The 66,905-nt window shown below is 46.6% G+C and overlaps 9 protein-coding genes and 3 pseudogenes across 17 annotated transcripts; 2 read left to right on the forward strand and 10 right to left on the reverse strand.

The window, feature by feature from the left end:
- Positions 1-6,638: 6,638 nt before the first annotated feature.
- On the reverse strand, positions 6,639-10,920 carry LOC120661088 (protein PIN-LIKES 3-like). 2 transcript variants are annotated; one of them, XM_039939786.1, is made up of 11 exons: positions 10,646-10,920; positions 9,599-9,774; positions 9,423-9,502; positions 9,184-9,308; positions 8,260-8,381; positions 7,937-8,149; positions 7,745-7,837; positions 7,530-7,630; positions 7,309-7,361; positions 6,971-7,159; positions 6,639-6,877 (listed from the first exon to the last, which is right to left on the reverse strand). In XM_039939786.1, the coding sequence occupies exons 2-11, from the start codon at positions 9,731-9,733 to the stop codon at positions 6,753-6,755; spliced, it is 1,236 nt and encodes a 411-aa protein (XP_039795720.1). In that variant the 5' UTR covers positions 9,734-9,774; positions 10,646-10,920; the 3' UTR covers positions 6,639-6,752. The 2 variants fall into 2 exon arrangements, with proteins under 2 accessions (XP_039795720.1, XP_039795721.1); XM_039939787.1 differs by having other exon boundaries at positions 9,599-9,836; positions 10,646-10,873.
- Positions 10,921-12,610: 1,690 nt separating this feature from the next.
- On the forward strand, positions 12,611-14,412 carry LOC120661089 (splicing factor U2af small subunit A-like). 5 transcript variants are annotated; one of them, XM_039939788.1, is made up of 2 exons: positions 12,611-12,769; positions 12,917-14,412. In XM_039939788.1, exon 2 carries the CDS (start codon positions 13,299-13,301, stop codon positions 14,151-14,153), a length of 855 nt encoding a protein of 284 aa, XP_039795722.1. In that variant the 5' UTR covers positions 12,611-12,769; positions 12,917-13,298; the 3' UTR covers positions 14,154-14,412. The 5 variants fall into 5 exon arrangements, with proteins under 5 accessions (XP_039795722.1, XP_039795723.1, XP_039795726.1 ...); XM_039939789.1 differs by having other exon boundaries at positions 12,622-12,769; positions 12,914-14,412; XM_039939792.1 differs by having other exon boundaries at positions 12,636-12,769; positions 13,234-14,412.
- Positions 14,413-16,338: 1,926 nt separating this feature from the next.
- LOC120661091 (putative wall-associated receptor kinase-like 16) lies at positions 16,339-19,465 on the forward strand. The gene is made up of 4 exons (XM_039939793.1): positions 16,339-16,877; positions 17,054-17,489; positions 17,622-17,777; positions 17,894-19,465. The coding sequence occupies exons 1-4, from the start codon at positions 16,452-16,454 to the stop codon at positions 19,060-19,062; spliced, it is 2,187 nt and encodes a 728-aa protein (XP_039795727.1). The 5' UTR covers positions 16,339-16,451; the 3' UTR covers positions 19,063-19,465.
- Positions 19,466-20,353: 888 nt separating this feature from the next.
- Positions 20,354-21,391, reverse strand: LOC120662734 (translation initiation factor IF-2-like). Its single transcript, XM_039941819.1, has one exon. It carries the CDS (start codon positions 21,389-21,391, stop codon positions 20,354-20,356), a length of 1,038 nt encoding a protein of 345 aa, XP_039797753.1.
- A 991-nt stretch (positions 21,392-22,382) lies between these two features.
- Positions 22,383-25,477, reverse strand: LOC120661092 (heat shock 70 kDa protein, mitochondrial-like). The gene is made up of 5 exons (XM_039939794.1): positions 25,229-25,477; positions 25,008-25,075; positions 24,830-24,908; positions 24,025-24,591; positions 22,383-23,936 (listed from the first exon to the last, which is right to left on the reverse strand). The coding sequence occupies exons 1-5, from the start codon at positions 25,298-25,300 to the stop codon at positions 22,680-22,682; spliced, it is 2,043 nt and encodes a 680-aa protein (XP_039795728.1). The 5' UTR covers positions 25,301-25,477; the 3' UTR covers positions 22,383-22,679.
- A 9,084-nt stretch (positions 25,478-34,561) lies between these two features.
- On the reverse strand, positions 34,562-37,618 carry LOC120661097 (cinnamoyl-CoA reductase 1-like). Its single transcript, XM_039939800.1, has 6 exons — positions 37,339-37,618; positions 36,044-36,213; positions 35,718-35,906; positions 35,424-35,586; positions 35,077-35,266; positions 34,562-34,962 (listed from the first exon to the last, which is right to left on the reverse strand). Exons 1-6 carry the CDS (start codon positions 37,478-37,480, stop codon positions 34,776-34,778), a joined length of 1,041 nt encoding a protein of 346 aa, XP_039795734.1. The 5' UTR covers positions 37,481-37,618; the 3' UTR covers positions 34,562-34,775.
- Positions 37,619-39,424: 1,806 nt separating this feature from the next.
- On the reverse strand, positions 39,425-47,200 carry LOC120661094 (phenylacetaldehyde reductase-like). 3 transcript variants are annotated; one of them, XM_039939798.1, is made up of 7 exons: positions 46,989-47,200; positions 46,411-46,580; positions 45,945-46,130; positions 45,623-45,725; positions 40,513-40,572; positions 39,906-40,004; positions 39,425-39,735 (listed from the first exon to the last, which is right to left on the reverse strand). In XM_039939798.1, exons 1-7 carry the CDS (start codon positions 47,110-47,112, stop codon positions 39,707-39,709), a joined length of 771 nt encoding a protein of 256 aa, XP_039795732.1. In that variant the 5' UTR covers positions 47,113-47,200; the 3' UTR covers positions 39,425-39,706. The 3 variants fall into 3 exon arrangements, with proteins under 3 accessions (XP_039795732.1, XP_039795730.1, XP_039795731.1); XM_039939796.1 differs by having other exon boundaries at positions 39,815-40,004; positions 46,989-47,197; XM_039939797.1 differs by having other exon boundaries at positions 39,589-39,735; positions 39,823-40,004.
- LOC120661093 lies at positions 40,864-45,602 on the reverse strand (annotated as a pseudogene).
- A 720-nt stretch (positions 47,201-47,920) lies between the features above and the next one.
- LOC120661098 (cinnamoyl-CoA reductase 1-like) lies at positions 47,921-49,861 on the reverse strand. Of its 2 annotated transcripts, XM_039939801.1 has the most exons (6): positions 49,601-49,855; positions 49,317-49,486; positions 49,034-49,222; positions 48,752-48,914; positions 48,466-48,655; positions 47,921-48,366 (listed from the first exon to the last, which is right to left on the reverse strand). In XM_039939801.1, the coding sequence occupies exons 1-6, from the start codon at positions 49,713-49,715 to the stop codon at positions 48,177-48,179; spliced, it is 1,017 nt and encodes a 338-aa protein (XP_039795735.1). In that variant the 5' UTR covers positions 49,716-49,855; the 3' UTR covers positions 47,921-48,176. The 2 variants fall into 2 exon arrangements, with proteins under 2 accessions (XP_039795735.1, XP_039795736.1); XM_039939802.1 differs by lacking the exon at positions 49,034-49,222 and having other exon boundaries at positions 49,601-49,861.
- Positions 49,862-49,991: 130 nt separating this feature from the next.
- LOC120661096 lies at positions 49,992-53,045 on the reverse strand (annotated as a pseudogene).
- A 276-nt stretch (positions 53,046-53,321) lies between these two features.
- On the reverse strand, positions 53,322-55,800 carry LOC120661095 (phenylacetaldehyde reductase-like). Its single transcript, XM_039939799.1, has 6 exons — positions 55,345-55,800; positions 55,068-55,237; positions 54,716-54,901; positions 54,303-54,465; positions 53,911-54,100; positions 53,322-53,822 (listed from the first exon to the last, which is right to left on the reverse strand). Exons 1-6 carry the CDS (start codon positions 55,571-55,573, stop codon positions 53,627-53,629), a joined length of 1,134 nt encoding a protein of 377 aa, XP_039795733.1. The 5' UTR covers positions 55,574-55,800; the 3' UTR covers positions 53,322-53,626.
- Positions 55,801-62,247: 6,447 nt separating this feature from the next.
- On the reverse strand, positions 62,248-63,778 carry LOC120658902 (annotated as a pseudogene).
- Positions 63,779-66,905: the final 3,127 nt, after the last annotated feature.

The following is a 66,905-nucleotide window of genomic DNA, read 5'->3' on the forward strand; positions in this document are numbered from 1 at the left end:
ATAAACCCTTGAAATATAATTGGAGTTTGAATTTTTTTCGCTTCCGACAAATTGCTCTGTTGTTCCGTTTATATGATGTGATATCATGCATGACCCTATCATGGATTTGTTCAGATCCGGGATATTCTAATATAGGCGAAAGTACTTCGTCGAAGAAATTCACGGAGTTTTTTTAAATAAAAAACAGCGAGAAGAAATTCAAGAAGAGCTCACGCCGGCATTTTGTCTGAGCATTTTTTTGTTTCTGCGTGTGATTGAAATAAGAAGTCTAAACAGTGGGAACTGGGAGAGCAACTACTACATCATGCGCCGAGACAGACGCCTCGCCAGGAGTACAAACTGCGTCGTGCCAAAAAGGAGAAAACTCATGGATTCAAACGGGCGGAAAAGGGTTGAGAGGGAAAAAAAAGTTGAAATTATTGACCGCATCTGTGCTGGAGTACGTGGCGGCGTCCGTGTCTGGAACGAACAGGAATATACCAACTCAACTTTTTCCGGTGAGGTGAGAGAATATACGCAACAGTTACGTACCCGCCGTGCCGCTGGCCGCGGCTCCGGCCGGCGTACAGAACCGTGGACGTTGGCTTTGAGTTTTTGACGGATTAAACAACCAGTAACTTTCAAATGTTTAGCTTAAATTTTTAAAATAAGGCAGATATTTGTTTTCGAGTGTTGTTTTCAAGAATAAATCTTCATAATTAATTGTGCTTTATAGATTTAATTAGGAAATCCTGATCATAGGCAACAAATACCTCGATAGACGCATGTGATGACAGCCTTAAAATTATAAATATGGCGTACTACAATTTATAGTATTCAAAAAAAATATCGGTTTGGTTTGTAGAAGGCGTGTCGCGATTGCATAGTGTGATGTTTGCGTGCACCTATCGACTACCTTTTCTTTTCCTACAATAACACAAACAAGAACACTGTTACTAGCTTCCTATTTCCTGATGACACGCCATCTTTTTCTCTCTCTTTTTTTCTATATTCAAACCAGGCCGTCTATTTTCGTGTACATTCACGTTCAGACTCTCTCTGCCTTTTGTACTAGTGCGTGCAAGCTTATCCTCCGAGGGAGAAAGAAATCTTTGTCAAAAGTAACCCTCGCAATTTCCATACCTCGATACACGCATGCGTGTGACTAACACAGAGAGAGAAAGATAAGAACGAAATGCAGCCACAAATTTCCCAAGGGACACGAAATATCTCCTTTAGATGATGGAATCTTTTGTGTTATTTTAACAGCCTAAGTGAGAGACGACAGTGAACTGATGGGCGTGTGTGGCCTCTGGGGCTCCCAGCCCTCCGCTGCACAGTGCTGCTGCCTTGTAAGCCAATTATTGGCTGGAGAACTGGGAAAAGTTGGAGAAACTTTGGCCACCTGTATTGAATGTTTCTCCTGTTTTTGAGCTTGTTTTTTTTCTCTCGTTTGATTGAAAAAAAAAGTTGTGTCTAGAGGGCATGCACATGATAATTAGGTACTGGCGCATTTTCTCCCTGGTAGGCAGAGGTCATTGTTTGTTGGGAACTCAAATACAAGCGCACACTTGGCTCAACTTGGGAAGGCATTGCCCCTGATAGGTAGAGAAATTAGTCGATTTTTTTAAAAAAAAAAGATATAAAATTGTTGTTTGTATTTAGCACAGCATTGGTGTAGGTGGAGCCAAGTGGCATGTCAGTTTCAGAGAAATTATAAAAACAGGGTACACGGAAATGTTTCGCTCCATGTCTCGATTACATTATTAGAGAGAGAGGCAGAGAAGCCACACATCACTGTTTAAAGTGTATATAATAGGCTATGTCGTCAAATCGCAAGGGAAAGCCAAGAGCATGATTACCGCCTGAAAAAGAAAAGGAGAAAAAAAAGGCAGGCTTACCATGTGACCTCTCCCCCGCCCTAAACAACGACGAAACCGCGCTCCTCTTTCAGAATTGTTGGCTACGATGGCTTTTGGAGCCTTGCATCGCAGCACACCATTCCGGTGCAGCCATGTACACCCTACAATCCCGCTTTGTAATCCGTTACATGTAAAAGCTAAGCCGGGATAAAAGAGGAGCAAAAAATGCGTTCGCTTGCTTGCAGGGCATATCCGTTAGGGCGTCCGCAGTGGGCGTTGACTTGGCTGGCGATTTGATTTCTTTAAGTGATGAACAGTGGCCGAACAGTGCTCGCTAGCGATTGGTTCGTCGCTAGCTCGCACAGTCGCCGAGGGAACTTCCCTCACGCGTCCTTTTCCCAACGTCTGCCGCTCTCCTCTCTCTCCTCCAAGTCGCCGGCGCAAATCGCCCACCCACTGCGGACGCCCTTACATGTGTCGAGAACAGGGTGTTGCAGCGTCACCAACGATCCCCAAACGCGCATCTTTTCACTATGACCTGTGTGTGCAGAAGGAGAAAATGATTGTTTTTACCGTTGTGTAATCGCTGCATTCTGTGCGTGCGTGGTTGGTCTTCCTCGTGGTGTAGGGTAGCCCGCCCGGTCCGGGGCTCCGGGCGCTAGTAAAGACACGAGTACAGAGGGGAGAGACAGACGAGGGGACTCGCTGTCTCGCACTCTCCCCGTGCCTGCTCGAACGGCTTCAAGTCCGCTCCCGGGGCCCGGAGCAGTAGACGAGTAGGGCCGGCGGCGAGCGACCATGAATGCGGCGAGGGGAGCCGGTGGGGGCGCGCAGGGCCGGGCCCCCCGTGGACGGAGCACAGTGTGGCGCTCATGTCCTTCGCCATGCGCCACACCAGTTTGCCTGTTTGGTCGGGTTTGGTTCGGCTCGGAGAAAATAAAGATGGGCGCGTTTGGTTTTCCGTCCGGCGCGGCGTGGTGGCAACTCTGGTAGCCCGTAGCCGTGTTGGGCTGGGCTGCTACGTAGAGGCGTAGAGCCACGAGGCCAAGGCTGGCCCTCTCTGCCAATGGAACCGTGCTGCGTTCGGCAAGCGGCAAGCAAACGAGATCCGTGCTGCGTGAAGAAGCCTCGCCTCGGCGTCACGCCACGATCCGTGCCTGTCACGAGGGGCCGGCATGTAACACTCCAAGTGTTAATCACCTATAATCAAAATTAATCACGGGCTTAACTAATTAATTAGAGACCTAATTTTTCGGGTACAAATCGAGTCACCAAAATCGGCTCAAGTTCAGTCCAATTTTCTAGAGCCTAAGAAAACCCGGATACTTCGGGTTTGCACCCGGATATTCCAGAATTATCCGGATACTTCATATTTGCTTCCGGATAGTCCGGACCTGGAGTTTCTATATCACGTGTCTTAGCTCTTGTACTGTTTCCAAACGTTAAAACATCAGTTCTTCTCTATTCCTCACTCCCTCACTCTCTCACGTCACTCTCTCCCTCACTCTCTCCCTAAGTGCTCTCCCTCCTCTCCCTAGAGCCCTAAACCCCAAATCCTCCACCCCAACTTGAGCTCAAGGCCAAGAAGACTTCAAGATGGCGAGGAGCACCTTCTTCTCCACATGTTCCTCTCCGGGAAGCCTTGGGTTTCAAGTTCTTCGCGCGGGGAAAAGCTCGTTCAACGTACTCCAACTTGTGCCGGCCCGATCTATCTTTCTAGGAGGTTCTAAGTGATTTCCTGTGGTCAATCATCTACTTATGCATTCTTGAACTAGGATTCAAGAGGGTTTCAATTTTGGTGGGCTAGTTTTTCCACCATGAGAATTTCTGTTCTTAGTAAAAAAAAATATTGTCGGGTCCGAAGACTCCAGGTATAAGCCCGGATACTCCGGACTTGGAACACTCCGGGGGAAACTCCGGGTATAGGCCCGGAAACTCCGGATTTGGGAGTCCGGATACTCCGAGAAGGTGCCCGGATACTCCGGAAATGTTGTCCCGGATACTCCGGGAATATGACCGGATACTTCGGATTTTTTTGTCTCGAATTTGAATGGTGGTGAATGTAAAACTAGATTTATTAGCTTTATATTTCCATGCTCGGTAGGATAGAACTATAAAGTATGTTGTTTGACAATTTTTACATGTAATTTTTAATGGTGCTAGATAAAATGCTTTTATAGTTTATAAATGCATAGTTGGAGTTAGGAGAATTCTAAAAATACAAAACCAGTTGGGTTAACTTTGTGTAGACTCATGTAAGGTTTAATTAACCTCCTCCGGTGTAGTTGTTTATAGTTAGGCAATATCGACTTTGTGCTTGTATTGCTCCACTTTCTATTGCATTATCCATGCATTCATACATATGCATCGTTGCACCTCATTTAGGTACGTTAGATGCACAACGTGTGGACGTGAAGCACGCGGTATGGAGTCGAACCACAAGATGGTGTTTGGTGGACATCTTCAGAAGATGGAAGGACTGCTGAAACAACCGAAGACCCGGCCCAAGGTCGGAAGGGCCCAAGGCCAAAAATAATATTAACACTAACTTAGTGTTACCCGAAGGCAAAGCTCCGGTGCACATCCTACTATTTTAAATTATGTCATCTATATATGTCTCTATAATTGTGCATTAGGTTTAGGAATTGTTTGAAACTTTAGCTGCATGATCCCTATGTTTTCCTGGGCCTTATACTAGTATGAATAGGTTGTTAGCACTGCTATGCTTAATAGGGCTCGATAGAAGTCGAGTGATAATTCTGTCACTCGCGAGATATAGGGTGTTTTTATATTTCAGTATATGAATTATTATATTTAAGATGGAAGGTATGGGATGGGAGACCGGATGGGGGAAGGTGTAGCCCCATCTGTGTCGATTAAGGACCGTTCCGTTGTCGGCTGTGCTAATCGGGGATTGAATTGTACTAGCCGCATGCCGGGAGTAGGAGGTAGTCGAAACCGGTAAGCCGAGTACTGCTTTGCTTCAAAAGTATAGGAACCCACACCCAACTCCTAGGGCGATTCGAGTAGTCGCGGAGAATTGAGATACATATGTTTACTTTTGGTGGTCTCACGTTGAGCTCGGCTGACCATATGTCGTTGGGCTGGTTCCTGTAGTTCGAGGCGGGGAGGGGAAATGTTGGTGCGTGAGGTCCGACAGGGCTTTTGCGTGCCGTGTTGGTTAGATCCACCTTGCAAGGTTAAATCGGATCTATTCGTCGTGTCTCGCGGTCATGAGAGCCTTGATCTCTTGGTCACATCGTAGCAAAGAAATGAATTAAAAGAGATGAGATGCGGGCTGATATTATCTAATTATTGATTTGTTCACCATGATTGCTGTAGATTTGCAAATCATAGAGGTTTAGTAAATTGATTACTTTATATTGAAACTAAAACATAGAAAAATAAAGACTCACATGTAATTGTTTATTTTCCGCAAAACCAACCACTAGCAAAAAAAAGTTTGCATGTCTAAAATATGTTGGCTAAGTATACCCAATAGACGGGTAAGTCTTGCTGAGTATTAGTTGTTCAGGGTTTATTGTTTACCATATTTCAAGTTTAGGAGCTAACTAGGTTTCATATCGGTGGGCTCGATGTGACGCCTTGTCTTCATGTCTCGGTAGTTCTCGATTTATTTAGTTTGTTTTATTTATTTTCTAGTAAAAATGTTCTGTAAGTTAGATTATTTTCCTGCTATCTTTTTATTTGTAAATTTTAAATTTAAAGCTGTTTTGTAAAAGTCTTAATATAATTTGTTATTTTTGTAAGATTATATCGTGCTGGTACTTTCTACGCTCGTCTTCGTGCGAGACTTCTGGTGTGTTTCGGTCGGCCTGTGGGTTGGAAACAGCCTGTCAAATTACACTTAATTAAGCTAATGCACCAGATGATGGTGGTTACGTTTAATTAACCGTTTTAACTCGTCGTTTCTGTCACACGCCACGCCCGTGCGCGCTGCGGCGGACGCTGCCGCCTGCGCGGAGCACGAGGGGCCGGCAGCGCGGAACGCCCCTTGTTGCGCTTGCGCTTGCGCGACGCCGCGGTTGGCTCTTTGTTCCGGCGAACAGACCAGACCAGAGCTTCCCACCTGTGATTGCTTCCATTCCAGGCTTCGAGCGACGCGAGACGACGAGTTACCGCGCGATGCTAGAGCCGCGGCCGTCGCCTCCTCTTCTGCGCCACACCGGACACGCTCTCGCGCGAGTCACGCCCACACGAAGATCACGGAGCACTCGCTCTGCCCCCACGCCGAACATCTGCGTCATGGATTCTTGAAGGGCACGAAGAGGTGTTGCTCCAAGTATATGGGGCCGACGATCTACGAAAGAATGTGGTAAGTTGCTTTTATCTGGGTTGTCAGACGATACAATTAACAACGTATGAAAGAACTGTACCACTGCAATTGTAGAGGGAGCAAAGAGTTTCCTGAAGTCAATCCATGCAGTGATCCATGACACAAACTGCCTCGTCCTCTCTGACACTGGAACCTACACAAGTTTCAGGTTTGAGTCGGGGGGAACGCGCCCAAACCGCTGCGAACATTACACATGGCGCGCATCCGGCTGCGTCGTTTCGCGCTCTAGGCGTTCCTGATTCGGCGACGTAGGAAACGGAACCCGTGCGACGGGCGCGCGCAGAGGAAGTGCGCGGGGCGGCCGGCAAGGGGGGGGGGGGGGGGGGGGGGGGCGGGCGCTGCCGGCCGAACTTGCCGCCGACCCGAGCGTGGAGAAGAGCGGCCGCCGGCGGGCAGGAAGGGCGCCCGTGCTCGCCGCCGGCGCGTTCAGTCCTGCCTCGGCAAACGAACAAACCAGAGGTGTTTTTATTTCCAGCGACGCGGTACAGGGAGACACTGACGCACACGCTCCGGCCTCGCCGCGTTCCGATGCCCAGGCACCCCCAGGTCCTGGCTCACGACAGCGTCCACATGAAGAAGGCGGACCAGACGGTGACGGACACGGACGCGAGCGCGTACACCCACACGAAGATCACGGAGCACTCGCTCTCCCCCACGCCGAACAGCTGCATTATAGTCCCTGGAAGAAAAAAAAAGAACACCGACTTCAATCACCGCCCATTCTTCTTGTTTTTTTTTAACCTTCAAGCATTGGCTGCAAGGGCTGCGTTACCGATGTTCATCGCGGGCGGCACGGCGTACTGCAGGTGGAGGATGAACTGGTACAGAGGGTCCGGCTGGACGAGGCCCAGTCGGACGGCTCCCTTCACCAGCGCGGTGCCGAGCAGAGGGAGCAGGACGTATCTGACAACCACGACGCCGGCAATCACCGACGGCTGGACGCTTCCTCGACCTCGTACTCCTGGAAACAGTTCACACATCATTCTTGCGCTCACGAGATTCATGTAATCACGCGATCTTCTTATTTTGTCCTAATACGGCAGTGAATGATGGCACAGCATTGCATTGGAGTAGCGTGAAACTGCGGTCTGTAAATTCAGAGCAGATTACCGTTGAGAAGGTTTGCTCCCATTATCAATGTGACAGATGGAATTGCCCCTCCGCTGTGTCAGAAAACACCCAAGAGAAAGGTCAGATATGCAGACAAACTAGAGATAAGGTGATCAAGAGTTTCTGTTCTGTTTTGACACACAAAAAAAATTGATCAAGGGGGGTTAATGTTTGCCCCAGAAGTATGACTGATAACATAATCAAGAAAGTGAAGGCATTACCCTATCAATTCAGCGGATTCCTGCAATACACGAAGAGGGGCAGTGTCTCCGATTATAGCATTTCTGATGAAAGGTGTTCCTCCAATAATGAACCCAACAATCTACAAGATCCGATAAATTGCCTCAAATAGAAAAAAAAAGGATATTCTTACATTTTCAAGAGAAATAAACAAGGGGTACTAAAATGGAGTTAATAGTTCGTCAAACTAGTGTACCACTGCTATGGTTGAAGGAGCAAAGAGCTTCTTCAAGTCAACTGTTTTGAAAGCTGATGACAAAAACTTCCACGTTCTCTCCACCAACGGAACCTACACAAATTCAAATCTTATAGTGCTGCAAGCAAGCAAAACTGTAGAGCATATACATCAGTATAACTTTCGGAGAAAGTTCTTTGAGCAATGAGAAACCTTATATTTGGTTGGAGGTGTGTTTGTGGATATCAATGGCAGTGTACATTCATCGATGTGATCATTTGAGGCTGAGGAGCTCTCTTCTGCAATATTATCTGTAGCACTTCCTGAAATTAACACTTTTGTTTGAGCACTGCCATCTCCTTCGGTCACATTCGACGTGACACGGACAATATTATACACAATCGACCATAGAAACACAGCTCCAATCTGCAGCAAGTCATTCACGTTAGTGGCTGAGTATTGCAAATGATTACCAACATATGCAGACTTACACAAATCTGGAAATTATACCAAATACTCATGCAGAATGGACTTACAGCCATTGACAGTGAAGAATATGCTAGTCCATAAGTCTGGCAAACATCAGGGTTTCCAAACGGGCTTCCCTTCTCTTTGCAAAGAGCTGGAATGATGATGAGAAAGATATTGCCCAAATTGCCTGCATCCGTCCATAAAGTTAACTATAATTTTTGAAAAGATATGAAAATGACAAAATATGGATTACTAGATTCACTGTCAAATGGCCAATTGACTTCTAAGCCTAATCAGGGATTAAATAACTTAACCCAACAGAACATTCCACAAATGGGAGGAGCTGAAATATTCTGAGAAGAGCCTTGGCAATGCAGATTCGGTCAGTGACTACCTCGTTTTGATTCCTAATTCAAGTGATAATTTGATTTCTAAACTTGCACCAGCTTTGAACCATCAGGGCTTCCAATAAGTGGTTGGTTACTGCCTCACAATATAAACTATATATAATTTATACAATTAAAGATGGTGACTTTTTCTAAGACAATGACATTTTTTAGCGGTTGTTGCTTTTGATTTGGTTACTACTAGTGATGTTATTCTTCGAAAAAACTACTAGTGATATTCGGAAGCTTGCATCCAACAGCGAAAAGTAAGATTTTTGACAATGAAAACTTGATTCTTCTATTGTCCTTTCTCACTTTTGTCTTGATTCCTCACTAGTCCATTTTGTTTACTTCTACCACTTGCACGTAATTTGTTTTACTCGTATCGTTGTGTCTTCCTTATTCCAAATGGACTTGGAACACAAGTGCAGCTTGGAACTTGTCAGTCCTCAATTACATTGGCGTACTACACTAAAAACTCTGCAAAGGTGGAGAAGCTAATGGCTGAGTGGCAGACAGTTCGGCACTGTATTTATCTGCAAATTAATTGAAGTAGATTTACTGATAACTTCAAATAAAAGGTAGATAAGTACACTTGGTTACCAGCAGAACAACAACCCAAAATGAGGCCTCTTAACTTCGCAGGCGCTCTTGTAACTTTTACCACTATCCATCCGAAGAATAAACCGAAGATAAAAGCTAGAAGAATATTCACTGGCATAAACCACCTGAATAAGGGAGCACAAGTAATCCTCTAGTAAATAATTACAATATTGCACTGAAGTATTTGGATATGTCAGACAGTCAGAGTAGCAGTTAAATTGCTATTTTTGGATACTCACAGTTTAGCCAAGCTTTCCATGGTGATTGTTTTTGCCAAATAGATTGCAACAAGGGATGGATTGAATACGTAAAATACTATCTGCATAACAATAATTTGTTCTTAGCAGGAAATTCTTTATTTTAGATCAATTATTGAGATGTTTTCTGCTTTTATGCAGCCTTTTACATCACTTACATTGTTCAAATGTTTTCTTGCTTCTTTGCTTAGTAAGCCAGCAAAATCAGTTGCTAAGAACGACCCAACACCAGTCACCAGAAGCATATTAAATACTGGCACACATGCTGTGGTGAAGAGCTGTAAGAGACCCATGTTCTCCTTTTAGGATCCACAATTATGCAATGCTTCTTATCCTGAAAATAAACACCAGGTATGTGTGAAGTGCTTGATGCATGATTATAATAGGCAGAAGTACCTACAAAATATATTCAAAAAGAAAAAAAGAAGAATTTAGCAACATAACCCTTAGGTTTCATGTGAGCATATGGTTAAATGCATAAGACATTTTTCTAAAGTTCTGAACCACGGTCTGAGATGATCCATGATCAATAAACAACCCCATACAACAAAAGAACAAACAAGAAGCAGTTGACAAAACTTGTGAAAAGTTATGCAAAAATTACAATAGATCCAAAGCAGAGACAACTGCTCTCTTCCCTCCCCGTTGTCACATACTCTATCACTCCCACCGCAATTTAAAAAAAAAACAAGAAACACCATCCAACATCCAAATGGAGATAAACATACTGATGAAGACAGGATCAAAAATGCTCCAAACAACTGCATGCTGCACGCAATCTTTACTTCAATCCCCTGGAAGGGTAAAGGGTTCCACCCTCGAAAGCAAAGAAACGAGCATGATGACGAAGAAGGGGGAGGATCGTAACAGCCCGATCGAGTCAGGCACGCTAGCTGGGTAGCTCCGCGCTTCTTACGAGAAGTGGAAATATTTAGGAGTACATCACAAGCAGGAAAGTACTAGCATCCATCTAAAATTCCAAATCGAGCCGTGGGGAGTTTTCAGTTCCAGTGCCGGCCGGCTACGCCAACAGACTGCATTTAAGAACACGACTGCTCAGAGAGACGTGTGAGTGCCGCAGCCGCGGTGGCATGGCAGATCCCGATGATTGATCGAAACTGAACAATACCATGAACTCAGAGCAGGGCCAGACGACGGAGGTGAGGAGGATGGGAGCGATCAGGATCACTCGATGCGGGACGTACCTCAACGGCGACGAGACCACGGCCAATTCGGCGGAGAAGGGCGATCGAAGCGGAGCTCTTTTGCTCCCCTCTCGGTCTCGGTCTCCTCTGCCGCTCTTGGAATGTTGTTGCGACTGTGTGAGGCTGCGATGCAGATATGAAGCTGGCGGCGGCGGCGGCGGCGGTGGCGGCGTGCGATTGGCACTTGGCAGGTTCCGTAGCCGCCTTTTGCTTCGCTGCCTGTCGCCCGTCGGGCTCCCGGCGGGCTCTCAACTCTAAATTCTCTCTCGGTCGCGGGTTTGTTTGTTTGGGGGGTGGGGCCAATTTAGTGGACTCCCCGTGGAACGCGGGGCCTGCGTGCGCCACTGTGCGTGCCATTCCACGTGCTTCCTAGTTTCTCTACAGCAAAAGTGAAGTAGCATTGCTAACTCCATAGGAGTTTCAGTGACCTTTATATACCTTTCGTTTTTATGGTGATAGAATCATTTATACTACCTTACAAAAGTTCATCACAAAACGGCACACATGACACATGCATTGCATGCATGCATGCTGATGTTCCATATCTTAGAACGCACCGTGCAACGCCATATGGCCTATGCTGCTACGCCTCCCCTGAAAGCCGCCATTTCAGGAATTTTACTCTTCAAAAAGTTCAAAATTGCACGCTCCATGTCAACATGGCTTACCTTGGGTTGTTAGAGCTTGACTGAGTTTGTAGAAATTGTCTTACCCCGCCAGGGGCGGATCCAATGTGGGGGTAGGAGGGGCTCTATGGATCCAATGGAGCCCCCCCCCCCTAAAATTTCAACCATGAATGAAGAGGTGGAAGAAGAAAAGGAGGAAGAAGAAAAAGTGAGGAGGGAAGAAGAAGAAGAGAAAATTAGCCCCCCCTAAATTGAGATTCTAGATCCGCCGCTGTACCCCGCGATCTTCTACGATCATTCTGGTATAGTAAGTTCGACCACTTAGTTTATATATGCGGATATGTGATATTCACTCTTCTATGAAACTGCTACAAAGGTACTTTTACAAAACAAATCTTCTTTCGAAATAAGTATACTACCAAACAAACCTTGTAACGCAAGTGCCACAAAACAAAATTGGCCGTGTTTGGATCCTATTGTTAGTGTTAGTGTTAGTTTTTAACCCCTCCAAATAACCCTCCAAAGAAATAACACACACTAGTTTGGAACCTAGTGTTATTTAGCATTTAATGGTACTTAAAGAACCAATGCTCTCTCTTTTTTCAGTGGGGCCAAACAGAAGTAACACAATAATCACGTCTTGGAGGGGCTAGAGTTTTGGATGTGTTAGTGCCAAATAACACACATGTTTGGCTCTCAAGTGTTATTTGGGGGTTATTTGAGGTGTGTTACTAAATAACACATGAATCCAAACAGGGCTATTGGGGGTGTGTTTAGTTGGTAAAAAAGTTTGGGTTTTGGCACTGTAGCACATTTCGTTGTTATTTGACAAATAATATTTAATCATAAACTAATTAGACTTAAAAGATTCATCTCGTGCTAATCAGTTAGCCCCAGCAACATAGAGAATGAAGTGCCTAAGTCAATCATTCATTCATTCTAGTGTATTGGTTTGTGTCACGTTCTATGTGCACAATAGATAAATTCCAAAACTTTATTAAAGTGGTGGTCATCTTTATTTGACAGTAAGTGGTGGTTATCAGGCCGGGACTTTTCCTTAATCTAAAATAAGTTTTTTTAGTGGATAATCTAAAACAAGTGGTGTTCATCTTTGATGGTCCCGGACACCACACGACTCCACTTTTTCCCTGTCCGAGAAAGAAACACTTACAGTGGGCTTTTTTATGGGCCTGTAATCCTAAACACACGACGAAGTCCGTTCCTCTCTCTCAAAAAAAAAAAACCCCGTCCGTAGTCCATCTCCTTCGCGGGCTGGGCTGGCTGTATCCATGGGCTCCCCTAGAACCCCTCGCCTTGGTGGAAGCTTCTAGTACCCAACAGTCAGGCCAACCGCAACCGTCCGATTGGTAGCTTGCGGCCGGATGTACCTTGACATCCTTTATATGCGCTTCTAGACGCGAGTCGAAGCATCCAGTCCGACCAAATCCTGCGCGTCCGTACTCTGCTTCCCCTCCGGCCACGGCGGCGCTGCTCTCCGGTAGGCCTCCTCCGCCGCATCTGCCCTGTGCCGTATTGCTTTGCTTCTCGAGTTGCCTGGATGTAAGCGCGTACTGGGTTAGGATCGGGTTGCGCCATGCCCGTTTCTTCCCCACGATTTGATGCCTTCTCTGTCGATTCTTAGCAGGTCGGAAGATGTTGGATCTTCCGCTACAAATCCAAGCATTGAGGATAAAGATTAGTTTCCCTTTCTGTTAAATTTCTCTCACAGTTTGGCGAGCTGTTAATTTCCCCCCAAATTTAAGCAGCTGCTGTTTTGAAGGTTTCTTCTCCGGGAAAAAATTTTCAAATCCCGAAACCGACCGAGGTTGCAGTAGCCGCAGATGCTGCTACCCATCAAGTTCCCGGGCCCATAAATTATACTCGACTTGTGATTTCGTTTGTCAATCCTAGCTATTGCATTCTGCGTGCATGTGGTTTCTGACCCGTGAATTGGAACCGCAGAAATCTCTAGGCGACGAATCGAATCGAATCGAGCAGGTACCAGGTAGAGGAGGAACCAGGCGGCCATGGCTGAGCACCTGGCGTCCATCTTTGGCACGGAGAAGGACCGCGTGAACTGCCCCTTCTACTTCAAGATCGGCGCGTGCCGGCACGGCGACCGGTGCTCCCGCCTGCACAACAAGCCGTCCATCTCGCCGACGCTGCTGCTCTGCAACATGTACCAGCGCCCGGACATGATCACCCCGGGCGTGGACGCGCAGGGCAACCCCATCGACCCGGAGCGGATCCAGGAGGACTTCGAGGACTTCTACGAGGACATCTTCGAGGAGCTGAGCAAGCACGGCGAGATCGATAGCCTCCACGTCTGCGACAACCTCGCCGACCACATGATCGGGAACGTGTACGTGCAGTTCCGCGAGGAGGAGCAGGCCGCCCGCGCGCTGCAGGGGCTGCAGGGCCGCTACTACTCGGGCCGCCCCATCATCGCCGAGTTCTCACCGGTCACGGACTTCCGGGAGGCCACCTGCCGCCAGTTCGAGGAGCACAGCTGCAACCGCGGCGGCTACTGCAACTTCATGCACGTGAAGCAGGTCGGCCGGGACCTGCGGCGGAAGCTGTTCGGCCACCTGCACCGGTCCCGCCGGAGCCACAGCCGGAGCAGCCGCAGCCCGAGCCCGTACCGCCACCGCCGGAGCTCGTCGCGGTCGAGGGACCGCGACGACGACTACGACTACTACTACCACTACCGTAGTGGCAGTGGCAGCCGGAGGAGCAGCGAGAGGCACCGCAGCCACGACAGCGACGGGAGCCGCCGCCGGCGCGGGCGGTCGAGGAGCCGGAGCCCGGTGAGGGAAGGCAGCGAGGAGCGGAGGGCGCGGATCGAGCAGTGGAACCGCGAGAGGGAGGCCGCGCAGGTGTGAGCAGAGCAGCTGCTGTGGCTATGCTCGGCTGCAGTTTGCCGCAGTGATGATGTCCGCTTGGTTAGTTTGCAAGGTCGCTGAAAATTTCATCTTGTACTAGTAGTTAGTCAGGATCATGTCGTAAATTGAACTCAAAATTCGGGGGTTTCAATTGTGACCATAGTGTACTTGTGGTTGTCATTGAACTTGCTCTGGATGTATCGATGGAACCTAATTTCCAGTTTCAGTATGAGCTTGTGCTGATGATCGGTGCTCTGTATATTGTTCATGCTCTGCGTTTAGTACATTTGTTGCTGAAAGCTCCTGGCAGTGAAAATTGCTGGGGAAAGATGAGCTTGTGTCTAAAGAAAGATTATATGGCATCTATACTGATTGTCTATACTGATTTTCTGAGAGGTTGTAGCCTTGCAGGCTTCTAACAAATTTGTTAGCACAACACATGGAGGATCAGACCTGCAGTCTGTTTAGTTCCCAATGTAATGCCCTGATGTTTATCTATGTTTGCCCGCCCGTAGATCAATCTACTATTTGAGACGATGATCTTTGCTTCCAAGTCAAATTGGCCGTGTTTAGTTCACGGTACCCGTCACATCGAATCTTCAAACACATGCATGGAGCATTAAATGTAGTTGGAAAAAATAACTAATTACATAGTTTAACTGATTAGTACGAACTGAATCTGTTAAGCCTAATTAATTCATAATTGGACATTATTTGTCAAGTAACAACGAAATGTGCTACAGTACCAAAATCCAATTTTTTTCACCAACTAAACATACCCTCAAGTCAAATGGTTTCATAAGCAATCTCAGAAATGTTTCTGTTTCACTTAAACATGTTTGGATCGAGAAAACTTGTCACCAGACGATTTCATTCTCGCTGTTCAGAGAACAATTGAAAAGCTAGAAAGCAGGGAAGCAACTGGTCATTGCTGACATAGGATAAATACTTCTCTTAGGAGAAACATTAGACGGCTACCATTTGACAACTGGGAGTCTTTCTAAATTTCACTTTCTAAATTATTATTTGGAGAGTCATGTACATAAAAATCGCTCTCTATACATCTTCACTCTCCAATAGCTTTTCTATATCTTCTTTACACTCTAGAGAGCTATTTTTGCTGTCTATCTTTGGCTAGTGAGTAATTCAAAATAGATGATGGCTACATTTGGATATCCACTTAGAGCATCTCCAAGAGCTCTTGTATATAAGGATAGCTAAACCTGATATAACAATTATGTAAAACTAACTAGCTAGTAAAAAAAAAGATAAAATCCAACAGTTCTCCAAAATCAAAAAAGAGCGCTAGGCAAAGATGCCCAGCGGCACCCTCTAGATAGAAAATGAGGATAGATGACGAGGTATATAGAGTTTTTGTTGGATAGGAGTTTTTTGTTTTCCTTTTCTTTTTTAACTAACTCACCAAAGATACAAGAGCTCTTGGAGATGCTCTTAGAGAAGCTCTTGAAGACTATTTTCCATCAAAATCTCTATTTCTAATAATTAGGATGAATATATAAAGTCTATTGCTAATAATTAGGATGAATATATAGAGTCTATTGAAGTTGCTCTAAGATATTTGTCTTACGAGAAACATGAGGCGGCTAGCACTTCGATGTTCGGTTCTCGACTAATAATGCTGATCAAGACCGAGAGCGGTCCACTGTTATGTACTCAATCTGTCTAAATTATATGTCGTTTTCACATTCTTAAATATATAACTTTTACTTGTATTTAGTTTAGATATAACGTATATAGGCTTTGTTTAGATACACTCAAAATTTCAAAATTTCATAAGATTCCCCATCACATCGAATCTTTGAACACATGCATGAAGTATTAAATGTAGGTGAAAAAATAACTAATTACACAATGAACTATAATTTGCAAGACGAAGCTTTTGAGCATAGTTAACTCATGGCAGAACAATAATTATCAAATACAAAAAAGTGCTATAATACTTTACACTCAAAACTTTTTGCATTTAAACAAGGCCATAGATAATCTGATTGTGCCGTGCCGTGCAGAAGATGCATTGTCGACTTGTCGTCATTCAACGAGGGCTTAGTCGTTGCGAGCGATGCTGCAACGGGAGGACGCTTGAAAGTCAAGGTGACGAGGCACCTGTAGCAATCCCAGGAATGCCACTGGGAATTGGTAAAAGGAAAGGGTCAGGTCATCCTTGCCAAATGCCAAGGTGTGATCGATCACCAGGTGCAGTGCAACCAACCGGATCCCACGCCTGAAAACAAAGGATTTCCCTTTCTTCTGAAAACAAAGGATTTCCCAGCACCAACCATGGAGTTGCCACGGGTTCCGCTCATCCTTCTGGCCGCGTGGGCGCTCGCCGCCGCGGCGGCGGACGTCCCCGCGGCGCGCAGCCCTGGCTGCGCGACGACGTGCGGCGACATCGCCGTCCCGTACCCGTTCGGGCTGGACCCGCAGTGCGCCATCAACGCCGAGTTCCGGGTCAACTGCACCACCGTCGGCGGCGCCACCAAGCTCTTCCACGGCACCCTGGAGGTGATCCGGTTCTCCGTGCCCGAGGGCAAGGCCTGGCTCAAGACCTTCATCTCCCGGCAGTGCTACGACCAAGCCACGGCCACCGTGTTCTACAACAACGCGTGGATGAACATCGGCAACCTGCCCTACGTGCTCTCGGCGGACGAGAACAAGGTCATCGTCCTCGGCTGCCGGAGCATGGCCTACATGCTCAGCGACACGGTAACAACTGTCTAACACTGCCCTCCGACCCGGCCATCACTACCGGAAACCGGCTGTTTGCCGAGTGACTGGAGCTCTGCCAGGAGCAATCTTTTTTTTAAGGTTTCCATCATCTTCTTCGAAGAAGCTACCAGTGATGCAGCTTGTATCTTCTGCAACCCATGCATGTGTCTCAGTACATCATCGGCTGCCTGTCGACGTGCGACGAGCCACTCAGGAACGGCTCGTGCTCCCGCACAGTTGGGTGCTGCCAGGCGGATCTGCCCCGAGGCGTCCGGTACTACGAGGGCTTCTTCAACTCCTTCTACAACACCACCGCGATATGGAGGCAGACCCCTTGCAACTACGTCACCGTGATGGAGATGGCGGCCTTCAACTTCAGCACCACCTACCTGACCACGAGGGTGTTCTACGACGCCGACGACTCGAGGACCCCGGTTGTGATGGAGTGGGGGATCACACGGGAGACATGCCAGCAGGCCAAGATCAACAGGACCGCGCCCTACGCGTGCGTCAGCGACCACAGCGACTGCGTCGACGGCGACGCCGGCTACCGCTGCCGGTGCTCCGACGGATTCAGAGGCAACCCGTACATCCAAGACGGATGCAAAGGTTCCTCCTCTTTCTTGCACACCTTCTCCCGGGTTGCAGTGCATTGTTTTTTTCCATCTATTTTCGTTCTCGTGTTCACGCAGAGCTAATAATTCAACGATTTTTAAGGAAGAATTTTTTTTGCGACTTCAGATATCGATGAGTGCCTGGACAATGTCACTTACCCCTGCGCTGGGATATGTGAAAATACGCTGGGGAATTTCACATGCTCCTGCCCGCGAGGGCGAGACATGGTCAATGGCGTTTGCGTGAAAAATCGAAGGTCAACTTGGATGGCGCCGGTTGTAGGTAGGTTGCTGAGGAGGCTGCATTAGCAAGCTCCCATTTCGAATCAGTTTCCCCCCTTCTGGCAGCGAACAAAAGCTACCAATTTCAAACTTCAATTTGAATCATCGATCACGCAGGTGCGAGTGTTGGCCTTGTGGCTCTTGTGATCGGCATCACCTGTGCGTACCTGGTCAGAGAGAGGCGAAAGCTACACCGCGTCAAGCAGCGGTACTTCCGGCAGCATGGCGGCCTGCTTCTGTTCGAGGAGATGAAGTCGCAGCAGGGCGTCGCGTTCAAGATCTTCTCCGAGGAAGAGCTGCAGCAGGCCACCAACATGTTCGAGGCGCAGCAGGTCCTCGGTCATGGGGGCCACGGAACCGTCTACAGGGGAGTTCTGAAGAGCGGCGTCGTGGTAGCGGTGAAGAGGTGCACGACGATCGACGAGCAGCAGAAGAAAGAGTTCGGCAGGGAGATGCTGATCCTATCCCAGATCAACCACAAGAACATCGTCAAGCTCCTCGGCTGCTGCCTCGAAGTCGAGGTCCCCATGCTGGTGTACGAGTTCATCCCGAACGGCACGCTGTTCGACCTCATCCGTGGAGACCACACTCGCCACATTTCCTTGAACACTCGCTTGAGGATTGCTTACGAGTCCGCTGAGGCGTTGGCCTACCTCCACTCTTGCGCATCGCCGCCGATCCTCCACGGCGATGTCAAGTCGACGAACATCCTTCTAGATGGTGACTACACAGCAAGAGTCTCCGACTTTGGCGCGTCCATCCTAGCGCCAAATGACAAGTCACAGTTCGTCACTGTTGTCCAAGGGACTTGTGGGTACCTCGACCCGGAGTACATGCAGACATACGAACTAACAGACAAGAGCGATGTGTACAGTTTTGGAGTAGTTCTCCTAGAGTTGCTCACGCGCAAGAAGGCATTCAACCTTGAAGGACCTGAGCAGGACAAGAGCCTGTCAATGGTTTTTATATGTGCAATGAAGGAAAACAAGCTCGAGGATATCCTGGATGATCAGATCAAGAACGATGAGAACATGGAGTACCTTGAGGAGATTGCGGAGTTAGCGAGGCAGTGCTTGGAGATGAGTGGTGTGAATAGGCCGTCAATTAAGGAAGTTGCAGATAAGCTTGATAGGCTGAGAAAGGTCATGCAGCATCCATGGGCACATGAGGATCCTGAAGAGCTGGACAGGTTGCTCGGGGAGCCGTCTGTGGTGAACTCGGCTGGTACTACAGGAAATTTCAGCATGACAAACAAAGCTGCCATGGGCCTGGAATCAGGGCGTTAGTTGCAGCACTCCACATAGAAAATATATGCACATTCTTCTTGACTGTGCAATGATTTGCAGAGGATCTATATGCCATTCTACTTATGCATTATCCTACCTTGAGGCATTCTACTGCTTGACCTTGCCTTGCCGTCAGGCATTGAAGGAACTGAGGCATTCCTGTGTTCAGGTTACCATAATTTGGTCTTTCAGTGGGTCACATGATTGAGCATCTACTGAAGATTTCCAAAGAGGATCGAATGTGGGAGGATTTCCAAGGAGGTTGTAGTCGATGACATTTGCCATCAAGCCACCTACATTGTACAAATTACAAAGAGATACATTGGAAACTATATGTATAAGCACTTGTTTTGGGAGTTGGGGCCTCTCTAACTGAGAAATCATTTATCCAGGACAAGTCCAATAACCGAGACCAAAGGGCATGTGCAAAGCAAAAAAAATATTCTGCACGACCCAGGACTCGAACCCAAGACATCTCACCTCGCGCATAGCATCTTCACAACCTCACTCACACAACACATGCGGTTTTAGATAGAATTATTTTCTTTTAAATTAAACCGTGAAGAACTCTTTAGTCCCGGTTGAAGTCACCAACCGGAACTAAAGGTCATTTTAAGTCCGGGAACATATCTGGTGGAAACCGCAACCTTCGTGAAAACCCGTGCAAACCATGGCAAAAATATTGTCTAAATTCACCAAAAAATCACATATGTAGATGATATGATGATACACAACCTTGTAAAATATCTTGTCCAAACTCGACTTCGTTTGAACGAAGTCGAGTTTGGACAAGATATTTTAGAAGGTTATGTATCATCATATCATCTACATGTGTGATTTTTTTGGTAAATTTAAACGTCTTTTTTGTCGTGGTTTGCACATATTTTCACGAAAGTTGCCGTTTCCACCAGATATATTCCCTTTTAGTCCGGGTTAGAGCCAACAACTGGAACTAAATGTTTAGGATTTTTAGGCTCCAACCGGGACTAAAGCTCTCTGCCACCCCTAGCCATTGGACCCTGGACTAAAGGCTTCATTAGTCCCGGGTCAACTGTGGTCGGGATTAGTATGCTGGATCAAAGGTTCTTGGGTTTTTTGTCTACATGACACTCTCAAAATGATGATTTGTACGCTGCACACCGAACTTCTTGAAATAGTCTGCAGCACATCCTGAATTTGTGTTTTTGTGCGATGCACATTGGCCCCCTTAAACAATTTTTTTACAGCTTGGGAGGTGAGAGAAGGCCGGGTAAAAAGACCAAAATACCCCCCACAGCCTTATCTCCTCGCTCTATCCATTCGCCGCGCCCTCCCCGCGCCCCCCGTCCCCCGGACCCGCGACGGCGGCACCCCGCTGAGAGCGCGTCTGCCGCCCCTCCGTCCGCACCGCCGCCCGTCCACGACACCGAGGCCACGGCGGGGCAAGGCGGGGCATGTTGAGGGGCCACGGCGGGGCATGACCGGCGGCGGGGCAGGGCGCGGCCGGCGGCGGAGCTCGAAGCCGCCGGAGAGGGGCCCCTGCCCTGCGCGCTCGAGGTGGAGAGGAGGGGCCCCTGCCACCGGCGCGGCGGACCTCCGAATCCGGGAGAGGGAGGTGGGAGGGCCGCCGGCGGAGCCCGCCCCGCCATGGCCACCGCGTGGGCGCGCGCGGGCGGTTCCGCGGTGCCGCCCTAGTGCCGCGGACCCCGGCCTCGCCCTCTTCCCGGCGCGGAGGAGCTCGAGGCCGCCGGAGAGCGCGCTCCGCCGTGGCGCCCGCCGGCCCGGACGCCGCCACCGCCTCCACAGCCGCCGACGCCGCGCCGGCCTCCACCGCGGTCTCCATGTTCCCCTCCTCCAGCAGCACGACGAGGAGCACCTTCGCGGCCAGCCTCGCGGTCGCCGGCTCCCGCACCGCGGCTACCACCCCGGCCACGACCCCCGCCGGAACCGGCCTCGCCGCCGCCTCCATCTCCCTCTCGACCGCCCGCAGCGCCGCCACCACCTCCCCCGCCGCGAACTTCTCCTCCGCGCTCAGCAGCGCGTCCCTGGAGCCTGCCCCGCTCGCCGACGCCGAGGCGGACGATGATGCCTGCGGCGGGTGGTGCACCGGCAGCCTCCACTGCGTGAAGCTCTGCGACGCGGACGAGGAGGACGACGGCCCGACGTTCCTCTGCGCCCGCTGGTGCTGCCGCTGCGGCGGCGGTGGCGTCGACGCCGCCGCCGCCTCCACCACGGGCGACGCGGACGCCTCGGCGCAGGGCGTGGCCGAGCCGCCGCCCTTGATGCCGCCGCTCCCCGGCACCACATTGTTGTGCAGCATCGCCGTCGGGCTGACACAGGAGCACCACATTGTTGCTCAAGCCGGAAAGGCGAAGAGAGAAGAAGAGAGGTGAGGAAGACAACGACAACAGCTAAGGGCAAAACAGTCCTATTATCTAACCTCACAGTTGATAATGAATAGTTTATGGGATACAATGTGCGGTAGACCAAATGGTGCTTAGGCGGTGTGCGAGAAACAAAATCGACTTTGACAGTATGTTCTACACAAAATCATGCTTTCGCAGTGTCCTGTGGACAATTTTCCCAAGATTCTTTCTGTAGTGATATCAAATAAATTGACAACACTAATTGGTCATTGCACCACTGGAATAACTATTTCAAATCATGTCACCAGAGCTATCTCTTGTACAATAGCTAATTATAGAAGGAAATAACATCAATTGAACATCTGTAAATAATTCCTAACTTAGAACAAGATGTTAAAGTTGATGTAAACACAGCATGATATACTGGCAAGCATTAGATGTTACATAGGACAGCTTTGCTCTAGCTGTACTATCTGCTCTAGTGTTCTGAGATCAATGGAATTCTACAACACGATGAAAATTTTCAGTAGCAACAATGACAGGACAGCAGATATAAACCCGAAACAGGAAATTCTTAAACCTGACGCTGTAAAGTAGTTTGCTCTATGGACATTCTTCTCCTTTCATAGCACCAAAATACCACATATCTGAGCTTCCAAGCTCTCTTAATAACCTTGAAGGTCTCAATATCACTGCATATTCACTTACTTGAATATGTAAATGCAGAAGAAGATGCAACAGTGGGTTAGCAGTTGTCACTAAGTGACAAATGAGTTTATTCTGAATAAATTACGATCAGACAGCAATTTGCATTGCAATAATACGGACCTAATTGAAAAGGTGAAATAATAATGCCCTTGTAATTCAGGATAATTTGAATGACTAGACTAAAGGAACATATGTAGTTTCACTGTGAATGACTTTATTTGGAGAACAGAAGTAAATAGGCATTGAAACTACAGGTTTCAATGTATCTGTGACAAACAAGCAATCATCAAGGATCATTAAATCTAGTGACAGTGAGTTTGACCACCTCACAATTTATCCACCAGCCCAAAATTTGACAAAAGAACCTCACAGAAAACAGATCATTAGATCTAGTGACAGATGAGTTTGTCCGCCCCTCACAATTTATCCAGCAGCCCAAAATTTGCCAAAAGAAATGCTACAATTTTCGTAGCCCTCACAGAAAACTAAGTGACCGGAGGCAGGTGAAGATATCAACTTCCTAAACGGGTACACGCAAAAATGGAGACTTGATGCAGGTTCAGTCTACATCTTGGCTTCCTTGGCGTCCTGGTACTCAGCTTCAGGAGTCTGGTCTCCACCGCTACTGCTGCCGCCGCTGCCTGTGCCGCCGCCGCCACCTTGCTGCATGTGCTCTCCAATCTTCGACACTGCCTTGTTTGCGGCTTCAAGTTTCTGCTTGATCTTGTCCAGATCGTCCTCAGCCATAGCTGCCCTCAGATCAGAGACGGCAGACTCGATCTCCTTGGTGACTTCAGCAGGGACCTTGTCCTTGTACTCACTGACGCTCTTCTCGATGCTGTAGATTGTGGTATCTGCAGAGTTCTTGAGATCAATCAGGGCCTTCTTTTCCTGGTCCTTTTGAGCATGCAGCTCAGCCTCCCTCACCATCTTCTCAATATCACCCTCCGACAAACCGCCAGAAGACTTGATGGTAATTTCTTGTTCTTTGCCGGTGGATTTGTCCTTCGCTGACACCTTCACGATGCCATTGGCATCAATATCGAAGGTGACCTCAATCTGGGGCATGCCTCTTGGAGCTGGTGGAATGCCTTCGAGCTGGAATTCACCAAGAAGTTTGTTATCAGTAGCCATCTCCCTCTCACCCTGAAGCACCTTGATTCCAACCTGTGTCTGGTTATCTGCAGCGGTGGAGAAGACCTGGCTCTTCTTGGTTGGAATTGTGGTGTTCCGGTTAATCAGCCTGGTGAAGATGCCACCAAGAGTCTCAATTCCGAGGGAGAGGGGTGTGACATCCAGCAACAGGAGCTCCTTCACATCGCCCCTCAAGATGCCACCCTGAATAGCAGCACCCATGGCAACAGCCTCATCTGGATTGACACCCTTGCTTGGTGGCTTGTTGAATATCTGAGAAACAACCTCCTGGACCTTTGGCACCCTTGTCATACCACCAACGAGTAGAACCTCATCAATCTCATTTGCAGAGATGCCAGCATCCTTGAGGCAGTTCACACAAGGGATCCGAGTCCTCTCGATGAGGTTGCCCACAAGTGACTCAAACTTCGATCTGGTCAAGGTAATGTTGAAGTGCTTCGCTCCGGAGGCATCAGCAGTGATAAAGGGGAGGTTGATTTCAGTCTGCATAGTGGAGGAAAGCTCGACCTTGGCCTTCTCAGCAGCTTCCCTGAGCCTTTGCAGCGCTAACTTGTCCTTGCTCAGATCAATGTTGTCAGACTTCTTGAACTCGGCAACAAGATACTCAAGCAGCGCACCATCAAAATCCTCACCACCAAGGAAAGTATCACCATTGGTTGCCTTGACCTGAAAGGTGTTAAAATTAATTAAGAATTAGAATGCCTATTTCAACATCTGCATATAGAATCTGGGCAAGATGCGCGAAGAAAATTACCTCAAAAACTCCATTTGATATCTCAAGGATTGAAACATCAAATGTGCCACCACCCAGGTCAAATACAGCAATAAGGCCCTCCTTGTTGTTCATTCCATATGACAGAGCTGCAGCAGTGGGCTCGTTGATAATCCTCATCACCTCCAGTCCAGCAATCCTACCAGCATCCTTGGTAGCCTGACGCTGAGCATCATTGAAATAAGCTGGGACGGTAATAACAGCCTTGGAGACTGTCTTGCCAAGGTAAGCCTCTGCAGTTTCCTTCATCTTGGTGAGAACAAATGCACCGATCTGGCTTGGGGAGTACTTCTGGCCACCCATCTCCACCCAGGCATCACCGTTCGGTGCCCTCACAATCTTGTAAGGCACCATCTTCATCTCCTTCTGGGTCTGTGGGTCATCAAAAGTCCTACCAATCAGACGCTTCGACCCACGGATTGTGTTCTGGGCGTTGGTCACCGCTTGCCGGCTCGCAGTGATACCGATAAGCAGATCACCATTCTGATTCTTGGCGACAATGGACGGCGTTGTCCTCGCGCCTTCTGCATTTTCAATCACCCGTGGTGTCTGCACAAGCAAATTCATCCATCACTTCCTGACAACCAGTATCACAACCAACTACCGATTGAACATGTACTCCTATTACAGCAATTTGAAGCCATGATACTAATTACAGGTTGATATCAACTGATTTAAACTAGTAGCAGCTTTTGAAGTCATGAAATTTGTTACAGATTGATACAACATCTAACTTACAAGGAACAGGGCATTGCAAGTTCCTGAGTGGACAGGGGAAAACACACACCTTTCCCTCCATGACGGAGACGCAGGAATTCGTTGTGCCCAGATCGATCCCGATGACATCTGCCGCCGCCGGCTTTGTGCTGCACAAACAAAGCTCACTCAGGCATCGGAAAAGTGAAGAACGAAAATGTCACGGATGCAGAACGGCTGATGACATGACATCTCCAGTTCCTAATTACCTGAGAGCACGAGCTACAGCTCCGAGCCTGGAGAGCAGAGGAGGCGCCGTTCGCTGTGCCGCGGGAGCCTAATCAGATCGCGCAAGCAGAACAGATCAGCACATCGGATCAACCCAAACACCATAAGACGAACGCACAACACCAGAAATTGCTTAAAATTAGAACTAGGGCTCTGGCCGAGAGACATCAGGCAGGTGCAGGGGATCAGAGGCGGCGCGGACCTGGGCAACGGCGGAGGCGAGGGTGCGGCCGGACCTGGCCAGCCTCGAGGCGACGAGAGCTCCAAAGGCCATGGCTGGCGCTCGAGCTTGGGCGCGGCTCCCGGCGGCGGCGGCGCGAAGGGGAGGAGGTCAGGAGCAGGATGCGAGGTCCGAAAAACCCTAGTGGGCGGCGGCGGCGGCGTTAAGCGTGCGCTCGTCTTAAACCCCTCGCTGTCCGCGGCACTGGCTTGCGAGAGGGGAAAGAAATGGCAGCCAGGGGCATTTCCGTGATTCTCAGCGGGCCAAGTCTGAGGCTGACGGTGGGCCACGAGGGCGTGGGCGGAAGCTTCTAGACGGCACCAATCCGCCCCCCTGCCCGTTGTGCTGGGGTTCCCGATGACTTTTCAATCATGTCCCGATCGTGGGCGAATGATTCCCCCTCTTTTCGGTTGAGACATTAAGGGGGTGTTTAGTTGGTGAAAATTTTTGGTTCAAGTGTCACGTCAATAGTTTGACCAGATGTCGGGAGGGTTTTTCGGACACTAATTAAAAAATTAATTTCAGAACTCACTTGGAAACCGCGAGACGAATCTTTTGAGGCCTTTGACCGCATCATTAGCAAATATGGGTTACTGTAGCACTTATAGCTAATCATTCACTAATTAGGCTTAAAAGATTCGTCTCGTCGTGTACATCCAAACTGTGTAATTAGTTTTGTTATTTAGTTACATCTAGTACTTCATACATGTGTTTAAAGGGGAGGTAAAAATTTTTGGGTGAAAATTTTTGGGAACTAAACGGCCCCTAAGAAAAAAAATGGTAGCCATCGCGATCTCTTTCTTGCACAACAATAATGGTGAAATATATAGTGGTATATTACAGTTGCAGAAACATGCACGCCTGGTACAAATAAGACCATGCGTGATTCCATTTGGTTTCATTTGGATATTGAGTTTGTTTTTCATAATCTGGGCTTAGGAGCTCCACAACCTTCTAACATCCGGATTGCATAGCTGTTTAAGTATTGCTTTGATCAACATCGACATGTTGTAGCATTGTGAATAATTTGGTAGCATTGTGTACTTGTTCCATGTATTTATGCAATATTTTCTATACATTTCCAACAAATCTTACATAAAAAATCGGATAAATTTATAGAATAAGTTCCTTTTAGTCAAACAAATGGTCACCACACTATATCGAAGACTTTATTAGCAGCTTTTATAGGATGCATTTTGTAATAAGAGAACTAGGATAAAAAGTGAAGCACAAGTTTGCAAAATTCATATAAAGCACACGATCGCTGGCTCGCTGCATCCAGTGTTCAACATTTCGGCGAAATTTCGCAAAATTCGCTGATTTCGCCCCCTCCGAAATTTGAAAATTTTGGAAATAATAATTTAAATATATTTAAAAGTATTTTTAAAAATAGTCTAAAAATAAATTCAGCCGAAATTTCGCGAAATTCGGTGATTTCGGCCATGTCCAAAATTTTTTGACAAACGAAATTCAAAACCCTGGCTGCATCTATTAGCACTGAACGGACGCATTCATTTTTTTTAGGGTCAACGGAAGGGGAGAGCATCCCCACCTGATTTTTCATTTCATCATGGCCCCTAACGGCCCGCGCAGTAAACAAAATTTTTGCCCAAGTACACTGATTGGCGTTTTACATTGCCAAACTAAAGATTGCACCCCAGGAGTCAGCTACACACGCATCTTTGCGAGGTAGCCTGCCCTGCCAAAGTCTGCCATCTTCCTTGGCCAGCCGGAGGACTTCTCGATGCGTGTCCTGCTCTTGTCTGAAGATCACGCCGTTCCTCCGCTTCCACAATTGCCAGCAGCAGAGTAGGAGCAGGGTCATGCCACAAGAACACTTCTCCACCCTGCTCATAATTAACGGACGCGTCTATTAGCACCGAACGGACGCGTGGCATAATTAACGAGTCCGCACATGGAGGCATAGAGGCTATATATATATATATATATATATATATATATATATATATATATATATATATATATATATATATATATATATATATATATACTAATCTACACCCTAGGTGTAGAATACTATTCTACACCCAGCACCCAACCAACCTAGCCAGCCCACCAGCTAGCTAAACCAAACCAACCCGGCTCCCACCACCCGGCCCGATAAGCCCACCATCCCGACTCGTCTCCCCAACCTATCCAGCTTCTGCATTGGGCGAGCATGAGCCGCGCGGCGAGCGGCGAGTGCAAGACCTCCCTGGATCGACGGCGCGCGGGGCCAGCAGGGCGGTGGCACGCAGGCCGGCGAGCGGTGACGGGCGCGGCTTGCGTGGGGAGTGGCGGCAGGCGCGGCGTGCCCGGGGAGCGGCGGTGGCGAGTCGGGAGCCACGACAGCGGCGTTCGCGAGCGCCGGCGCTGGGTCATGAGCGGCGGCATCAGGGGCTCACAAGCAGATTGAGCACTCCCCGCCCCCCTCTCTCTCGGTTCAACCCACGAAGCTCCCTCTCTACAGCAATGTCGGGCGGAGCTGCGTGCATGGCGCAGCGCCGGTGGGTGGGGGTTCTCAAGTGGCTGCAGAAACCTTCACCCCCTCCGGCAGATCGTGCTGTTGTCATGGACGTGCAATTTGTCTACTGATTTGGATGTGCTAGGGATTCAATTTTTTCATCAGATTTTCTCTATTTTCGCTATGAGGGTGGCATGCTAATCATCGGATTGTGAAGGGGAGAAGCAGCGTAGAGTCAGGGTGAGCCCCGTGCCTCCACACACCTTCCGCGCCCCTCCCTGTTCTTTCAATTTTTTGTTATCTCAGTAACTGGTTAAGTGAGTAATTTATCCAGCCATCCTAGTAATTTAACTAACTTAGAGAATGAGGATGGTGCAGTAACTAAAACTTACTGAAGTATCTCTCATGTCTTTTTCAGTAGTAAAATTACTGCTTTCAGTACTAGATTAATTCAGTAGTAAAATGCCCTTTTCGCTTACTTCAGTAGTAAAATTGTTTCAAACATATATAGTAGTAGCTCTCATATCTTTTGTCTGCTCATTTGGGAAAATATTCTCCCATTTACTGAAGTATCATTTTTATTTACATTCAGTTTTTTCAGGCTTTTTCATTAGCTCTCTGTATTTGTCAAGTAGCCTGATGATAAAGATTATTCAGTATTTTAGTCCAGTATTTTTTTCTTCGATTCATAAGCGCTACTGATCTGAACCAATTAGGGAGTCTAGTAGTTCTGTAAGCATTTTTTAGTTTGGTAATTTTGACTAATAACAAAATTACTGAACAAAGAGGATGCATGAAAAACGGAGGATAGGATGCTGAACAAGAGGATGCTGAATATAAATAGAACTACTTAAAGTAAAAGCTAACTAAAAATGGTTACACCCTGATCCAACCGAGCTAGTAGTTTGTAAATAATTAACGACAATTACTGAACGTTGTATGCTATTAGTTTTGTTAGGATTTAGTATCACTAATTTGTTGTGTTTAGTAGTCTAGTATTTTTTTTATTACTATGTGCTGACGATCTAAACTGAGTAGGTAGTCCAGTAGTTCTGTAAGTATTTATTCAGTTCAGTAATTCATTATTTTGCAAGTATTTTTTAGTTTAGTAATCCTCCTACTGTGCTGACCAATAATCCCCTTTTTAGTATTGTTGATGATATAATTGTTTTTTTCACCGTGTGCAATTATGGATGATCCTCGAGAAGATCCACAAGCTCCACAGTCATCTACAAGATGTAGATGCACTGTGAAGAAGGTTTGTTTGAGGAATGTCCCCCAAGTTCTATAAGCATTTTTAGTTCAATAATTTGTTATTTCAAGTACAATTGTTCTTTTTTCATTTTTAGTTTGAGCTCAATACTATATTATTTTAGTAGCAGTATAGTACATGTGTTTCTCAGCAAAGCACTAACCCAGTAATTCAACAGTACATCCAGCAATTTCTATTTAAATCTTGGATTCAGTATTCTAGAGATATGGTATTCAACACCTATGTATATCTTGAATTCAGTAATTTTTAGGTTTGTAAATAGGCTAGTATTTTTTTTATTATTGATGCTTGATGAGAAAGAACTACACACCAATTCGTCTGGATATGGGGTCATCCTACCGCACCTCACTTGTGGTATGTATCTAGTAATCCAGTAATCCCTCAATACCCTAGAACTAGCTATTCAGTACTATGCACTATTTTCGGTAATTTCTCAGGTTTTTGGTGTATTTGTTTTTCCAGTAACACACCATATTCATGCTTGGATTCGGTAATAGGGAGATCCAGTTATTCAATATTTCTTTTATGTAATAAATATTCAGTAATTGGACACAATAAGTGAAAGACTTAGTAATAATATTTTTAGTATTCTCTTCTTTTTTTACATTGGATGGATTCAGTACTCCAGAGATCCAGTTATTCATAATTTTTTATATCCTACTAATTGTTTGCAAAATAGTTCATGTGTTTGGATTCAGTAACCGAGTGACTCAGTAATAAATATTCAGTATAATCCATCTCATCGTGTATGTAGTTCATCCTTTTCAAGCTTAGTCATGTTTAATAGTCGATCATTTTAGCTTTTTGGTAGTCCAACCTATATGACTCAGTATAGTCCATCTCATCATCTTCAGTATTCGCTGATCCGTCTCAACATGTTTAGCACTCTCGATCCATCGAGTTCAGTAGTACTCCATCTAATCGTGTTTAGTATTCTCCTAGCTCCATCGTTAACAACACCTATTTAGTTTGCTTAGTAATATGTATTTCTATTATATTTTTCTTGCTTTTTTGGTGCCAATCACGGTGCTTTTTACCTTAGTAGCTCTGCAATATATATTATGTTTGGTAATTATTTGATTTTGTTCAGTAACATACTTTCTTTTGTGTATGTCCAGTAACATTAGTACTATGTTATTTTTCCCCCCACGCCATCTCTCTCTTTTTGTGTTTGCTCAACTGATTTTATATACGTGGATTTTTTTTAAAATGCAGCTACTTTGACCACAATATAGGGCCCAACCTCTCTACTACATCTGTTCCACAAGCGCAACGCCATCAGCCCCTTACCCGCTATGATTGAAGAACTAGCGCCAGGGCATTTGCACCATGTTGGCAAGGCACGCCTTCAAGACTCGTCGCCTCATCCACACGACAGTCATAATACTTAACTTCACAAGGAAGAGGGCTCCAAGTGAAGAGAAAGATACTGCTTTATGTGTTTTTTGTAGACCTTTTGGTTTTTGGAGGGTGCACGAGACAGTCAATCGTGACTTATATGTGCACATTTGCGTAGTCACTCACACACCCAACTATATGTATACACTTGGATTCAATAATCCAGAGAACTAGCTATTCAATATTATGTACTTTTTTTCCAGCAATTCCCAGGACTAATATGTGTGCGCCATGTATATGCTTAGATTCAGTAATAGGGAGATCCAGTTATTCAGTATTCTCTTTTTTGTGTACATGTCTGGATTCAGTAATTAGGGAGATTCAGTATTTTTTTCTTTTGTGTACATGTATGGATTCAGTAATCAGGAGAGTATTTTTCTTTGTGTACATGTATGGATTCAGTAATCAGGAGATCCAATTTTTCAGAATTTTTATATGCAGAACTGTTCAGGCTAGTTTTTTCGTTCGCAATCAATTCCTATTTTTGGATTTAGAAATAGAGAGACTCAATAATAAATATTTTAGTAGATGTCTTTTATTTAGTAATCTAGTAATACACATTCAGTAATCCTGGTTTTGCAAGATCATCTTCTGAGTCATCATCCAGTAATAGGGAGATCCAGTAATTCGGTATTTTTCTTTTTGTGTACATATCTAAATTCAGTAATCAGGAGATTAAGCATTTTCCTTTTTTGCGCACATGTCTAGATTCAGTAATCAGGAGTCCAAATTTTCAGAACTTTTTTTATATGCAGATCTATGCAGGCTAGTTTTTCCTTTCGCAATTAGTTTCTGTGTTTGGATCTAGAAATAGAGAGTCAGTAATAAATATTTTTTCAGTAGACACATTTGATTCAGTAATCCAGTAATACACATTCAGTAATCCTATTTTTTGCACAATCATCTTTTTGAGCCATTGTCCTCAATCCGTACCCAGAGGAAATCGACCAGCCTATTCATTTTTTATGCAGTTTTGTACTAATTTGTCATGTTATTCAGTATTATGTACATCTAGTAATTTTTTCACAAATTTAACACCATCTTATTTCATAGTACATTTTTTTCATTCAACAAAGGTGTACCAGCAGTTACTCAGCATTTTTTATGCAGATCCACTAATGCTTAAGTATATATCAACTCAGTAATTCATAAATCTAATAGTTCAGTATTTGAATTATTGAATTCAACAATGGTACACACCCTTCATACGATCAAAAGAATTATTTGCCTATTCTTCCTTGTCCTATTCTTCTGGATAGGAAAACCAGCAAGCTTGATATATACTCTGTAGAACTCATATGCAATACTAGATATCAAACTACATGGGATTGAAGAGAGCTCACTAATAACAAAAACTACTAACTTATCAAGAAGTCAAATGCTTCGGTGTCATATCTCACGGGAAGATTCACAAACTCTTCTGCTCGCCTCGATGCAGCCTGCACACGACAGCCTTCAGGTGCGAGTGCACGCGCCGCAACTCTGAGCCATAGCCTACCCAGCCCTCAGGTTCCAAAATACAAATTACTGGACTACCGAGCTACAATGAATTAAGAGGGCTAGTAATTAGGTACCACCAAAACTAAAAAACTATTGAAACTAGTGCCTTTTGTAAGGATCGCTTAATTACTAACAATTGACAAATTTTTTTTTCAGTAATTGAATCATGAAGAGACTAGCTACTGAGCTACAACAAAATTCATCAAATCAACAAAAAAGGAGAAAAGTGAGCTATAGTCAATTGCTAATAGAAGATGATTTATTCAATTAACATTGTCAATCGATTTCTCCTTCAGTAATTTTTCGAATCCCTCTTTTTTGCTTCTTCCTCCTGAAGCTGATGCCCCATGGGCGCTGCTTCCAGTCCGTGCTGGTCCCCTCAGCTGCTCCCCGCGACCGCGTGCCCGTGCGTCACTTGCCCCGCAGCCAACGCGTGTCGGCCGCTGCAGCTCGCCGCACGCGGCCTCCATAGCTGGCCCATGCAGTGCTCCTCCCCATGCCGTGCGCCTGCGCCGACCAGTGCGGCTGCCTCCTCTGCGCTGCAGCACCCCTGCAGGCGAAGCAGCCGCGGCTGCTCCCACGCCGCCGCCGCTCCTCCCGAGCCCGCGCCGCTGCTACCTATGCAGGCCGCGCCGCCGCTCCTTGCGAGCCCGCGCTGCTGCTCCCTGTGCAAGCCGCCCCGCAACTCCCAGCGCGCCTTGACTGCTCGCACTCGCTGCTCGCCGCGCTCCGCGCAGCTCACGTCTAGCGCTCGCGTCGGTTCCCGCCCCCGACACCGCTAGCGCCGCCGCAGCCTCGGCCCTCGCTGGCCCGCCCGCCGCCAAACTAGAGAGGCCTCGCACTCGCCGCTCGCGCGCTCCGCGCGCTCGCGGCTCGTGCTCGCGAAACAGAAGCTGGACATGTGAGGGATAGGTCAGGTGGAGGGGCGGAGCCGGATTGCTTTTGGGTTAGCTGGTTGGGTTGGGTAGGTGTAGAATCCCATTCTACACCTAGGGTGTAGAATAGCGCTGCCCCCGATGCCGCCGCTCATGACCCAGCGCCGGCGCTCGCGAACGCTGCTGTCGTGGCTCCCGACTCGCCACCGCCGCTCCCCGGGCACGCCGCTCCTGCCGCCACTCCCCACGCAAGCCGCGCCCGTCACCGCTCGCCGGCCTGCGTGCCACCGCCCTGCTGGCCCCGCGCGCCGTCGATCCAGGGAGGTCTCGCACTCGCCACTCGCCGCGCGGCTCATGCTCGCCCAATGCAGAAGCTGGATAGGTTGGGGAGACGAGTCGGGATGGTGGGAGCCGGGTTGGTTTGGTTTAGCTAGCTGGTGGGCTGGCTGGGTTGGTTGGGTGCTGGGTGTAGATTAGCACATAGGTATATATATATATATATATATATATATATATATATATATATATATATATATATATATATATATATATATATATATATATATATATATAGTCAAGGATTGTAGACCGGATCCATCTGTTACTAGCCTATTACCGGTTTTTCCCCTTCGCGTGACCTTTTCCCCGTCTCCCATCCCGTTCCCCTTTCTGGCTTGACATGGAGCCATGGAGGACCTCCTGCACTTCAGAACACACTGAGATCGTGCTCAGCTCGTGACCCTCGGAGTCTATTTAGAAAGGGAAGGTGATAGCAGATCAATTGCTGACCTTGTTCCTACCAGATTCAAGAGCGGAGTGGTAATTTAATGTTAATACTTTCGGTTCAATTTTTTTTCAACTAGTAATACACCTTTGGACTTATTAGAAGTACAATGTTCGAAATATTATACCAGAAATTTTCTGAATACGGAGTGCAAAGTTTGATATTACAGCTTAAAAGGTAGATATGTTACGAGCTTTGAATGTGCGATTCAAAAATTTTGAATTCTGATCGCAAAAGGTTTTGATGTATCACTTGAAAGTTAGAAATGTATAATATTTTGAATGTTTCATATATAATATTCTTGGTTTATGCGTGCGCTATGAACGTACCTAGAAACGATCGCGCGCTGCTATCCTGTGGCAGCGAACGCTTGCTTAATAAAAGCCCCGTGCATGTCGCCGATGCTCTCCCTGCCACTCGCCGAACGAGCCGCGCACGAGCTCTCCTGTACCCAGCGTCTTAAACTTTGGAACACCGGGAGAGGGAGGATGCTTGTTCCAGAGATGCATGAAGAGTAAAGAGCACCAGAGATCCTTAAACGTTTCTCGGATCCTCATTTAGGCCTATGAACTATCATGTGAGCATCTGATTCTTCATCATTTTGAGTGGTTCGTTCCAAGTGAAAATCTAGGTTCGTTATTGGACAGAGAACCGCGCTAGGAGCCGGTGGTTGGCTTCCTACCGGGCAGGGTTCGAGTCCCACTCGGCCCTGGTTTCTCACCAAAAAAATCCTCTCACCTGCCTCATGTCCAAAGCACAGTTGGGTCCAACCCTGATCGCTGGTCCGCCATGTGCGTGGATCGCCCATTCTCACAAGTTACGGGCACTGTGTACGGGTGGGGCAGGGGTTCGGAGGTTTTCTCGGCCTGTGTGAGAAATGTCTTCTTTCTTTCGTGATAATGCCGTGGGGGCGGTCTTAACCCCCACAGGTGAGTTTTTTTAGGTTCGTTATTGGACACGGAGTGGACTTATGGTGAACTACTTGAAAAGTTTCAGGACAGAAATGCTAATATTCAGATAATTCAGAAAAAAATAAGGGTTCTAATTATTGTTTGTTTCTTTAAAAACGATCAGCACTGAAGTGGTTCTCATAGTTGAAATCAGAGTGCAGGAAAACATATTATTGGGAAAAAAATATATTCCTGCTGCTCAACAATACAGTAAGCATCAAGCAGCAGCTGAAGCGAAACAGTTGCCACACGTGTGCTTCCTCCGGCCCTAGATTCTTTCTTAAGCTAGATTTTGTTGTAAATATCAGGAAAACGGCAGGGACTCCCCTCCACATCCTCAAGAAACCCAGCGTTCTGGCAGAATTCAACGGTATCCGCGATAGTTTCCTTCAACGGCCTGACCTTCCACCCCAGTTTCTTCAGCTTGTCAAACGTCATTGGAGCTGGGTGATCCATGTCACAGATGCTCTCCCTGCAGATTTCAGATCATGTCAAAGTTAGACTCTGCTAGCTAGGTCCCGTTTATCATTATATAAAAGAACGAAACAAAAGCACAAGAGAAATGTCAGCCAAGAGAAAGGCTTACTTGCTCATGAAAGGGTACTCAGTGTACATGCTCTTCAGTAAGTCCAGAAGGTCACGGGCGCTGATGAAATGAGGTGCGCAGATGTGCCTACCGGAGGCTTCAGGTGTCTCGTACACCAGCAAAAGAGCATCTGCGGTGTCCCGGACGTCAACGATGTGCCAAAGTTTGTTCCTCATTCGATCAGGACCTCCTGCGGCATGAAGATAAAGGATGTTGTTTAGCTGTATTTACCACTTTAAGTAATTTACATGTGAGCATAAGATGATCGACTGAAAGTCTGAAACTAATAATAAATAAAAAAGGGAATCCGGCGCATATTTAGCTCATGTGTGATGAGTGCGTGAAACCTTTCAGGAAGTAGACGAGGAACTGGCAGCTCGTGTTAAGAGTTGGCTGCAGAAGGGGGCCGAAGACCAGGGCGGGGTTGACAGTTACAACATCCAGCCCGGTTTGCTTCCCATACTCAAGCGCACCCTGTTCCGAAGCGATCTTGGCAACAGAGTACCAATCCTGCAGTCGCCCAGGGCGAAGTGACCAATTCAGATCTGCCAGATATTTACTGAACTTGGGTATTTTCAAATCAGGCTTTCCTTGTTTCCACCACTGCAGCTATGTTTTTACAGTTACCTACGAATACTTACCTGGTTGTTCCTGCAGGCTTCTGGGTCTGACCAGCAGCCTTCATCTTTGATCTTGTCCTTGGGCCAACCTTTCGGGTCGATCTCAACAGCCACCATGGACGAAACCACGACCACACGCCGCGCACCCGCAGCTGAGGCGGCCTTGAGTACGTTTGTGGCGCCATGAACAGCAGGCCCCAGCATTTCTCGCTGAAAAGTTGCCCACGGCGTAATCATGTATATATGTGGAGAACAAAATACGAGCAAAAGAGAGCAGAAACCCTTTGCTGACATCGTTCTCGGACATTGAGAAATCTAGTAGTAGTATATCCCACAGAAAAGGCTACCTCTGGATCAGTTATCTTCCCCGAAGGAACTGGGGTGGCAACGTGGAAAACTCCCTGGCACCCCGCGATCGCAGCCGCCATGGCGTCGTAGTCCAGGATATCGGCCTTGAAAAGTTTGAGGTTCTCGGATGCGTTCTCAAGCTGCTTCAAATGGGCGGTCTTCCTCTCAGCTGAAACACGGATACAGTCACACAGAACAAGACCAAGACGGCAAGACATCACCTCTCAAGCAAGATCTTGCTAAGCTAGTACAGACACACACACAAGCGAGGGATGATTAGTGCTCGGAGGCAAAAGTCTATTTTACCTCCTCCAACTATCACCAAAGTTTGATTTTCCTCCTACAACTATAAAACCGGGTATTTCACCTCCCTCAACTTTTCAAACCGTCCATTTTACCTCCCTCGAGCGGTTTTGAAGACTGTTTGCTACAGTAACCGTAGGTTTGTTTTTTCCTTTTTTTAAAAAATTCAGTTGAATCTTTGTAGTAAATCACAAAAAAATCATAAAATAGAAAATATAATTTTGTTGGACTCCACACGAGTAGATATACGCAGTGAATATATTATATGGTATACTTTAGTATAATTTTTTACTGTAACTTTAGATATATACTTTTCTATAATTAATTTATAGCTACAGTTTTCGTCGTCCCATTATGGTGAAATTTTTATGGTGAGCTAATCATTATATGATTGAGATGTAGTAAAAATTTTATGATTATTAGATCATGTTTGACTGATCTATAGATTTATCTATATAAACTAGATAAATCTATAGAAAAATCTAGACGAATCTATAGATAAATCTATAACTCAGTCATACATGATCTAATAATCATAAAATTTTTACTATAACTCAATCATATAATGATTAGGCCACCATAAAAATTTCACCATAATGGGACGACGAAAACTGTAGCTATAAATTAATTACAGAAAAGTATATATCTAAAGTTACAGTAAAAAAATTGTACTAAAGTATACCATATAATATATTCACTGTGTATATCTACTCATGTGGAGTCCAACAAAATTAGATTTTCTATTTTATGATTTTTTGTGATTTACTATGATTTTTCAAAGATTCAACTGATTTTTTTTAAAAAAAGAAAAAGACAAACCTACGGTTACTGTAGCAAACAGTCTTCAAAACCGCTCGAGGGAGGTAAAACGGACGGTTTGAAAAGTTGAGGGAGGTGAAATACCCGGTTTTATAGTTGTAGGAGAAAAACCAAACTTTGGTGATAGTTGGAAGAGGTAAAATAGACATTTGCCGTGCTCGGAGCTACGCACCCAGGTCGCGGACGGTCCCGTGGACGGCGTAGCCGCGGGCGAGGAGGAGCTTGACGAGCCACGAGGCGATGAACCCGCCGGCGCCCGTCACGCAGACCGTCTCCCGGCTCCCGGCGGCGCCCTCGGCGCGTCCGGCGGCCATCGTGCGCTGCGACGATCTTGCGTGCCCTCGCCGTCGGCTGCCTGTGTGCCCGTGAGGGTGTGTGGCTCTGAGCAGGCCACGTCCCGGTCCCGCTGGGAGCTAGGCAGATCACGTACATTTCCCACGCCCTGTCGTTGTACAGAGGAAACACCAGCGCCATCCAGAAGATCGAGCAATTTTCCTCTACATTTTCCACGCCTTCGGTTCGTGGATGGTGCAGACACGACCCACGAGTCGGGAGTGCTTTTAATTAGTTGATTAATTACTAGTAGGTGCTCCATGACCCAATAGACATGCAAAATTACTACTAGTAATTTTTTAGGTGTTCCTTAGGTGCAGTGGCGAATCTAGCAAACACATCTAGAGGGGGCTCATCTCCCTTCTCATCTTCTTCCTCCCCTTCTTTTCTTCTTCTTCTCTCCTTCTTCTTCATAATTTCTTACTAAAAATGAAGGGAGGGGCTTAGGGGGGTATCCATTGATGTTGGGGAGGTAGGGGGGCTTGATCCCCCCTAGCCCCCCCCCTTTGGATCCGCCCCTGCTTAGGTGTTTGGATCTGGTGACTAACTTTTAGTCCGGGTCACGTCGGATGTTTGGATACCATTAGAGAGATTCAAACATGAGCTAGTTATAAAACTAATTGCATAAGCGGGGCTAGCTAATTCACAAGACAAATTTATTAAGTCTGATTAATTCATTATTAGCATATGTTTACTTTAGCACAAACTTACTATTACTAATTGGAGGCTCCTTTAGAGCCTCCACGTGAAGCCATCTAGGATCCTAGGTGGACAATCTAAAAAAATAGATAAATTCTATAAATTGTCACAAAAAACGGAAACATTCAGTCATCAATCCAACCTCTGTCATTATGAAAAATATAATAAAGTATCCCCCTAAATATGTATCTAAATAACCCACCTCTGCCATTATAAAAAGTCAAAACTAACCCCCAATCTTTGTGTAAATTACCCACCTATGACATTATAAAAATAATACAAATACCCACTAAATTTGCATATAAGTTATCCAATGTCATCATTATTACAAGTTAAATTACTCCTAAATATATATCTAAATTATATAATTATAATAAAATATTAAAGTGCACCATTATAAAATTCTAAATTACTATTTCTATCAATACTAATATATATTTATATATTATTTATATAAATAAATTTAGCCACCATGAACATAAATAAATTTATAACAAAGGTATACATGATCCAATGAGTATGAAGTTATTACTAGAGTTCAAGCATATAATAGTTAGCCCACCATAAAATATTTCACCACATTTGGACAATGTAAATCGTAGATATGAATTATTTCCATTAATTGCAAAAAAGTATAGATCTAAATCTACAACAAAAATTTGTACTAAATCATACCATATTATATGTTCACCATATAGATCTACTCATGTAGAGTCCAACAAAATTTGATTTTAAATTTTTGGATTTTTGCATGATTTGTTATGATTTTTCAAAGGTCCAGCTGAAATAAATAAAAAAGAAAAAGACAAAACCACCCTACAAAACCGCCTTGGGGGGTTATTTGTCCGGTTTTGGAAAGTTCAGGGGGTAGAATAACCGGTTTTGTAGTTTTGATGGTTAATTAGTTTAAGTCCAATAGTTGAGGGGGTTATGTAGATTTCTTCCAAACAAATCACATCACCCATGCATGATCTGTCATATTAGGACCAACACTGTTGTTGTATCCCAAGGTTTCTTGTTCGATCATTGAATCAATGAAAGAGACGGGCAAAGCAATCAAACTCAAGGTGAATCTCAAAACAAGCGCAACACAGGAGACAAGTAGAAGGTCCAAAAGCATATGAAAAATTTGAAACCGGGACAACAGAGTAGATACAAAGGACTATTGGATGGGTGAAAGGAGAATACACTTCATTGCATACAACTGCATTTATGACAGTGAACGATTGAAAGAGCAAGTCCATCAACATGAATTATTGGTGTTGGACATAATGTCTCAGTTAAACAATGTTAAGAGCTTAATTACATAAAAGGGAAAGAAATAATAAATGGTTACTTTCATTTATCTGTAGCCATATGAAAAAGATGAGGAAGGCGGCAAGGACATTCCTCTACATCCTGCAGAAGCCCTGCCTTCTCATAGTATTCAATGCTATCAGACAACGTTTCCTGTATTTTCCTTGGTTTCCAGCCCAGACTCTTCAGTTTCTCCGACGTAATTGGTGTAACTATAGATTTAAGATCCGAATCATTGTCACTGCATAAGAGAGTGTAAACCATGTAAATAAGTGCTAATCATTCAAGTTCTAACAACGCAGGCATGGTTAGAGATCCACCAGTTTACATAGTTATAATCAGGACGAATTGACTTCAAAATATTCAACATATCTTTTGTGCTAACTCGATCCGGTGCACAGATGTATATACCAGCTGATTCCTCTTTCTCGTACACCAGAAGCAAAGCATCAGCCACATCACGGACATCAACTATGTGCCACAACATGTTGTTCATTACAGTAGGACCTCCTGTAATCAAGATAATAGAACTCAGCAATGTGAAGTAAAGTACTGTAGTTTAGAGGCATTTAAGAATTAAAGAGAACTGAGTATGCATTATCACCTTATCAGTACTGCAACAAAACAGAAACAGAAAAAATAGAAGTGGTTGAATATTAAAGTTAACAACGAAAAGAGTTTGTTTTTAATACACCTATAATTGCACTGCTGAAAAAACATCAGAGGTAAGAACTTCACATTAGAAGGTAGAGAATGGTTATTTTTTTTAAGAACTGTTTTTTTTTTGCTGTGTACACATAGTGGGCAGATCATAGAGGTGTATATTAGCAATTCAAGCTAGCAATCAAAAACTATTACCAGTGTACTCTGGTCCTATCTAAAAACCTCAAACTTACCAGGTTGGCACTTGAATGCAGTTAAGTTTCCCAATCAAAGGCATACAAATCACATAGATACATGAAAATATCCTGATATCAAGCAGTGACAATTGGAAAGTAGCAGAAAATACATAAACAACCTTTTATGACGTAGATAAGAAATTTGCTGCTGGTATTAACAACAGGCTGCAGGAGTGGGCCTAGCCCTGGGAATGGGTCGTGATCCTGCCCAAACCCCAATCCAGCCCTATGTAATTAAATAGTTGGCCCGATCCTTATCCAGCCCTTCAAATAATTAGTTTTATTCTATCCAATCCCATCCTTTAAGTAATATCATCCTAGCCCAGCCCTGATCCTATATATGCTCATGGGCCAATCCATTTTCACTAAAGGAGCACAGCCCGCAGGCTGCCATTATTAAACCCCATGATGACCAAGTAGCCCGTGAGCTGCCAATTCTCAAACCCTGCTACCATTTGACACAGGGAATCGAAAAATGGAACAGTAGAGTTCTAAATTTGATATACTGATGATCGAGCCAAATAAAAAGTACCACTGAACACAAGAGGTGCATCACAGCATCCAACTAAAACAGTCCACCAAGAATCGTCTCTTATACACCCATGTTTGGAGTGTTTGGCATACAGACTAGACAGCGAACAAAGCAAAGTTGTCCAACTCATTTCAGGTCCCTGAGAACAATGATGACTGAATCCCCACGGAGGAACATCTTGCTTATGAACCTGTCTTTGTTCACCGGAAGAGCCTTCTTCTTGCCTTTACCAGTCTTTGGTATCTGTAACAGGAGCAACAGATGTTAATGAACAAATAAACACAAGAGACGGAACTGATACAGCAGCTCAGATAACATGCCATATATTGATATACCTCAGTCCACATCTCCCTAACATTCTCAAGAACCATGTTGCAATGCCGATCAAATGCCCTCACACGACCAAGTAACCTGCAGTAAGCACTTAGCAATTTAGCATAATATAAAATGCTTAAAATGTGATACATCAGAGAGAAACCATAATCTAGCTGATGGATGACAATGATGGATATAGCTAGCACACTTGTAGCCTGCTAACAATGTCCAGAGTTTAAAATGCAGAGTTCAGATCTTGCTACCATTCTAATTCAGACTAGCTATAGTCTGCTAGCTTTTCAGTACCTTATGTTACCAATGGAAACTAGTATGTGTGCTGAAATATTTAACTTGCATTAATTAAGTGAAAAAACTAAACTAGTATGTGTGCTGCACTAGGAGATTGGGTAAGAGGCAACGAATAACATTACTTTCAACCTGCAACCTGTTATCTTATTAGACAAACAGGCCACAATGAAGCATAGATAGCTGCTAAAGCACCAAAGTTATATTCCACTGCCAACTAATGCATGCTGCTCCATTAAGTTGTACAAACCAATAGGCTCAAAGTTTGGCTACATGAGCAGTCACAGATAACTGATAATGTTTTATCTTACCCGAATAAAACCATTTCAGATAACTGATAAGGTTGGATAATGCTGTATTGCTATGTTACCTAAATATGTGCAGTATTTTTCTGTGGATGCAATTTGTAGCTCACAGGTAACCAAAACCGGCCTACTTGACATGACCAACTTATTCCTTACAAGAAAGAAACAACTATCAACTTGATGCCTGGAAAATACCTTTTAACCCTGATTTTCTTTTCAAAAATTCAACCAACAGTAAGCTTTTGCACCAAACAACTTGAAATCTTTTGATCTCATAGTTGAAAAAAAATATGGTCATAAGCATCTACTTAACTCTGTTCTTTCTTAAATTATCAATCTGTAATAAAAGTTTCTCCTGTTCTGAATTCAGAATAAGAACTTTGCAAATGTAAATGATGACATAAATCCAAATTTAAGCATACCAAGCAAGAATTTGCATTAGAATTAAGACAGTGAAATGTTAATTGATTACAATTGTAAAGCCCATTTACCTTCACTCATCATCTTCATCATCATCTGAACCGAACATCTTTTTTCCACTCATTGGTTCGCCTTCCTCTTCATCATTGAACCCAATCAACCAATCTTTAGTACAAATTAGGGCTTCAAGAGTTTCAGGGGAGAGTGAAGTCCTATCTTTACCAAGGATTCTTCCAGCAGCACTAAATGCAGACTCTGAGGACACTGTGCTCACAGGGATAGCGAGGAAATCTCTAGCCATCAAAGACAAGACTGGATATGCATCTGAATTCTTTTTCCACCATGCTAGAACATTGAAGTTCTCATCTGACCTCACAAGGATCCTTGGGTCCTCCAAATAAATATCCAATTCTGATCGTTCTGAACGAGCATCTGAATTTTGTGATGCAAATTGGGCAAATGCAAATTCCACGCGTCTTTTACCACATACCAGACCTAAGGAACTAGTACCAGACTCAACAGACTCGCTCATGGCCTGCTCATCAGATACATTGACCACAGGTAAATTGTTGATCCTCACAATTTTTTCATATTCTTGGTAATACTTCTTCAAGTACCGCTTTAATTCTCTCATTTTCAGATCAACATGTTCACCAATTGTGTGGAAGTAGAACTTGATGAAGTCAGTTTTCATACTAGGATCTAGCACAGCAGCTATAAGAAGAGCAATATTAGGATTTGTCCAATATTTCTGGAATTTGGTATGCATCCTGTCAGCCAATTCATTGAGGAGCTCATTAGTGTTCCATGTCTCATCAAGTAAAACATCTCGGATGGCTAGCAGCATCTTCAAGAAAAGATGGGCTGTAGGATGCCTATCCACAGAAAATGTTTTAGTTGCCTCACTGAACTCTTGAAGAAAGCCATGAAGAGCTTCCACATTTGCCCATTCATAATCACTTGGAGCTTCATGATGTTGCTCAGTTGCATATATGTTTAGAGCCACCTTGTACTTCAATGCTTCGTTTAGCATGTCATAGGTGGAGTTCCATCGGTGTGGAACATCCAGAACCAGTCCTGACTTCACTTTGAGGCCTAATGTTTGTACAATTGTGTTGAAAGTTTGCATCCGAGATGGTGTGGATGTGACAACCTTGATGATATCCCTCACTCTAAGAACTGAATGAGGAATGACCTTTAAACCTGCCTGGACCATAATATTCAGAACATGGGCAGCACATCTCACATGTAGGTGTTCACCTCTGAAGAACATCTCAGAACCTAAAGCATCACACATGTCCTTTACTGCTCTGTTATTCACACTAGCATTATCTAATGTCAAAGTAAACAGCTGGCCAACTAAGTCTCACTCTACCAAGCATGAGGTAATCCCATCCTGTACCGCATATGATGTATGTGAGAAAGAAATCTGCTTGAATGATATGATTTTTTTCTGCAACTCAAACTCCTCATCAACAAAGTGTGCCGTAACACCTAGGTAGCCCAAGTTCTGATTGGAGGACCATAAATCAGCTGTCAAACTAACATGAGATTTCAACTTTGAGAACTGGTCACTCAACATAAGCTTCTCCTCTTCATACAACAGAAGGCAATCTGCCCGAACACTTTGCCGACCAACTACTCTGAACGATGGCTGGCAATAATTTATCATTTCTTTCCAAGAGGGATCTTCAGCTTTGCGAAACGCAATCTCTGCACTAATGAAGTACTTTGCTATTAGACCTCGGAAGACTACAGAATCGAAGATGACCTGGTCTCCATCACTAGGCTTCGACTTCAAGGTTGCTAAGAACCTATCCCTATCTTCTTGTGTAATCTGAGGGCAGTGGTATCCGATGTGCCTATTTAGGTGAGATGTCCATTTCCCAGCGACCAAAGATAACTGAGTCCTACAATATTTGCATATTGCATTTTCTATTCCATCTACTACTTCTGACTCTATGTGTTCCCAAACTTTAGCTCTTTTTTTGGATGACCGACTTGACTGATCAGTTGACATAGACTCATGACTCTCTCCAACAAGTTCTGGATTTGCTGAAACCCCTTCCATTTCTAACCAGTAATGATACTGCAAGAAGCCATCAGAAATTAAAGGCTGCAGCACATAAAACTCAGTTTGTATAACATATTAATGATACTGCTTGTGTGCCTTTCCTGATCATGGAAAAAAAACTAAGCTATTGTCTAGCATATTAACGATACTGCTTGTGTGCCTTTCCTGGAAAAAAAAGGGCGTACCCAGTGCCGTAGGCTTCCCGCACTGTGCGGGGTCTGGGGAAAGGTTGTTTTTAAGCCCCAAACCTTACCCACACAAATGTGCAGAGGCTGGGGCTCGAACCCGGGACCTTCCAGTTACAGACGGTAGGCTCTACCGCTGCACCAGGCCCGCCCTGATCATAGAAAAAAAACTAAACTATTGTCTAGCATATTAATGATACTACTTGTGTGCCTTTTCTGATCATGGAAAAAAAACTAAGCTATTGTCTAGCATATTAAAATTGTTAGTTTTTACTCTACAAATTGGCAAGACTTAATTACCACCAAGAATCTCATGCTTACTGCAGCTAGCGAATCAAATGTGAAGCCATGAACATTACGAGCTGTGCATGCTAGTAGCAAATAAACATTACGATATGGCATGAACAAACCTCATTAACAGAAAGAACCTATAATTTCTAGTGGAAGCCATTAAAGATTAAAGAATATCAACCACATGCGGGCAAGTTTGAAGCTACGAGGCAATAACAGATCTAGCAAAAGAAGATGGGCCCATTACTTGGATGCGGGAGGGAGAGAGAGCCTGAGGAGCCTGAAAAGGCCCTGCTGCCCCCGGAGCCTGAAGAGCCTGAGTAGCGGCGGCAGATCTTGGCGATGGGCGACGGCGGCAGTGGAGGTGGATCTTGAAGATGAGCTGCAGGTGGGGAGTGGCGGCGTGCACGGCCAGCGGGTGACGGGTGACCCCGGAGGAGGCTGCCTTCGTTGGTGTGGAGCACCTTCGCCGGCGTCGCCGAATCCCCGCCTCCCCGCACCCGGCGCCGCCAGCCTCCCCGCACCTGGCGTCGTCCGCCTGCCGCCGAACTCCCCGAGAAGGCGAGGGAGGCCCCGACAGACTCGATGTGATCCTTACCTGTTGTCCACGGGCCAAGCCCTTACTTTTGAAATGGGCCAAGTCCAAAATCCGGCCTGCGCCGATCCTTTTGAAGCACAGCCCAATCCAATCCTACCCTTTATTCAGGAAAGCCCATAACGAGTCCTAAAATCTTGGCCCATGAGTTTGAAGGCCCACGAGGCCCTCGGATTTTCACGGCCCACCGTCAGGCCTAAGTGGGCCTAAAACCACACAAGGGCAAACTGTAACAACAGTTAGTCCATTTTTCTCTGCATACTCCAAGGCTGTCTCTTCTGCAAGAGTCTTGGCAGCCATATACCAGTCCTGCCAGTGGAACTAGGTTAGCATCAATTTATTCCTCCCTAGTAGCAATCATTTTAACAATAACTGATAACTGAAATATAGTTGTATCAGAAACTAGAAAATCAATTGGGTGAATCTGTACAAGGAAACTAAATTAGATGTTCATCTTCAAGCATGTGCTATGCGGTGCTCTGGTGGATTTCTATTACTGAAAGCAACTCAGCGCCCCGACAAACTAACCTCGTTCTTCAAGCATAAATTTCTGTCCGACCAGCAACTTTCATCTTTCGGTTTGCCTTGAGGCCAATTCGGGTTAAAATGAACAGCAGAGGTGGAAGAAACCACAACCACCTTTTGCACATTATTGGCTGAGCAAGCCTGAAGTATGTTCAAGGTGCCTTTAACAGCTGGTGCCAATACTTCTGACTGCATTGTTAGGGGTTAAGGCAAACAATTAGAAATCTCTGATGCTTAACGAGAAAAACTCAATACGATACACAATTCTAGTAAGAAAACTGCAACTTGATAGTAGTGCGTCAGGGAATTTTGACAAACCAAAGTCATAAAACAGAAACTATGCTACAAAATGTGGTTCGTGTACAGTGACTGCACGCCTGCATCAACACTTCAGCACATCCTCTAGTTCTGAAGAAAACACCAGGTACAAAATCAAAGGAACTGGACCGAGAGTGAGATAGGTGGTTGCCTCAGGATCGGCAACCTTAACCGAGGGCACGGGAGATGCGGCATGGAAGACCCCCTCGCACCCCGCGACCGCGGCCGCCAGCGCGTCGGGGTCAAGCACGTCGGCCTTGAACAGGCGCAGGTTCCCCGCAGCCCCGTCCAGCCGGCACAGGTGGGCGTTCTTCGGATCACCTGACACAGTTTCCACCGCCATTAGCCCCACCCTTCGATCCAGAGCAACAAGCACGCAGATGCAGCATCAAGGCAGCGCGACGAGGCCCAGGCCGCCGGCGCGCTGCGGTTTCCCCACCGCCGGCCGGAAATCTCGCAGAAGAATCCAGAAGATGCTACGCCTACGCGAGACCGACAGGGTCGACAAGCACATCGACCGTGGGTGCGCCGCCTGTTCGAGCGCACGCGGCCGCTGCCTGGGAGAGGTACCCGCTGCTACACGCGCCGCAGGGGATCCACGGCCGGGGCGACGACAGGGAGGCCGTGGTCGAGCTGCTGCTCGGCCGGCGGGACGCGCAGGTGCTCCGTGTCACTGGGACTTGGCGGCAGGTAGGAGAAACAGCATCAGAGCGGCGGCGGGACGCTTACTTGGGTCGCGGACGGTGGCGTGGACCGCGTAGCCGCGGGAGAGGAGAAGCTTGATGAGCCACGAGGCGATGTACCCGCCGCCCCCGGTCACGCACACGCGCCGGGGCACCGGCGGCGACGCCATCTCCGCCGCCAACCACCGCGTGCGGCCGGCTTGCTGCTCTCGCCGCGCACTGATGGCCAGCCTCCGGTGCGCAAATAGATTAATGAGTCTCAGCGTGTTCGTACTTCGTAAGCATCTTTCAAGAAAAAGACTGCCCATATAATAACCCACGTGACTGGAACTTGATTTGGGGGGCGCTAATTAATTTTTAGGCCGTAATTTGGTCCAGTTCGTCCCCGTGAAACATAAAACTTGTTTATTTGGAATAAATTAGTTTTTTTCCAAAATAAAAATTAATAGTTTTCTCAAACTAATCAAATTTGTTGTGGTGGAAAAAAAATGTAAAAATACGAAAAAAAAGCCGTTTGTTCTAAACAAAGTTTTAAACTGTACAGGGAACAAACGTTAAATTTGTTTTGTCAAAAAATTGTTTAATTGAAACAAATAAACTTTATTTTTTGGAACAAAAAAATATTAACTTGGAACAAAAAATAAACGCAGATGAAGGTAGCGCAGAGACGATCTAACCACCGACGAAGCCTGGGCTGAAACTTTAGGCCGGCAGAAAAAATATGGAGACGAACGGGCCGGCCTGCTGAAAAATTCTTCTGCAACAAAACCAATCCCACTCGCGTGCGCCTATAAAACTCTAAAAATATTAGAGAAATTTTACAATAATTGAAAAAATAGGTGCCGTATATTAAGCATTTGGATCCTAAACAATTTGACTCAAAAAGAAAAACAAAACAAGTTGTGTGTGACCATTTGGTATAGGTTTGGTTTGAGGATTGAAGTGCCGAGAGAGAGAACCTGAATCCATGGTCCGATGGAAGAGACGAAGAGTACAATACTTCCCTTTTGTTCATAGGAAAGAATTACAGACCTGACAACCATTCTACTGACCTGATAAGCGCACGCACAGTAGCATCACCAGATTACAACCAAAACAGTTCACAAATCTAAGTTGGTACCACACGAGAGATCCAGAAAAGCATAAACATTTGCACGCTTGGCTGCGTTGCCCCCAGATCCATGCGATTTCTTTTTTTTTTTTTCTGAACGATTGATCCATGCGATTTCCAAGACTAGATTTGGTTGAAAAGAGGAGGGAAACGGCAGGGAGCCGCCCCATCCGCATCACCAAGGAACCCAGCGCGCTGGCAGAACCCGATCGCGTCGGCGATCGTCTCCTCCAGCGGCCGGAAGCTCCACCCGAGCTTCTTCAGCTTCTCAGAACTCATCGGAGCCGGGTGATCTCTGTCAAATACGCTCTCCCTGCCAACCAATTTGGCACCAGCAGATGGAGATTCAGTGTCAAACGTGGAAGAGAGTAGCTATTTTTTTTTACTAAGCGAGTTCGAGTAACTGTTTTACTTGGCAATGCAAGGGTAATCAGGGTAGTTGCTCTTCAGCGAGTCGAGGAGTTCGCGGACGCTGACGACATGAGGTGCGCAGATGTGCCTACCGGAGGCTCCAGCACCCTCGTAGACCAAGAGCAGCGCCTCGGCAAGGTCGCGGACGTCGACGATGTGCCAGAGCTTGTTCCTCACCTTGTCAGGGCCTCCTGCATTCGCGAGCGATCAAGCATGAAGCGCTCGTGTCAAGATCGATCGGCGCAGTTGCTAATGAGGCGTAGTGTGATGCATGGCATGGCCCAAACCTTTCAGTAAGTAGATGAGGAACTGGCTGCTCGCGTTAACCGTCGGCTGCAGCATGGGCCCGAACACCAACCCCGGATTGACGGACACCACGTCGAGCCCGGTCTGACGCCCGTACTCCAGCGCCGCCTCTTCCGAGATGATCTTGGCGACCGGGTACCAGATCTGCAGTTACACACACACGGCAGCAAGATCTAGCAACGAATTTGTAAAAGTAGGATCAGAGATTTGTCTGTGCGTGAGAGCTAGTGAGACTGCCACTTGCAAAACAAAGTTACGAGTACGTTATTGTTCCTGCAGAACTCCTCGTCTGACCAGCAGCTCTCGTCTCTGATCTTGCCTTCAGGCCAATCTTTCGGGTTGATCTCCACGGCCACTATGGATGACACGACCACCACTCGCTGGACACCCGCGGCCGAGGCAGCCCTGAGCACATTCGTGGTGCCAGTAACAGCCGGAGCCAGCATTTGCAGCTGCACAACACTTGCGTGCGTCATGGCATGTATCTTGAAGTATTAAACAAAGTGCCTCTTCTGACTAAAATATCCTGAAGAATACTGAGCTTACCTCTAGATCAGTCAGCTTCTCTGATGGCACAGGAGTGGCCACATGGAAAACCCCCTGGCATCCCACAATGGCAGCAGCCATCGCGTCGTAGTCCAGGAGATCGGCCTTGAAAATCCTGAGGCTTTCAGCGGCATACTCGAGCCGCTTCAGATGGGCTGACTTCTTGTCACCTGAAACGGCAGCCAACAAAGAAACGGGGCCTCGCAGCTCAAGCTGCCTGTCTGTCTCCTGCCAAGCGAACACAAACTGAAAACAATCCAGCAAAGAAGCTTCAGATTGCGCACCCAGGTCGCGGACGGTGCCGTGGACGGTGTAGCCGCGGGAGAGGAGGAGCTTGACGAGCCACGAGGCGATGAACCCGCCGGCGCCGGTCACGCACACCGTCGAACTCCCGGCCATGGCGTTGACGAGGCCTCCTCCGAGTCTCCTCCACAGCTGGGCAGCTCTTCCTGGAACGATTGCTAAGCACTGGCAGCGAGGTATGTTCTGAGCAGGCTAGCTAACCGTCACATGGCCAAGAGTGAGTACTGAATACGTTTCGATCGACATTGACTGCTCGTCAGTGGTCACAACTCTCTTGGTATTCATTTCGGATGCCGAATGGTTGTTGATCAGACAAACTGGACCATGCATCTGGACGCATAAACAATATTCAGAAATGAATGAACATGCATGGAAACAATAGGACAAGCTCTTATTGACATTAATTCTTTTGTACGGTACAAGTAGTATTTTACATCTCAGGTTGCCCAATGAAGATTCGACTAATCAAATTCTTACCACGATTCCTCACAAGTAGACTGCCCAAAAGCATATTTGAATTCTGAAAACAAGGATGAGAGAGTACATGAAGAGAAAAATTCCATACGGAATGGGATTTTACATATTTGAAGAGTACATGAAGAGAAAACTTCCATCTCAGGTTGAATTCTACACTTCATTGCACACAGCTGATTGACTACAGCACAAACCACACATATTTAGCTGTAAGCAAATAACTGAACATAAACGGTAGTGGTCTCCATTTAGAAAATGACCATCAACAATGTTCTAAGCATAATTAGATGAAGGTAAAAGCCATGCAGAGTTTGCTTCATTTTTCTGTAGCCATATGAAAAAGGTGAGGAAGACGGCAAGGGCGTCCCTCCACATCCTGCAAAAGGCCTGCCTTCTCATAGTACTCAATACTGTCCAACAAAGTTTCCTCTATTTTCTTCCTTGGTTTCCACCCTAGATCCTTCAGTTTCTCCGACGTAAGTGGTGTAACTATAGAGTTAGGATCCAGATCACTGTCACTGTGCGGCAAAGAGAGATGCAGAACATGTAAATTGTAGCTAGCTATTTCAAGATCTGCTACCACAGGTATATGGTAATAAGAGATTCACCAGTTTACGTAATTGTAATTGGGGTGAGTCTTCTTGAGCAAGTTCACCATAACCTTTGCGCTAATATGATGCGGCGCACAGAGGTATCTTCCAGCTGATTCCTCTATCTCGTATATGAGAAATAAAGCATCAGCCACATCACGGACATCAACTATGTGCCACAGAATGTTCTTCATTAGCGTTGGGCCTCCTGTAACCAAGCTAACAGAACTTCAGTGGCGTTAGATTACCATGATGTATTAGACTAGTGTACACTAATCCCAGCTCAAAAAACTAATTAATGCAACCACATAAAAGTTGGAATTTATCATTTGGTTATTACTGAATGCAAATAAATTTCCTGATAAAAGAATAGAAAAGCATCACATATATGACAAAACTAGTAATTAACAAGGAATAGTAGAAAATAACAAAAAAATTATAATGCAACCTTTTATAATGTATATGAGGAATTCATGGCTGACATTGGCCACAGGCCGTAGGAGTGGGCCTAATGCCATAGTAGGGCAAACTGTAACAACATTTAGTCCACTTTTCTCTGCATAATCCAAGGCTGTCTTTTCAGCAACAACCTTGGCAACCATATACCAATCCTGGCAAGAAGGTTAGCCTTAAGTTAATTAGTCCTCCCTAGAAGCAATAATTAGCAAAAAATGATAACAGATTTTCTACAAAGTGCGGTTTCCGCCTTTAAACTTATTCAGGGTGTCGCCTTGGCATCCAAACTGTATTAGTTTATAGTTTTATGTCCTTAAACTTCTGAATGTATCATTCGAGCTCCAAAGATTTCTAAATCAGTGTGTAACTACCTAAGTGACATGGTTTCGCTCTGAAGACTCACTGACTGGCCCAGCACCACTATAAGTACCTCTTTTTTTGGAAAAGTCCGGTTTATACCCTCTAACTATCACAAAAGTCCGATTTCAACCTTCAACTACGAAACTAGATAACAGAGGCCATCTAACTATTCAAATCGGATAAATTTAGCCCCTAGGTGGTTTTGAAGGTGGTTTTTCATTTTGTGAGAATTAAAATATTCAATTTTAAACTAAAAATTCATAAGTAATTCATTTTAAAAAAATTATGAAATGGGTATTGAAAGTTTTCTAAAAATGTAACCTATTTATTGGCACAATACTTGTCAATTATTCAAATCTAATTTTTTTGTATTCATAATATTTGTTTGCTTGTAGTTATAACTATGATTTTTTTAATAACTAAGATTCAAATGGAGTAATAATAGATATGTTACATTTTTAGCAAAAATTTTGGTACTAATTTCATATTTTTCTAATTTAAAATGAATTAGTTTTGATTTTTTAGATCTAATTAGATATTTTTATTTTCTTTAGAAAAATGCAAACCACCTTCAAAACCATCCCAAGGAACAAATTTATCCGGTTTCGACTGTTGGATGGTCTATGTTGTCCAGTTTTGTAGTTGATGGTTGAAAATCGGATTTTTGAGATAATTCGAGAGCGTAAATCGGACTTTGCTCTTTTTTTTTGTGAAACAAGTACCTCATTCTTTTCACAAAAGTTTATGTCCGACCAGCAATTCTCGTCCTTGGGTATGTCCCGAGGCCACTTCGGGTTGAAATGGACAGCGGCAGTGGATGAAACCACAACAACCTTCTGGACGTCATTAGCTGAGCAAGCCTGAAGAATGTTTAAGGTGCCTTTCACAGCAGGGGCCAGTACTTCCGACTGCATGGTTAAGGTAAACAGTCAACTCTCCAGTGTTAAGCAGTAAAATGTAGCAAGGCAAAATTTGCATCTTGACAGCATTGAGTGCGTGGTCAGTGAAAGCCAAGTCAACTGAACCAAGTCGTATCGATACTTGCCTCCGGATCAACAACCTTGTCCGTGGGCACCGGGCAGGCGACATGGAAGACCCCCCCGGCACCCGGCGACCGCGGCGGCCAGCGCGCCGTGGTCGAGCACGTCGGCCCTGAACAGCCGGAGGTTCTCCGACGCCCCTTCCAGTTGCCTCAGGTGGGCGTTCTTGGGATCAGCTGAAATAGGTCGAGAGCCGCTCCATTAGAAATGGAGCAGCAGCCAGCAACAGGGCGCCGCGCCGGCGGCTTGCCGGGAACCCGAGTCCCGACGGGAAGGGGGCGCTCACACGGGTCGCGGACGGTGGCGTGCACGGCGTAGCCGCGGGCGAGGAGGAGCTTGACGAGCCACGAGGCGATGTACCCGCCGGCGCCCGTCACGCACACATTCTCCCGGCTCCTGGCGGCGGCGCCCTCCGTGCGCCTGGCGGCCATCGTGCCCGCGCCTTGCTGCTCAGTGCTCAGCGCCTCTCGCTCTCGGCGTCGTCTTCCGCTAGGCTGACAGGCTCTGTGCCCGTGAGTAGCAACCACCTGACCTGCTCCTGCCTGCACTGCTGCTAGTGCTAGGCAGGTCAGCAGGTGCCCATGGTTCACGTAAACCACATATAGTGAGACCCTTAGTGATCATAGACGACAAATTAAACACGCGCGGTGCGGAGGCCGCCACGACGCCGTCTCCACCAACCGCCTAACGCCGCCGGCCGGCCGGTCGGCCGCTCTGCTCCCGCGCAGCCCGCTGCCAAGAAGATATGAATGTATTGGACTGCCAACACGGGCGTGTACTACTGTTGGGAACTCTACGAAGCCGTTTCGCATCTTTCAAGCAAGGGGATCACTCGGAGAGGAGCAGCTCCTGCTCCAGATGAATTGCTGAATTTACATCGAACGAGCTATGCTCTCTTGCCATTCCTGGTTCATGATCTTCAGTTACATGACTCTGTCCAAGGATGTTTGAGATGGTTTCAGAATTCAGATAACAGCAACCAGCTTTTCCTCCGACAGTGCGTCAATGGACTGATGATCTGGGCGGTCATGCTGTGCAGGTTGTCGAGCACCGCAGACAGGCTGACTGTCCAAATGCAGTTCCTGCTTCATTTGTCAGAAGCAAAATGGAAAATATGAGGAAGACGGCAGGTGCGGCCCTCTACGTCCTGCACAAGCCCTGCCTGCTCGTAGTATCCAACGCTGTCGCACAAAGTTTCCTCCATTTTCCTCGGCCTCCAGCCTAGACTCGTTAGTTTCTCCGATGAAACTCGCGAGATTGCAGATGCATAGTCTTCGTCGTCGCTGCAGCATAGAGATGCATATGGATGTAATTGTAAAGGGCGATGAGCTAGACATTCCAAGCTCAGACAATTCGGGTATCGTTACTCACCACTCCACATAATTGTAGTTGGGGTAGGTCTTCTTGAGCAAGTTCACCATGCCTTTTGTGCTGATCCGATCTGGTGCACAGATGTATCGCCCAGATGATTCCACTTTCTCGTAGACCAGAAGCAAAGCATCGGCCACATCGCGGACGTCAACTATGTTCCAGAGCACATTTTTCATCACACTAGGACCTCCTGTAATAATTAATGACGTTAATGGAATTTCAGTGGTGTAAACGAAGCTATTGTATTGTACCCGAGCATGATTTTGTGGGGATGAGGTATATAAAAGGATAGTAGTACTATATAAAACAAGCAATCATCGCATGCGTCAATGTGATTATCCAAATAATTTGATAAGAACTAATGGAAACTAGCAGAAATATATACAGCCAACCTTTTATAATGTAGATGAGTAATTCGCTCGTAGTGTTGACCACTGGGTTCAGCAGTGGACCTAAAACGATACAGGGGCAAACTGTAACAACAAGCAGCCCATTCTTCTCTCCGTACTCCAATGCTGTCTCTTCAGCAATGGTCTTGGCAGCACTATACCAGTCCTGGGAGCAAAAAAAAGTAGGTTAGTATTAATTTGGTCCTTCAAGTCGTGGCAGATTAGTGAGCAATAAGAATTGATTATAAATGATATGAACACTAGTAATACTATTTACATTTTTAAGGGCAAAAAAACTGTTTATGTTAGAGTAAATAAAATAAAGTTGAGGGACTAACTTGATCCTCAGAGTAAAGTTGAGGGAGTAAGACACCTATTTTGCCTACGTTTAAAGAAACAGAATCTATATTACTAACCTCATTTTTCATGCATAAATTTCTGTCTGACCAGCAGCTCTCATCTTTCACTCTACCTTGGGGCCAAGTCGGATTATAATGAACAGCAGCGGTGGATGAAACCACAACAACTTTCTGAACATTATTCGCGGAGCAAGCCTGAAGAACATTCAGAGTGCCTTTGGCAGCAGGAGCCAATACCTCTGACTGCACGTTGTACTCGGCATATGTTTAAGCAGTAAAAACATTTTATACAATACGAGCATATGTTTAAGCAGTAAAAACTTTTTATACAATACGACAAACGGTTCAGAATGCATCTTATTAGTAGCAGGTTACCAGTGAATTCTGGCCATCGATGAGCAGTACTTGCCTCAGGATCGACGACCTTATCCGCGGGCACAGGGGAGGCGACGTGGAAGACCCCCTCGCACCCGGCGACCGCGGCCGCCAGCGCGTCCCGGTCGAGCACGTCGGCCTTGAACAGGAGCAGGCTCTCCGGAGCTCCCTCCAGCCGCCGCAGGTGGGCGTTCTTGGGATCACCTGAAGCAGTAGAGCCCGCGCCACGCATGAGTCCCAACTTCCGACACGCCGGCCGATCAAGGCGAGGCAGAGCGCGGAGCGGCGTGTGGGCGGCGCAGCATGCTTACTTGGGTCGCGGACGGTGGCGTGCACGGCGTATCCGCGGGAGAGGAGGAGCTTGACGAGCCACGAGGCGATGAACCCGCCGCCTCCGGTCACGCACACGCGCCGCGGCGGCGACGCCGACGTCATAGTGCTGCCTCGATTCAGTGCCTCACCCACCGTTGGCCGTTGGGATCCTTCGTTCCTCCTCCATATATCTGCGCCAGGGCTTCCGCTTGCCAGCTGTACTTCCATGTCCTTCCACTAGTGGACTAGCGCAAGCCGACGAGAAGAACTCGACGATGAATCGATAGGGAAAAGATGTCGAACGCACGGAAAATAAATACAGGAGTAGCGATCACCCGATTTGAAATCATCGCTTTGTCCAATCATAATGGTCGGAGGTTGCCGGCGAAATTTACAGCCTCAGCGTCGGTTGACAGATTCCAAGTCCGGAAACAGTTGCCGCCAATGTATGGGCTTACTGGTTGGAACTCCATTTCTCAGCCCACGGAAGCTGAGTGTGTCCATTGACCGGAACTCGAGAAGAACAACCTGGCTTGCGGTTCAAGATAAAATCTGGACTGTGGGCAGACTGCAGTCGAGAGGTTGGCCACATAATCCAGCTTGTATACTTTGCCGCAGAGTTCCTGAGACCGGAATGCACCTCTTCGCCGAGTGCAGGTTCACCAAGCATATTTGGGCTGATATTTGTACTTGCTTGCGGAACCGTCACTGCACCTCATAAATTGGAAACAAACAACCTCGGTACATGAGTGGTGGTCGACTCTGGCTAAAACACAAGCAGTTCCCACGTAGAGGTTTGAAATCCTTAGTCATCCTTGTGTGCTGGGAAGTATGGATGGAGCGCAACGCTCGCATTTTCAACCGTACAGAAGCACCCTCTTTCATGATGACTGCAAAAATAAAAAATGAGGCGTCGATGTGGACTATAGCTGGTGCGAAGCATCTGGCACACCTCATTGGTAGAGTGTGAGTCTACTTGTGAGCATGTTTTTTTACGCTTTAGCTATGTGTTAACTTCTGTACAGTTTTAGCCCTCTGGCTTTCCTTCTTATTAATATAACAGACAGTTCTCCTACCGGTTCCGTTTCAAAAAAAATCTAGGACTCGACAATCGACATATACCACTTCCGAGAGTATCTAGTACACTAATAAATATCTTTCAATAAGGTAGTATTAGAATATCCTAATACCACTTTCATAGATTTCTAGAGGAGGTACTTTTACAGTCTCCAAAATAATCTCAGTCACCTACAACTAACGTATTATAGGAGAGCAGAAATTTTTATTTTATTTGAGAGGACATCCAATAACATTTTGGGAAACTATTGGATTATATTCTTTCCCAACAGTGGCAGTTTATTGAGGAAAGTAAGACTGCTGGAGCTTCTCAATCTGTTATTGAGTGCCAATCGTTGAGTAACTGTTCATCCAGTGCCTCAAATTTTTGAATTCAGTGGTTGGCTTTGTGACATGTAGAGCATGCTTGGTTGGATATCAAAATATTGGCATTCCAAAATGTAGGCATACTATATTTTACCAAAATTTTGGAAAGTTTAGAATAACACTTGGTTAGATGAGCTACTTTTTAATCTTCAACCAAACAAGTGCCAAAATTTATGAACCTATATATTAGTACATGATGTTTTGTAAGCGGACCATTAGCCCAGAGTGCTTTCTCTTTAGGATTTGGTTTGTATCGACGTATTGCCCGCCACCAACCTTTACCACGCTAACGGTAATGGCTAACCCACCTAGTTTCACACCCTACCCTGATCCGAACCATCTCCCCCGCCGAGTCTAGTTAAAAAAATATAGGTTTTAAAATGTATTCAACAAAATCTTACTATTATTAATTGGAGACTTCTTTTGAAGGCTACACGTGAAGTCAACTATGGTTCTATAGGGACGTCATTGAAAAAGAGGTAAATTATAGAACAATAAAAAAGCAAAATATCTAACCCTCATCAAATATGGTAATTATCATTGATAATAATGTCGGTTGGATTTATTTTTATTTTAAAAAATCACCCACCTCCGCCACTACTAGGAATTAGCCTAAAATAACTGCATATATCTATGTCTTAAGTACCCACCTCTACTGTTAAAAAATAAATCCAGTCTAACTTAGATCTTAAAAGTTTAAGTCTATAAGATAATATTGGTCGCACCTACTCTAACTATCCTTCTTGCGGGTACCTTAGGACTGGGGTACCCCCTCTTGCTATGGCAAGACTCGTGTAGTTATCCGTAACTACGCCCTAAGGAGCTGAGCAGCCGGATCCCTGGGGTCCGGCTCCATCTCACCGGACCAACAGCCCCTGACCCGCTTCCCGCTCGGGACAGGTCCGGTATCACCACGTGTCCTGGAGAAGAAAGCGCTCAGGACCAAATCGGTCGGGGGCCCCGAACCCACCGCGGGGTTCCAGACCCCATATACTATCCGGACCCCTCACCGGGAGGGAACAGACACCCCGCCTGGGGGGTCCGGAGCCGCCACGTGTCCGCAAGCACGCGCGCGGCTACCAAGCTTCCTCTGGAAGACTTGCTCACCTACCGCATTTCATTTAATGCGGGTGGTTCAGAAGTGCTCTGCCACAGCAGAGCCCGAGGAGACTTTTTGACAGACTGTACTGTTGGTCGCGCGTTACCAAGGTGCACAGTACAGCCGCTGACACCACTTACGCCACGCGCGTCAGTCCACTACGCCAGTTAGACACGACAACTCGATGACAGAGTATCATAACGGCTACGCGGTAGACCCAACAGTCTACGCCACAACCTACACTGCTTCAACGGGCGCCTCACCGATGGGAAAGGAGAAGACCCCCTCGGTCAGAGAGTCTACAGGACGATGAAGCGTATCCGCCAAGAGATTCTCCATCACTGTAGCACCATTAGTGTCTACTTAGTATAGTATACCTCCTTGTTGGGCCCATCTGTCGGGGTCCAACGCCTATATATGCGTCCTCCTTGCACTATAAAAGGGGGACGCCCGCTAGAGAATGACTCAAGCCCGGCGGGGCAGAGGATAGACTCATTCATACAAGTGCAATACACCACAGAGTGGATGTAGGGTATTACGATCCGGCGACCCGAACCACTCTAAATATCGTGTGTTCTTGCGTTCTTGCCCCCGAGTTAGATCGGCCTAATAGCTTGGCATTTCCCCGAGTACTCCCCCTCAGGGAATAGGCGGGTGCGTTCCGCCACCCGGCTGTGGGTACCCCCAAAAACCCTACGACATTTGGCGCCGTCCGTGGGGAAGGTGCAAGCGTCGATCAGATCTCCGCTCACTTTCTCGTCTCTGAGGTTGAGCTCATCCTCTGCAACGACGATGAGAAGATGAAGAAGCGCACGGCGCCACCTGCGCCGCATGCCCCAGCACCGAAGCGGCAGTGTCCTCGGTGCGATGGTGCATGGCAGCGGCGTCTGCTGTGCGTCGCCACTGCGACACCTCAGAGCCGGCACAGTGGTGCGCAGGGGCGACGCCTGCTGCGTGTCGCCCTACGCCATTCCAGTGTCGGCTCAAGGTTTTCTCTCAAGCAACCACTCGGGGTCTCCCACGGCGGCACAGCGTCGGCTCGAGGTTCCCTCTCAAGATGGAGCCTGGAGCCGGAAGGATGTCTGTCGCCTTCGCCCTCGCCAGGCTCAAGCCATCCTTGGAGCTGCTGCAGATAGGCGTCAGCCTCAGTCGCCAGGCGCGGGGGCCCTGTGCTAGCACCAAGGCAAAGCCGGCGAACGACCGCCCTTCTCCACGCTCCGTGCTCGTCCAAATGAGCACCCGTCTTTCCGCTGCGCCAGGATGTCAAGCTGGTTTCAGCGCATCAAGGGCGGCCATCAGGCTGGCTTCCGGCGGCAGCTGGCAACGGCAGGGCCACTCCCATTCAAAGCCAAAGAAGTTGTTCTCATGCAAACTAAGCATGAAACGGTTCTTGTGCAAAGGAGGGACCTGCAAGCTCCCGATGTGATGCTGGATGATGCTGAATAAGCGCGTCCAGGGCGCCTCCGCCCCTAACAGCAGAGGAATCTCCAAGGTGGCAGTCCCACTCCGGCAGGGAAGTTCACGCCTTACGAATGGCAACTGTAGGTTACCGCTAGGTAGGATTGAGTGTGATTCTCCTTTGTAATGATATGGTGCCTACGTGTGGTCCAGAGCGGTAAAGGTCCGCCCTTGTAAACCCGACCTCTGGCTTCATCACGCAAACAGGCGATGCAGCAAGTGGTCCAGAGCGGTAGAGGTCTGCCCTCGTAATCCCGACCTCTGATGTACACCACGAATCAAGTAATAAAGGAGATTTGCTTTCTCAGTCCCATCTTTACGTTAACTTAATGGCATTTGCCCGTTCAGCTTGCATGTTTCTTTTTCCCGAACAGAGTTTCTCTTTTGTTGCTAACAATTCAAATTAAGTTGTTGGCTTGTGGTCGGGTGGGGACACCCCTTCTAGCTGGAGTGCAGTTCGGAACTCTAGGGACCTGCTCAGGAGAAGTGGTGCTCGTATCCTGGGGTAGAGAAGCTCTGCGTAGCTTAGCCTGGTAATGTACCCTAAGCCTACGTACTTCACTGCCCTGTTATGAGTCCCCTAGTATCCGAGACTGCTGTCCCAAGAGGTCCCGGGCTCCCTTCTAGTATAAGGCCTGGTTCCCTACACCTTACTGCAAGCTCCGGTGGCCCGCTCCGGCGGAGACCGCTCGCCACGGTCGCTCCAAGTCCACTCCGGTGGCCCGCTCCGGCGGAGACCGCTCGCCACGGTCGCTCCAAGTCCACTCCGGTGGCCCGCTCCGGCGGAGACCGCTCGCCACGGTCGCTCCAAGTCCACTCCGGTGGCCCGCTCCGGCGGAGACCGCTCGCCACAGTCGCTCTAAGTCCGCTCCGGTGGCCCGCTCCGGTGGAGACCGCTCGCCACGGTCGCTCCAAGTCCACTCCGGTGGCCCGCTCCGGCGGAGACCGCTCGCCACGGTCGCCTGAAGCCGGGTCCAGGGAAGTAGTGCTTGCTCCTTGGGCAGTTCGAGGTCCGCTTAGCTCGGTTCTGTACACTAAGCCTACACCTTCGCCGCCCTATGGAGAGCACTCTAGTACCTGAGCCTGGCGACAAGTGCTACGGCCTTGAAGGGGTCCGGAGCACCCGCTCTGGACATGGGCACGCCAACACAATCAACATTGCGTCATGATAATGGCCCCACCTGCGGGTTCGTACCTCTCCCGAGGTGGGCCCGGGGGCCACTGTCGGTACCTCAGGACTGGGGTACCCCCTCTTGCTATGGCAAGACACGGTTATCCGTAACTACGCCCTAAGGAGCTGAGCAGCCGGATCCCTGGGGTCCGGCTCCATCTCACCGGACCAACAGCCCCGGACCCGCTTCCCGCTTGGGACAGGTCCGGTGTCACCACGTGTCCTGGAGAAGAAAGCGCTCAGGACCAAATCGGCCCGGGGCCCCGGACCCCCCGTGGGGTCCCGGACCCCCCTCGGGGTCCCGGACCCCCATATACTATCCGGACTCCTCACCGGGAGGGAACAGACACCCCGCCTGGGGGTCCGGAGCCGCCACGTGTCCGCAAGCATGCGCGCGGTTACCAAGCTTCCTCTGGAAGACTTGCTCACCTACCGCATTTCATTTAATGCGGGTGGTTCAGAAGTGCTCTGCCGCAGCAGAGCTCGAGGAGACTTTTTGACAGACTGTACTGTTGGTCGCGCGTTACCAAGGTGCACAGTACAGCCGCTGACACCACTTACGCCACGCGCGTCAGTCCACTACGCCAGTTAGACACGACAACTCGGTGACAGAGTATCATAATGGCTACGCGGTAGACCTAACAGTCTACGCCGCAACCTACACTGCTTCAACGGGCGCCTCACCGATGGGAAAGGAGAAGACCCCCTCGGTCAGAGAGTCTACAGGACGATGAAGCGTATCCGGCAAGAGATTCTCCATCACTATTGCACCATTAGTGTCTACTTAGTATAGTATACCTCCTTGTTGGGCCCATCTGTCGGGGTCCAACGCCTATGTACGCGTCCTCCTTGCACTATAAAAGGGGGACGCCCGCTAGAGAATGACTCAAGCCCGGCGGGGCAGAGGATAGACTCATTCATACAAGTGCAATACACAATACAGTGGATGTAGGGTATTACGATCCGGCGGCCCAAACCACTCTAAATGTCGTGTGTTCTTGCGTTCTTGCCCCCGAGCTAGATCGGCCTAATAGCTTGGCACTTCCCCGAGTACTCCCCCTCAGGGAATAGGCGGGTGCGTTCCGCCACCCGGCTGTGGGTACCCAAAAACCCTACGACACTTCTTGACCCCTTCTCCATATTTAAATCGGAGAGTCTATCCCAAAGGCTACGTATACCTATAAATCTCACTATGTATAAAAAGAGCTATCATTCTTTCCAAAAATAAAATTTGATGCTTTTGCAATGAGTAGCATGTCGTGGTGTTGACCTAGATGACTGGGACTAAGATGGTCTTACTAGTGCATTAGTTATGATTGTGATGTATAAAATTAAAGTATATTTACTCATAGAAGAGTTAAAATATATTCAAATTCTATGTATTATGTGGTATGAATAAAACATCTATTGCCTAATCGTTTCATTCAAAACTGCAATTCATTTTAGTCCGTTCTAAGTTAAACTTCTCTAAAGTCTATAGAAAAACTTTATAAATATCTATAATATTAAACTAGGTTCACTATGTAGACTAAAATATGTTTCGGTCTATTTTTTCAATAAAGTTAGTCAAGAGTAGGTGAATTTTATTTATAATAAAGATAAAACAAAAAATAATTTAAAATAGAGGGTGTGTTAACTAGGGATATATACAACTATAAATTAATTATTTGCACGGGTTAATAGGCTACTATTAGGAAATGGGCTAACACGAAAACAACATGTTGAGCTTACTTTCTAGAATACCCGGAGTGGAGTATTTTATTCCTATTTTAAACAGATAAACTGTGATATGCAAACCGATACGGATACACAGATCTAGACATGGCAGTATGCCACATTGATACCACGAGTCCAACTTTATAAAAGACACAAAGCAGAGCAAGCGGAAGTGAGGAACCGCGGCCGGCTACCCGTGTCCCCCAAGCGCCTACTTGGCAGCGTTTTTTCATGTGCAGGAAAGAGCAGGAGCGCCGCCGCCGCCGAGCACCGAGGTCACTCCTCGGCGTTCATGCGGTAGAAGAATGGAAGCCGGCAGGGCTCCTGAAGGAGGCCGGCCTTCTCGAGGAACTGGAGGCCGTCCGCGAGCGTCTCCTCCAGACTTCTCGGCTTCCACCCTAGGCTCCTCAGCTTATCTGCTGCGAACGCAACCTTGTAGTCCACATCCACCGTCCTGGCACCCAAAAAAAAAAAACCATGCGTGAAGCGTAAACGACAACAAGCGCGAGCGGCGATCCGTTCGCAGCTCGAGATCGAGAGACGAGGAGGTGATGGGTGGCAGCAGCGCTCACTTGTCTACGTAGTCGTAGCTGGGGAACTTGCCCTTGAGCAGGGCCACAATGTCCGTGATGTCCATCTGCTCCAGCGCGCAGATGAACCTCTCGGATGGCTCCGCCTTCTCGTAGACCAGGAGCAGAGCGTCAGCGATGTCGCCAACGTGCACGAGGGGCCAGAACTTGTTGTTCATCGTATCAGGACCCCCTGCAACCAAACTGACAGTATTAGAGCATCGCGAAAATTTGTCATTTTACGGAACCGACCCCATTTTTCTTCAGATTAGAGTTGGTATATCAAGGTAGCAGATGAGAAGAGCTTGAGAGCTTGTATATATACGGATTTGCTGCGGAGTGAACCTTTGATGATGTACTTGAAAACCTTGATGCTGGTATTGATCACCTCAGTCTGCAACAGAGGGCCAACAACCAGACCAGGCAGGAGTGTAACGACGTGCAGACCGTTCTTCCGCCCGTATTCCAGGGCCATCTCTTCTGCCTCGGTCTTGGCAAGACTATACCAACTCTGCAACAGAAACAGGTAGCCATTTATGAGAACTCAATGACGTTGAAGGTGTTTATATTAAGATCTACTAGCAATTGAGTTTTGATATTCCCCTAAAAAAGTTGAGTTTTGATATTTCCGACCTCAATTTCCTTGCAGATCTGTTTGTCTGACCAGCAGCTCTCGTCTTTGAGCCTATCTTCAGGCCAGTTGGGGTCAACACAAGCGGCAGCAACGGATGAGACCACGACGAGCTTCTCAACATTCGTCGCCGAGCAGGCCTCGAGGACGTTTCTCGTGCCCTTCACGGTAGGAGCCATCATCTCCTTCTGCACGATTTCGTTCACCAAACCGAGTAGTCAGTAGCCGCGGGTACTTGGGTCGCGGACGGTGGCGTGGACGGCGTAGCCGCGGGAGAGGAGCAGCTTGACGAGCCAGAGGCGACGAACCCGCCGCCTCCGGTCACGCACACACGCGGCGGCGCCATCCCCCTCCCTCCTCTCCGCTGCGGCACCACCACCCGCTCACCGATTTCTGAGCGACAACCCCGCGATTCGAGATGTTTCTGGTCGAGATAGTATATGGCCGCCACAGTTATTTAAGCTCAAATTAATCGACAGGTCGATGCAGCCTCGAACGCGCAGATCGAGTAAACAACACGCCGACCCACGTGGATCTTGAAACATTGCATCTGCATTGTATGTAGTGTCTACAATACAACATGAACCTCAGGGTCAACAAGCTTGTGTCGAGGAACCGGAGTAGCCGCGGGAGCCGCCCCCCCCCCCCCCCCCCCCCCCCCCAAACCACGCACACCCATGGCGACGGCGCCATCTCCGCTCCGCCTACAGGCTGCCCTGGTTGTTTCAGTTTATTGTTAGCAGCTCTGATGATGCACCGCGTGATGCCGGCCCAAGGCCCAAGCGACAGGCCCGGCCCAGTATGAGAGTGAGTGGCCGGCACGCTAGATTCATGTATAAGAAGAGAGTTGAGAGATGAGACAAGACAGACATGTATGAAGAACAATTTCATTTTCCCTAGCTAATCTGTCCTCGCCGATCCCAATTTCTTGCTTTCTACCCTGAATTCCTCTTCCTCTCCAACAATTCCCCTTCCCCTGCTGCGATCCTAACATTTATGGCCAAGTTTGAAGGTTCAATTTTGAAACATTTAAAAGTGAGATGATTCCTAGAATCTAGAATTCATAATCAGCTGGAACTAACTAATCGAGATTGAGGTTTTCGGGCGATGGAACTAATCTGATGGATGTTGGATGGTGAACTAGTTGAAAGTTTTTTTTTGGGTGGAAAACTAGTTGAAAGTTTGCAGCGCAGGTTGTCGTCGTCCAACGTCTGGAGGACAAGGCACCCCCCGAATCGTCGACGACCCCCAAGCGTAGAAGATGCCACGCTGCAACCAGGGAGCATAGCACACTAGGAACACTAGGAACGGAAACGGTCGGTGAAAGACTACCATTTCACTTCCACATTTTTTTAATAAAAAATGAAAGTACAATATTATCGAAAACGAAAATGACATCGATATCGTGGTAATTTCGGAAACTAAAATATACGATCGAGATAACATTGATAACGATCGAAATCTATCGAAACGATATTGTGAAAAACGATAAATATGTCATACCATTGAGCATAACTCTAATCATATAACTTGACACATTTCGTGCACAAATACTGATGGTTAAGATGTTAATCTAAATATTCATTCATCCATGACATATGTCACATTTCATAGTACTAAAAATTTAGACAATAATCCCATCATCTAATAAACTATTCATAGTACTATAAATTTAAATTGCTAGGTTGTGATTTAAAGGTTAGGACAAATGACTCATAACTCTCTAAAAATATAGATATGACATTCTAAAAATATAGATAGCATGTTGTTGGCAATGTACGTGAATATGGTATTTCTATCGGTAAAATACGATAGTTCTCGAAAATGATCGGAGGATGCTCAAATTATTTTTGTTTTCACTTTCATATTATTTTATCATTTTCGTTTTTATTTTTTTAATAATTATTTTTATTTTCGTTTGATCTTAAAAGTCGATAAAATCTCAAAAATGATTCTTGAAACATTTTCATTTTCATCCCTAGAGCACACGTGTCTCTGCCCACTGCTAGCACGCTCCGCGCGCGCATCTCGAGCGAAGAGACATGTGATCGGTGAAGCGCCCGTGTTTTCTGCCCGTGCCGGGAGCTCGTCGGCGTCGCGCAGGGCGCGGCCGAGCCGCGTGCTGGGACGACCCGGCTCCGCGCCGCGAGGTTGTCTTCGTCGGGAGACTGATACGTCGCCCGGACTGGTGAGAGAGATGAGAGATCTTGGGCGAATCCTCGGAGCAGACGCGTAAAGATCATCGGCGCGTCGCGGTCGAGCACGTCGACCTTGGACGGAGGCGCATCCTCCGGGACCGTGCCCAGCCATCGGCTTCGGCTGGATGGGCGTTTCTTTGGCGCCACTCGAGGCGGTGCACGGATGGAACCCCTCGCAGTCGCAGCAGACGCATGTTTCGCCTTTCACTGTTTTTTTTAAGAAATTTCGTATTTTACCGTGCACATCCTTTTTCTCCCCGATCTGCAAGGATGCCTTTTTTTTCACGGTGACCCTTGCTGCGATGGATTCCACGACTCACTCGTGGCTAGAGATGGTAAAGGGGTTTAAATTTTAACTTAGATTATCTAAGGATATAGCACTGAAAGATCAAACTCTAATCTTATATAATTTTAAATTAAAAATATATAAAAGCTAATTTAGATTGTGAAGAGAACACCTGATTTACCGAGAAGAACAAACCTGCTTCCAGACTGAGGAAGAGCGTGGTGTTGGAACATGGAGCCTCGTTATTTCTGTTTAGCGCGGAGAGAGAGGGAGAGGGAGAGGGAGGACATATCCTAAAAAAAATCCTAGTAAATTTTGTAAAATCCAAAACACCTATAAAAAATTTCTAATACTAATATCTCAGATTGTAATATAACAAGCACTACAGAAGCATTGCATGAATAGGCCTATACTCAAATCTTTAGAAGATTCTACACGGGAACTTGTTCCAGAAAACTATATGCTCAGGAGTTATGTGTTTTATATTCGCAGGATCGTACGAGGTTGGCGAGACCAACACTACAGCTGGTGTGTTTTAATTTGGTGTAATATCCTACTCGGTACTCATCATATTTATCGCGAGTTTGTAGTCTCCCTTCTCGAGATATATACGGTTGTGATTATGATGCACAAAATCTTGTCGTCTCCCCAGTCAGTTCCATCCAAAGGGAACACTTCTCTACGGCTACTTTGTTCTCACAACTGCCACACTCGGCTTCAAACAAGAACTACCGTAAAGATTTCTCCTATAAGGTCCTTAGCATTAGCATAGAGACTTAAAGCGCACAACCAAACCAGCAAAAACAAGAAAATGAAAGGAGAACTACTTTATTAAACAAACAAGCTTACATATGGTTTTTTCTTTCGAAAACCCCCAACTATTAAAACAAAGAAGGAAAAGATTACCTTACAATAGGTAATGGAAAAAGTCTGTATAACCCCTTCATCTATCGAGGGTGGACTACATAACCCCCAACCTATGAAACGGT

This window comes from Panicum virgatum, chromosome 2N, assembly GCF_016808335.1.
Source record: "Panicum virgatum strain AP13 chromosome 2N, P.virgatum_v5, whole genome shotgun sequence".
Taxonomy (NCBI): Eukaryota; Viridiplantae; Streptophyta; class Magnoliopsida; order Poales; family Poaceae; genus Panicum; species Panicum virgatum.

Coding starts and splice junctions, on each gene's coding strand:
- LOC120661088 (XM_039939786.1), bottom strand. CDS start 9,733: ATGGGTCTCTTACAGCTCTTCACCACAGCATGTGTGCCAGTATTTAAT. Junction 7,838..7,936: donor CACCTCCAACCAAATATAAG/GTTTCTCATTGC, acceptor GAATTTGTGTAG/GTTCCGTTGGTGGAGAGAAC. Junction 6,878..6,970: donor GCCGCCCGCGATGAACATCG/GTAACGCAGCCC, acceptor TTTTTCTTCCAG/GGACTATAATGCAGCTGTTC.
- LOC120661089 (XM_039939788.1), top strand. CDS start 13,299: ATGGCTGAGCACCTGGCGTCCATCTTTGGCACGGAGAAGGACCGCGTG.
- LOC120661091 (XM_039939793.1), top strand. CDS start 16,452: ATGGAGTTGCCACGGGTTCCGCTCATCCTTCTGGCCGCGTGGGCGCTC. Junction 16,878..17,053: donor CCTACATGCTCAGCGACACG/GTAACAACTGTC, acceptor CATGTGTCTCAG/TACATCATCGGCTGCCTGTC. Junction 17,778..17,893: donor TTGGATGGCGCCGGTTGTAG/GTAGGTTGCTGA, acceptor TCGATCACGCAG/GTGCGAGTGTTGGCCTTGTG.
- LOC120662734 (XM_039941819.1), bottom strand. CDS start 21,391: ATGTGGTGCTCCTGTGTCAGCCCGACGGCGATGCTGCACAACAATGTG.
- LOC120661092 (XM_039939794.1), bottom strand. CDS start 25,300: ATGGCCTTTGGAGCTCTCGTCGCCTCGAGGCTGGCCAGGTCCGGCCGC. Junction 24,909..25,007: donor GCTGTAGCTCGTGCTCTCAG/GTAATTAGGAAC, acceptor TTGTTTGTGCAG/CACAAAGCCGGCGGCGGCAG. Junction 23,937..24,024: donor TATCAAATGGAGTTTTTGAG/GTAATTTTCTTC, acceptor AACACCTTTCAG/GTCAAGGCAACCAATGGTGA.
- LOC120661097 (XM_039939800.1), bottom strand. CDS start 37,480: ATGGCCGCCGGACGCGCCGAGGGCGCCGCCGGGAGCCGGGAGACGGTC. Junction 35,907..36,043: donor GGAAGATAACTGATCCAGAG/GTAGCCTTTTCT, acceptor GCAACTTTTCAG/CGAGAAATGCTGGGGCCTGC. Junction 35,267..35,423: donor CCTCGTCTACTTCCTGAAAG/GTTTCACGCACT, acceptor TTCATGCCGCAG/GAGGTCCTGATCGAATGAGG.
- LOC120661094 (XM_039939796.1), bottom strand. CDS start 47,112: ATGGCGTCGCCGCCGGTGCCCCGGCGCGTGTGCGTGACCGGGGGCGGC. Junction 40,573..45,622: donor TTGCCCTTGTGTGGTTTTAG/GCCCACTTAGGC, acceptor TCCCAGGGCTAG/GCCCACTCCTGCAGCCTGTT. Junction 39,736..39,814: donor GATTATAACTATGTAAACTG/GTGGATCTCTAA, acceptor TCTCTTATGCAG/TGACAATGATTCGGATCTTA.
- LOC120661098 (XM_039939801.1), bottom strand. CDS start 49,715: ATGGCCGGGAGTTCGACGGTGTGCGTGACCGGCGCCGGCGGGTTCATC. Junction 49,487..49,600: donor CGGCACCGTCCGCGACCTGG/GTGCGCAATCTG, acceptor CTGCCGTTTCAG/GTGACAAGAAGTCAGCCCAT. Junction 48,656..48,751: donor CCTCATCTACTTACTGAAAG/GTTTGGGCCATG, acceptor TCGCGAATGCAG/GAGGCCCTGACAAGGTGAGG.
- LOC120661095 (XM_039939799.1), bottom strand. CDS start 55,573: ATGGAAGTACAGCTGGCAAGCGGAAGCCCTGGCGCAGATATATGGAGG. Junction 54,902..55,067: donor ATAAGGTCGTCGATCCTGAG/GCAAGTACTGCT, acceptor TACAACGTGCAG/TCAGAGGTATTGGCTCCTGC. Junction 54,466..54,715: donor ATTTATGCATGAAAAATGAG/GTTAGTAATATA, acceptor TTTTGCTCCCAG/GACTGGTATAGTGCTGCCAA.